General features: G+C 39.3%; 1 pseudogene across 1 annotated transcript; it reads right to left on the bottom strand.

Moving 5' to 3' along the window:
* Positions 1-42,266: 42,266 nt before the first annotated feature.
* LOC149180870 (putative 12-oxophytodienoate reductase 11) lies at positions 42,267-48,359 on the bottom strand (annotated as a pseudogene). Its single transcript, XR_016257494.1, has 6 exons — positions 48,124-48,359; positions 47,882-48,022; positions 47,496-47,626; positions 47,046-47,225; positions 46,305-46,770; positions 42,267-42,355 (listed from the first exon to the last, which is right to left on the bottom strand). The product of XR_016257494.1 is annotated as a putative 12-oxophytodienoate reductase 11 (transcript).
* Positions 48,360-72,089: the final 23,730 nt, after the last annotated feature.

Below are 72,089 nucleotides of genomic sequence, written 5' to 3'. Positions count from 1 at the left end.
TTTTCCTCTACTTTGACAAAGCTCACCCTCTCCCAAGAAGAATCAAGTGAAGACAATCTCTCCTCACAAAGGCTCTAATGGAAGACCTAAATCCTGCAGCATTTACCCAAAGAAAATGTATAGCTCCAACCTCTTCTCCTTCTGGCTCAATGCCTTTATTTATAGTGCTGTAAAGAGGTTATTCAGGTCCACTATCAATGGGATCATCCCCCTCTTTGGGTGGGATAGCTCCCTTATTGATGGGATAAGTTCCCCCTTAATAGAGATACATGAACCAACTGGAGGCGCATCCATTTCATCAAACCGACCTCTAGAATGTTCTAGAAGTAACCACAAGTAACTTTTTCAAGATAAAACTCGCGCATTTTGCCTTTTACAGAGGGACGCACCTGTCCCTTAACATACAGAGCGTCCATGGACGCATATTTTGTGAACAAGGTCAGCGTCCCCGCAGGTAAGGCTAGAGAGAACCTGCGACCCCAGAGATAAACATAGTTTTTACAAGACTTTCTCTCTTCTTTGAGTTTGAGATGGATAACAGAGGCATGAGACTTGCCTAAGAGGGTAGCATGACTGTTGATTTGAGCCATACTAACTGTAAGTAGTCAAGGTGACATTTTTTAGTGTAACAGATTGCCCCCTAAAGTGCGAAGCCTGGAATAGAATAGGGTTTTGTAATTCTAGGAAGGGTGAAGCGCTTTATCATTTCAAGGATTGCCTTGTGGATGGCCTGGTTGGAACCTGCAATTTTCAACACAAAATACATGGATAAGATTATATCATCACTGAGGTAGGCATTCCCATACTCAGATTCAAAACTTTAACTAATGGACTAACTATTCTGATACAGGAATGATCTTGCAGTACATCATTTTTATAGACTTTTGTAGACACAGTATGGACGCAGCCATCTGTTTATGATTAGTCTACATAGATAATGAATACAAAACTCCTCGCAGCCTGGATGGTAGAAACTAGATCCAGGGTCTTCACTTCTACTTCCCGAATTGGTACGATTCTAGCCATGTGATTAAATGATTCGATGTCGAACATGTTAGAAACCACTTGATTACCAGTCAATGATGTAAACTGTTAACAAGCGTGAGAGAAACCACCAGTAATGTCAATGGTTCTCAAAGTACCAAGCACAACCCGTGAAATGTGAATAGATGTTTTGATGTCGAACACTTCACGGAATCCTCTGATCGAAAGTCAATGATGTAAACTGACGTCAAAGGCGAGAAACCTGCCATTGATGCATGCAGACTTCAAGGTACTGTCGATTCCTAAGTCATCTTTCTAGATAATGTGTCGATGTCGATAGAAAGCGACCCGTTGCAGGCAAGCCTGCAACACGAAATCATTGTTCAAGTTGAAGAAATGTTGCTGTAAGGACTGACTCAGGGATGGTCAAATGGATGACAAGTATTTTGCAGATGAAAGTTTTTGCTTGCAGACCTCTTGAACACATAACGACACAACAGATGGCTTGGTGACGAATAACTCAAAGTTAATCCCCGAAACCCGGTTAAAGACTTTCAAAGTGATTTGGTCAACTGTGAGGTAAAAGATTTCCCAACCCAGGTGAATGAAAAGTGTCGTGTTCAAGAGTGGTAATAAAGTTTCTTCTGAGACAAAAGGTGACAAACAGGTTCATTCTTCTCTCTTTTCCCCCACCATTTCTGGCAAGTACCTCTTTATTTTTAACAAGCTTGAGGAGGATAACATATGCTTGATTATAAGCTCATCCTTCGGACGAGTCCAACCTAGTTTAAATTCGAACCCTAGGAAGGAGTGGTTCGTTCCTGTTTGTAATTGAACAGGTCCTCTACTGTAAAAGTTTAACGAGCCCAGTATAGGAGAAACTCGGCGTTTTTCAATTTTAGAGAGTCTGAAAAAACTAAAGGAGACTCCACGTTGAACTTTTTCGTATATTTGTGTCCCTCAAGCCCGAAAAAGTATAAAATAATACCTGGGGGAACCGCTTGATCTTGCGACCAAGGAGTACTTTCATAATAGTGTCGTTAACCTGAAAAGTAAAAAGCGATCAAGGACACGTCGTTTTATTTCCTTATCGAGTTCGAAACGACAAAAACCCGGCAATCTTTTCCTGATTTTGCGGTCAGAAAAGAGCTAAAAGGGGACCGTCTTTTAATTCCGTTTTAACGAGTGAAAAAGAAACACTCGGCGATCTTTTCATGTTTTAGGAGTCAGAAAAGGGCTTAAAAGATGACTCTGATATTTTTGTTTGTGAAAAATTACAATTTCCCTCGAAATCCCTTTGTCCTGCACAAAAGCAACACATTACTCATACCTGTTTAAAATAGGCAAAAATACATTCAAAAACATCTTTTCATGGTAAAAAATGAACTAATTCATCCAAAAAACCTATAAAAAGACCTTTTACCATGTCATTTTTACCGTTTCACTGTTGAGGTTGAAAAAGGAGCTTTTGACAAGAAACTTCCCGTGGTCGCTGCGGAAAATCTGACCGTCGGAATCGAACGCCGTCTCATCCAGGTATTTTACACATCCTACTCTGCATTTCTATCCGTTTAGAATCAATTTTTAGGTTTTAGTTTCATTTTTTGGGGGGGTTTTGGTTTTGGAATGCGCCTCTCGGCGGACGCAGGTGCCCTTCGGGTGACCTGCGTCCCCCGACTTTTTCTCATACGGGAAAACGGTCGGAAGACGCAGCCCGCCTTCAGGCCAGCTGCGTCCGGGCGCCCTGTGCTACAAAGCCGGGGTGCGTCCTCCGAGAAACGCGCATTTCAAAACCCCAACTCTCTCAAAAAACCACCAAAAATTCCCAAATTAATTTCTAATTGCTATTTTTGATATGCAGGGCATTAATCATGTTAGACTGGAGAGAAAGAGAGCATGTAGAGGAAGATGAAGCTGCAATAAATCATCAACCTTCCCTGGATGCCCTAAGAGCATGCGGATTATACAAATATTGGACCATACCGGGCATGAGGGGCCAGGTAAGATTCTTGGAATGGCTGGTTGAGCGATGGAACGTACAAGAACAATGCTTTTACATAGGAGGGCACCAGCTCGAGATAGAGCCCTCGGATGTATACTTTCTCACTGGCTTGCCAAACAGAGGTGAGCAACTCAGTCTTGCGGGGACTAGGCCGGGTGGCCAATCCCTTGATAGTCTCCGCGAGAATTGGTGCACACCTGGGGCTCACCATTCAAAAGGCATAGAGATAAAACACATCACTCTACCGGAACTCAAAGTCATAGCGTTCACGGTTACCAGAATTTGCGGCGCGGCCGCTTTACACATTGCTTCCGGATCCCAAATGCGGATGGCAATTGACTGTTACCAAGGCACCATTTTCAACTGGTGTGAAGCTGTGTCGGCTCATATGAAGAGCCAACTGACCAAGGCAAAGAACGGACGACTAAAGACTTTTGGATATGGGCCTATAGTCGTGAGCTTTGCCTTGGAGAGAATTCCAATGCTGATCCCTCAGCAACTCACTGTTGATATCTTGGGTCCCCAGCAGCCAAAGCTGATACGATGGGTTGCGGTGATGGCCCGGCATCCTGACGAGGGCGCGACAGTAGTTCGATTCTCAGATAGTTATTTTGACTGGTTAGAGGGCCAGCTTTTTGTGATACAGGACTTTCCGTATGCCGGAATGGATTTCAGAGGTGATCCGGACATGGTTCTTCCACAGGGAGAACAATGGGACGACAGAGGTACTTTTTATTTTCACAAGTTTTCTAGTTATGTATTTTTTGTATTTTTTATATATATCGTCTCAAAACTAATAGTAAACTTTTTCAAAATGCAGATGTTGGTCCACAGCGTCCAGCCAACCTCCGGCCTTATGATAGACTACATCCAGCTGCACCGGTACCGGCCCCACAGGACGCGACAGCAGAAGTACTAGCTGAGTTGGAGCATGATCTAGAGCGTCTCACGGCAGATATACCTGAGACTACTATGGACGACATTCCTATCAGGCTTCAGCGCTTCGTAGTCGCGGTCCCTGGACCGTTTAGGAGATTTTTGCGTAAGGTAGCCCGCGCAGTGGTGTCGTACAGAGAGCACCACCAGTGATTGACTAGTCACTTTTGTAGTCACATGTGACATTTTTGACTTTTTGTACTATCATTTTGCCGATCATAAGGTGTTTTAAACCTATGATCGAAGACGATGTATATATTTTTTGACACACTTCTATCTATATATATCACTATTACCGGCTTATCTTGTTTAACATATGTGATGAAATGTTTTTAAATTTACTTGCATGATTATCGTAAATGTCTGTCCAACATTCGAGAAGCAATTGCATCTGCTAATGTATTCAAAGACCTTGGAATATGTTGATATTCAATGTAATCAAATTCACGTTCCAAGAGACGCACTCTCAAAAACAACCTTAATAACACAGGATTTCTAATGGCATAAACTCTATTAAGCTGTAATACAACAAGTTCAGAATCTAACCTCACTATCAAACGTCGAATTCCAAATGAAATAGATTCGGATAATAATTCAACCACTGCACTGTATTCTGCAATGTTATTCGTTGTTTGACCGAGGCTTACCCCATGCATAGAAACTAACTCGTCAGAGGGCGAATAGATAACCCAAGCTGCGGAAGAGATATTCCGTGTATTACGACAAGCACCATCAGCAAATCCAATGTATGTTTGGAGAGGCGTCGACATCTACAATATCAAGAGTAAAACCAAGATAAGCCAGAATAATGAAAAACCACACTCGCTAAGCTAAGCACACTGACTAAACTAACACACTTGCTAGCTAGAAAGAAAATCTAACCTATCTAAAAATTTCTCCATACCCATCATTTTAAGCATAATACCTCTTTAGGTAAAGTCCATTTCTGGGTTTACCCAAAGAGTCCCCATCAAAATCAACTAACTCATAAGCCCCTTTTGCTAGCTTTCGCTTTACAATGTAGGGCCCATGCCACATGGGAACGAATTTTCCGGCACCTAGCTTATCGTTAGCTTGATCATATAATAGTACTAGGTCTCCTTCCGAAAAACTTCGAGGGGTTACATTTTTATCGTACTGAGCTTTCATTCGTTTCGCGTGAGTCTCGATAGCTAAAGTAGCGTCACGTCGAGTCTCATCTAATTTAGCCAAGTATAATAACCGTTTCTCCTCTTCGGAAGTAGCTGGAAGTAATTCGACAGCCATTTGAAGTGATGGGATTTCGCATTCAATAGGTAACACAGCTTCTAAGCCATAAACTAGCTGGAAAGGGGTGAAACCTGTTGAATTTTTCACTGAAGTTCGATATGCCCATAGCGCCGAAAATAACATGTTATGCCAATTCGTTCGATGGATACCAATGATCCGTCGAATCATGATGACTAGAACTTTGTTGATTGACTCAACCAAACCGTTGGCTTGCGGATAATAAGGAGTAGAGCTATCGTGGCGCAAACCAAGCTGGCTTGTAAGCTCAGTCATCATGACGTTTCGAAAATGGCTCCCATGGTCAGTAATGATTGCTTGTGGGACACCAAACCTAGTTATGATATGATTGAATACGAAAACTGCAGCTGTCTTGCCGCTTGCGTCGAATGTAGGCATCGCCTCGGCCCATTTTGTAAAATAATCAACCGCGAGGATGATATACGCATGCCCCCCGGCCGAGTGAGGGTTACAAGTAATAAAGTCAATGCCCCATTTGGCGAATGGACCAGCGGCAATTATAGGGTGGAGAGGAGCAGGTGGAGCGCGCATCTTTCGATCAAACACTTGACAGTTGTGGCATGTTCTGACAGCAAGGATACAATCTTTAAACATAGACGGCCAGAAATAGCCAGCGCGCAACACCTTCTGAGCTGTGGCATACCCAGACATATGACCGCCACATGCTCCAGAGTGACAATCATTCAAAACTCTCTCAGCCTCTTCGTGAGTTAAACAACGTCGAAAAACTAAGTCTGCCCCCCGGCGATAAAGTGTATCTCCAATAATTCTGTATTGCTGGGATCGAAACCGAATTTTTCGACGGTCTTCCTTGGAAGCTTCAGGCCGAAAGGTTTGGGTTTGGAGATAGATGATTATATCCCCATACCACGGATCTAAAGTGCTAATAAGAAACAAAGATTCGTCCACAATGGACTCCTCTGCCACAGTCTCTGTGTCAGCACTCGGGAAATCACACATCAATTCCGCAAAAACTAAAGATTTCTTAGACTTGGACTTCTCGAACTCCAAGTCGAACTCTTGCAGGATAACAATCCATTTAGAGTACTTGCCCCCTAGCAGTTGTTTTGTCAAAATATAAATCATAGGGTTGCAATCCGAAATAACTGTAGTCTTGCGGAGAAGAATGTAGTGACGAAAACGCTGGACAGCTTGAACGGCTGCCAGGGCCAATTTCTCCACATGCGAATATTTTAACTCAGTGGGATTTAAGGTTCTACTAAGATAATATATCACATGCTCTGCTTTGAATTCATCTTCTTGAACTAACACCATTCCAATGGTGGAATGCGAAGCTGCGAGGTATAAGAAGTAGTCCTGGTTGTAGTTGGGAGGATGCAATAACGGTGCATGGGTCAACGCGTGTTTCAGTGCATCAAAAGATTGTTGGGCAATCTCGTCCCAAAAGAATTGTGCGTTCTGTTTCAACAACCGTGTAAAACCTTTAGTGACCTCGGCGTAGTTTGGGATGAATCGGCGTAAAAAGTTCGCTTTCCCTTGCAAACTTTGGAGTTGGCGCAAACTCGAAGGAGGAGGCAATTTGATGATAGCCTCGACTTTCGAGGGATCGACGCGAATGCCGGTTTTGAAACAACAAATCCCAGCAATCGACCTGTTTCTATACAGAAAACACACTTGTGGGGATTCAACCGAATTCGATAATGCCTACACCTCATAAAGATTGCTCGTAGGTGGACAAGGTGATCAGCTCGTTGTAAAGAATGAGCAGGCAAATCATCGAGATAGGGTTGCACAATGTGCTTGATGTCATGAAATGCATAAGACATTGCCCGTTGAAAAGTAGCGCCGGCATTCTTAAGCCCAAAAGGTAATTTGCAATAAGCAAATGTCCCCCATGGACAAATGAATGCCGTTTTTGGTTGATCGGCAGGTAGAATATTGATTTGATTATAGCCTGAGAAACCATCCATGAAGGAAAACATCTCACTTCCGGCACAATCATCAATAATTTGATCGATATAAGGCGTAGGATAGTTGTCTTTTGGACAAGCTCGATTGATATCCCTATAGTCGATACAGATTCTTATTGTTCCTTGTTTTTTATTGACGGGAACAATATTCGATACCCAATCCGTTAACGGGATCGGATAAATGAAACCTGCTTTCAACAGCTTTTCGACTTCTGCTTTAATCGCAGCCGCTTTTCGAGGGTGAATCTGACGCAACCGTTGCCGAATGGGTTTAGCATCCGGGTAGGTTTTGATTTCATGAACAACAATGGCAGGATCAATTCCCGGCATTTCCTCGTAAGACCAGGCAAACACGTCGCGGAATTCTTGGAATAGGGCCTTGTAAGTTTGGATTTCTTCTTCAGTACATGCGGCACCTATATGAATGTTCTCCTCGATTCCGGGCTTCACTGAAATATCAATGGGAATAGTACGAGAAATATTCCCTAAATTCAGCTCTGAATCAGAATGTTTCGTTGGATCCTGAGCGTCTTTGACATATTCAGCGGTAAAGATAGATGAAAAATCATTTTCAAATGCATCATCCTTAGGTAAAAACGAAGATCTGTGATGGAGATCTTCCCATGGTAGATCATCTACACTTAGGATTTCGCGAAGTTGTTCGTCAGATGACACTTCTTCGGGAAACGTTATCCGTTCTAAGGGTGAGGTGAAAAGTGACTCTTCACTGACCACATTCATTTGGTCGATTTCGGTTGAATGAAAGTCGGTAAAAGACATAAGAGCTTCATAAGCAATCTCATACGGACTCAACGGCATAACATCACCGAGTGAGTCTAGCTCAGAGTCAGAGGGAACATACCAAGGATCATCATAAATAATGTTTTCTGACGTGATCATATGAATTGTTGCGAACGAAGGGTCTGCATTGAGTGGAGGGAGAGGAAAAGTTCCCAGTAAACCGGAATCCTTAACTAAACCTACACCAATGTCCCTATAAGGGATTGTCGTTTTACCAACATGCTGGATAGTTTCTAAAGAGGTTGGGTCGGATGAAAAGTATGTCAGCTGATCAATAGTCACGATCTTACCGTTATGTGGAAACTTAATGACTCTGAAGACCGATGAAACGACCGCTGTCATAGCATATGACCAACTTCGACCCAAAAGAAGGTTGTAGTCTAGAGGGGCATCAACCACTTCCACATCCAGACTAACGGTTTTACCTTCGACCCCTATAGGCAATTCTTGTAGAATACCAAACGGACGGAACCCACGGCCATCAAAGGCCTTAAGGATGGTGGGGGATTGGTTCAACGAAGGAGAACCAAGCGATCTCCAACATTGAATCGACATAATACACGTAGAAGCTCCCTCATCAATCACAGTCCGATGAATAGGCCTGTTTTTGACTATCACTGGAATTTGGAAAGCCATTTGATGGGGGAGACGCGGTGTACTACTTTCTAGATCAAAGATCATTAGGTTCGGGTCCTGAACATCGACAGCTCCAATAGCCGACAAAAGCAATTTTCGTTGCGCTGGACATGATTGCAGCACTTCGAGTGCCGACATTGCTGAAGGTGAAACAGCTAAGTCTTCAACAATGTTGTAATTCTGGGCTGCTCTCGCATGTGGATTGAAAGCAGACCTTCGAAGTACACCCTTGGCGGGCGGCTTAATCACTAAGTCTGGGTTAGGTTTTTCGATCTGTAGTGGATCGGAACCAGGAGCTGAGGTTGATGGGTTAGAGTGAGAAGATTCTGCTTCCTTACCATCAACAGGAGCCTTACTACCATAATCTTGCGATCGAGTCGCAATCCTGACATGAGACATCATCAAAATGGGTTCTTCACTGGCATTCGAAGAAGAACCTATCATCTTATTCTCCTGCTCTGGAAATGGATTTTTTAACACAGCAGGAGTGGGAGAACCTTTGACTATTTTCACTACCTCGGCCCGATGAGGGCAGTCTCTCGTAAAATGATCTTCTTCACAAATAAGACAAGGATATCGAGGTTTGCGTTTTTCGTCATTGGTTTCCGACTTTTCCGTTTTCTCCTTTGGAGCCTTGTCTGCTTTAGCCTTCTTCTTTCCTTTCTTCTTTCCACCGTTTTTTGATTTGGCCGTAGATGACTCTACAGCGTGAATGTCGGCGGTAAGTTCAGGAGGAGAAGACTCTCCTGTCGGAGAATCAGGCAAAGTGATAATTGGAGTATTGGAGGCCTTGGAAGACTTCTTCTTACTCTTCGTAGTCACGATACCAATCATACCATCAGCGGCATGAGATCCCGAAGGAGCAGCAGCGATTTGGTTTGACTTTGGAAGATCCGGAATTTTCTCGTGTAACGTACCCGACTGAGTGTAAACTAAGTCAAGGTATTGTGCCTGAGCAATGACTTGCTCCTCAGTAACTACTCCGGCCTTAGCTACATCTTCAGTAATTCTTGGTAATAATGATTTGACAAACCATTCAGCTAAGATTTGGTCCGGGATAAAAACTTTCACTAATCTTCTTCGACGTCTCCACTCATGGATGTGATCAGAAATGTACGTGGATGTCGATTGTTTTAGCGAAGTTAATAATTCTGTACCATTATCGTATCTGACTGGTAACTGAAAATGAGTTAAGAACGAGGTAGCTAACTGGCTAAAGTTGTAAAAAGAGGCCCGTGGTAACTCAATGTACCACTTGGCTGCGAGACCAATGAGTGTACGCTGGAAAAGACGTAAGCGGATGGAATCATCTGAGATGGAATTTGATGCACACCAGAGGTGGTAAGTCATCACGTGATTAGACGGATCCTCTCCAGACTTACCTTCGAACTTGGGTATATCGCTGGGCAACTTATTTGGCATTGGCGGCCAGAACTGAAGATATTGAATTGGATCGTTCGTTAGGCGCGTCAAGTCGGGTAAATCTAAAGTCGCAATAAACGGTAACTGCCGGTTAGGATCTCTAAAACTCTGAGTCACAATACCAGCCCCAGGAGGAGGATATCCAGGATAACTAGGAACAGGAGTCGCATTTGGGATATTATATCCTCCTGGAAAACCAGGATTAACCGGACCGTACTGGGGTTGCTGAGGTGGTTGATAAGTGTACCCAGGATACGGTTGATACTGGTAAACCGGTTGTTGGGCAGCTTGCCCAGGTTGATACTGTCCCTGGTACGGAGGTTGAACAAATTGAGGTTGAGTAGTAACAACCGTACTTGTACCAGGTTGGCCTGCAGGCATCTGGACTGTGGTTTGAACCGTGGGTCCAGACAACGGTACAGATGTCTGAGGAGTGGTTACAGGGACAGTAGAAACCGGAGCTGCCGATACTCCAGAAGTAAGCATGGTAGATGAAGCGGTAGTTGCTGCAGCCGTGTGAGGTGGAGTACCAGGTGCAATTGGCGGCTGAGTAACTACGGAAGTTACAGGGGTCTGAACACTTGACTGGACAGGTTGCGGTTGCTGGGGTGGACCAGGAACTGCAGGTTGTCCTGCTTGAGGTACCGACTGTATACTTGGTTGCGACATCTGTTGACCCTGTGACGGATCCCATGTTAACATTCCAGGGTATTGACTCGTAACAGGTTGAGGATACTGAGATCCATAGCCGTATTGAGGATAGGGTTGATAACTGTAAGGTGCAGTCCCATATGATTGCCCTTGAGGTGGTTGATAACCTTGACCAGGGTATTGACCCGTAGGTTGATAACCTTGAGGTAAATACGAATACTGGGGTTGACCTTGACCTTGAGGTTGGTATCCTTGAGGTTGATACCCTTGGGGTTGATACCCTTGGGGTTGCCATCCTTGAGGTTGCCATCCTTGAGGTTGATATTGATACTGAGGTTGACTTTGGGGTACATATTGAGGCTGGGGTTGATACCCTTGAGGTTGCCCCCCAGTCACGAATGAAGTACCTTGAGGTTGCCCCCCAGGCATTAACGAAGGTTGCCCCCCAGGCGGTAATTGGCCACCTTGAGGTTGGTTAATGGGAGTTGAACCTGACATCATATAAACGTCACCTATACTCAATGGTACATTACCACTGTTTCCAACTAATAACCCATGATCAACAGGTTGAGGAGATGCTCCCGCAAAGGTACCAGAAAGTGATTGATACCCAGTAGGAACAGAAGGACCGCCATGTAAAAATGATTCAGGACTTTGTGAAAACACAGATGACTGACCAGACATATTTACAGGAGAATGAATTCCTCTAGGTGGAACCGGAGTACGAGGTGTAGAAAAACCTACTGAGTTGTCTAAAAAATTGGTTAATGCAAGGTACCAAGATTCACTTCTAGGAGGACTGTAAAAGATGGATTCACGCTCCCTTAGATCAAGGGTAATTAGATCTTCAGAATCAGAAACGCCTATTTCTTCCTCTGGAACAAGTTCTTCTATAGCAATTAATCCAACAGGAAGATTTTCGGTGATAATTCTTTCTATTCTTGGTGAATCAGGAACACTAGGAGTTGGAGTAACAGGTTCTGAAATTTCAGGTTCTTCGCCTGTTTCACTGGCAGATGAAAAACTACCAGCAAGCTCGGAAACTGTAACAGCTTCGGGATTGTAACCTGTTTCTAAACTTTGGTAATCTGGATGGACTACCAAGGAAAATTCTCCTTCTTCAGGTGATCCTACTCTACTGCCACTAGGAGGAGTTACAAGGACCTTTAACCCTTCTAAATGACCCGGAATGTCTTCAGGAGATTCACCCCGCGATTTACGGAGTTTTCTTAACAAATCTATTCCGGTAACAATCTCAGGAGACTTGCCCCGAAGTCTACGGGACTGTCTCGGTAATTCCGCCACAATTAAAGATTTTAACTACAACACACGAAAACAAAGTAAAAAATTTCAAATCAAACCACCTAAAGTCTTCTAAAGAAGCAAACAAATTTGAAGCACACGCCTAAATAATCTAGAGCGTCAAACCACACACAAACAGTAGTCTTCCGGACCAAAAGCGCTAGTTGGTGATTAGGCCCAACCTCGCAGGATTCAGTACAGAAATGGTGGGTGGAACAGTTACCCCGGCAACCTGCTTAATGAATAGACTGGACCAAGTTCCTCCACTTTAACCGTCTCGAAGTGAAGCGAACCCCCCAGAAAATCCAAGTGAGTATAACCGACGTCTGCTCCAGGTACAGTGGGACCTTCCCTCCACCGTCACCTTGGGTAGAATCCTAGATATTATGGCCACTAAGGTTACCAATCACAACAATTACACCTGGGGGAACAGTCTAAACTCCGACAGCACGCAAGGGCAGAGTAGCAAGCTCCAATCCCCTTACCGGCTCCTTGACAACAATCCAAGGTTTACCGATAAGTGACCCCTGGCTCCTCGACAATGGTTAATCCGAGGTTTACCGTTTGTAATACGTACTGCCTGGCGTCGTTCCCAACGAGGGAGGAATGATCCCCTCACTGGTTCGGACACGAGCTCGTGCTTCTCCTTTAAGAGGAGCTTTCCCAGAATGTAACTGAAACAATTGGATTTGTTCTACTCAAGATAGACTATCTGTTTGGTTTTGTAGTCTTGGAGAGTTAAGTACTCACCTACTCCAAGACCCTAGCCTAAGCTATGTTGGTGCTTCAGAGCCCTAGAAAAATAAAGATTACTAGATTGATTTTAATTTAAGCGTTACTTTTAAGGTTGTTTCTTAAGTCAAAAGGTGATGGAAGTGAAACTAGTGGTGTGTTGACTCGACTCGAAACCACTACAAAATGCACCTAGAATGATTTATCCACTACTTTACTTTTTCGATGAATTGCTTAACTAAAAAGTTGAGAGAATGCAATCTTTATAAAAGCAACTTCTTAATTGAAGACAATCAAAGAAACAATTCGTTTGTCTTTTCCAAGCATAAAAACATAACCTCTCTTTACATGCACGAAAAAACTCTTTTCTTCTTTCGAAAACAAAAAGCTACTTGAAACAAGACTTTTTAAGAAGATGTTTTTGTATTTTTCTTTTAATAAAGCAAATAAATCTAATATAACCAAAAATCAATCTTAACAACTCTTAAAATCTATGAAAATGCACTCATAAGCAAACTAAAGGCAAATTTACTCTAAGCAATCTTAACGAGGCCAAAACTAACAATGATTATTTCTAAGGTGTTTTACTTGATCACAATCAAATCAAGGACTAGCTTATTGCAGAATCAAAAACTAGCCAAAACAAAACTCTAATCTTTTTGTTCTTTTTGTAAAATGGAAATCAATACTTTATAAACAAGTAATTCGAAATTTGACCCAAAACAACTCAAATGGCAAGTTGCTCACAAAAGGAGACTTTACGACAGGCCCGACTTCTAAGAAGGTTGACTAACCAGAGAGATCTAAGGCTGGACAACTTTCTACTATCAAAGTCACTACAAAGCCTTTCCAAAAATCAAACCCTAGGTCTAAACTTCGTTGAAAACCACTAAAACACTCAAAGCTCACAAAACTAGTTCAGGTGAAAATTCTTGACAGGGTACTAAAGGATCTGGGCAGAAAACACTAAGGAAAAACAAAATCTAAAAGCAATTTAAAGCAAAAATGGAATTTTCTTAAGTTTTACAGGAAGACGCAGGCAACCCGTTGTCACAGGTGCGGCCCCGCTCTGTGCAGACGGCAACAGCGCGTCCAAAGACGCACTGTGCAGTACTCAGTGGGTGCGTCCTTCTGGAAAAATGAAGAAAAACCAAATCTAACTAAATCTAAAGCTAAGCCACCCAAATACTAATTCTCACAGTCAAAAACCAGAAAATAAAAATGATTTTCTCAAAGCAAAGTTCATATAAAGGAAAAGACTCTCTCATTAATGGATTCCCCAGTGGAGTCGCCAATTTGTCACACGGAATCTGTCAAGGGTGCGGACACGACTGACCTTCCTAGAAGTCTAAGACATTCTAATGACAAACAAGACAAAATGGAGTGATCTTTCTCTAAATACACCTTTTACAACATGAAAACTACAAGTGTTTAGGCTTACCTTATTCCAAAACGCTGTTGTTGAAGTCCGTTCTTGACGATCCGGATGAGCTCCTCCTTCAAGTCAATTCCTGCAACCACAAACAATCAAACAATTACCAAGCACTTGCATTTCATATAATAAAACATATATCCAACATGCAGACCAAGGAACACATGAAATAACTCATTAACACAAGCTATTGAGAAAAATAAACCAGTTTGTATTAATAACGAAACAAAGAAACTCTTACAACCTGGCCTTGGTGTTGTGCAAGTTCCTCCCAGGGTCCATCAAGGGTTTTCCTCTACTTTGACAAAGCTCACCCTCTCCCAAGAAGAATCAAGTGAAGACAATCTCTCCTCACAAAGGCTCTAATGGAAGACCTAAATCCTGCAGCATTTACCCAAAGAAAATGTATAGCTCCAACCTCTTCTCCTTCTGGCTCAATGCCTTTATTTATAGTGCTGTAAAGAGGTTATTCAGGTCCACTATCAATGGGATCATCCCCCTCTTTGGGTGGGATAGCTCCCTTATTGATGGGATAAGTTCCCCCTTAATAGAGATACATGAACCAACTGGAGGCGCATCCATTTCATCAAACCGACCTCTAGAATGTTCTAGAAGTAACCACAAGTAACTTTTTCAAGATAAAACTCGCGCATTTTGCCTTTTACAGAGGGACGCATCTGTCCCTTAACATACAGAGTGTCCATGGACGCATATTTTGTGAACAAGGTCAGCGTCCCCGCAGGTAAGGCTAGAGAGAACCTGCGACCCCAGAGATAAACATAGTTTTTACAAGGCTTTCTCTCTTCTTTGAGTTTGAGATGGATAACAGAGGCATGAGACTTGCCTAAGAGGGTAGCATGACTGTTGATTTGAGCCATACTAACTGTAAGTAGTCAAGGTGACATTTTTTAGTGTAACAGGTCTACAAGAGAAAAGTAGAGATAGTGAGGAATCTTAATTAGTTCAGAGAATCAGAGTAATATTGGTTGTTGTAGAGCATGGGCAATAGATATGAGAATTAAGTAAATTGTTTCAACAATATATTTAGTTAAAATTTATCATATCTAAGTGTGAAAATTGATGAAAGATGGATTTGAAATGTTGGGAGAGTATGTGCTTATAGATCTCGGTAACACTGCTCGTGATAAGTTTGAATTCCCCCAGCATAATAACGCAAATCGAGGTGCATGCCCCCCAAGCTTCATTGCATTCAACTTGGTGGTTGGAATGAAGGTTTACCTTTGAGATTTGGAAAGGGGATTGTTTCATTTTTTAATGAGGTTGACACAGTAAAAGAACTATCCTCATGACTCCTTGTTTCATTTTTTAACGAGGTTGACACGAGATAAGAACCGTCCTCGGAGTCCAAATCCATTAGATATAGAAGGTTTCATATTCCACTGTGGCCACTTCCGCCAGATTACTTGGAGGCGGTAGGGCAAAAGTACCCATTAAGGCAGGGTCTTTTAGGAGACCTACTCTGATATTTTGGAGCGAATGATTGCTTCCATAGATCATTGGAATGATTCCCGTAACTTGTGAACTGTTGGGGAGAAATGTTTGTTGGTCGACGATTGTAATTCCTCCTTGGAAGGGAAATGCAATCTTCCTGAAGTAGGTCGACACAACTGCGGCCATGGCATATATCCATGGTCTTCCTAGTAGGATGTTGTAATCAAGATTCCCATCTATGACTTCAACATCTATTTCTACTGTTTTCTCTCCTAGTTCAACTTTCAAGTTATTTAGGATACCATATGGGGTATATGTCCTTCCGTCGAATGCTTTTAACGTCATCGCAAACTACGACAAGGTTGGAGATCCTAAATTTTTCCAGCAACTCATCGACATAATACATGTAGATGCCCCCTCATCAATAATTGTTCGATGAACAGTTTTGTTGAGGGCTTTCACTTGAATAAGGAAAGCTAGTTGAGCTGGTAACTGAGGGTCATATCCTTTATGATTAAAGGCCACAAGATTGGAATCCATTGGTTCAATCCCACCTATTGCTGATAATAAAGCTTGCTCTTGGGAGAGGCAATTTTGCGGTACCTCAAGTGTCGACATAGCGGATGGCGATTGGGCCAGGTCCTCTATTATATTATAATTTTGTGCTATTTTTGCACGAGGATTAAATGTCGATTTGTGCACTACTCCCTTTGGTGACTTTATCATTTGTTCAGGAATGATGGGTGGCACAACTTTGGTCAAAGTTGTTGTCGAACTACTAGGTTGTTCATTAGCCTTGTTATTCGACACTTGTGGATTCCCGTAATTTTATTCCTTGCCAAAGCATCATTTTTCTGCTTTGAGATAGACAACATAAGCACTTGGGATCGGGAAGCATTTTGATTAACAACCAGTTTGGTTTCCGGGCTTGGAAATGGATCAATCAATACTGCTGAGGTTTTTGAACTCTTAAAGAGTTTCTTAACTTCAGCTTTATGTGGACAATCTCTCGTCCGATGATCCTCATCACATATATGACACCCCGCAGGGGGTTTCCTTTGCCCAGAAGGGTTTGTAGAAGGCTTTTCAGGAGATGACTCATCCTGCTTCCTTTTTCTCCCTTTCTTTTTCTTCTTGCCCCCTGGTTGCTTCAATTGTTTGCCCTTGTCAGTCGACACGACATTTACTTCCGAGGCAAGAAGTTCCTTATTTGCATTTTGACTAGAAATCTTACAGGCCTTTTTAGATGTAGCCTTTGTCGATTTCGTTTCTGTCGCGCCAATCACGCCATCGATGGCATGAGAGTCATTGTTTGATTTAGGAGGAGGAGGAACTGAGAATTCCGGTCTAGGGGCGTCAGGTATTTTATCGTAGAGCGTGCCGGACTGAGTGTAAATCAAGTCCAAATATTGCGCACGAGCGATAACTTGCTCTTCTATGATGACCCCCCCTTTTGCCACATCTTCCGTGATGGAAGGCAGTAATGACTTAATAAACCATTCAGCTAAAAGCTGATCGGGAACATACGTTTTCACCATTCTAAGATGACGTCGCCATTCATGTATATGATCAGATATGTGAGTGGCCGTCGTTTGTTTGAAGTTGGTAAGAAGTTCGGTTCCCATTTCGTACCTTATCGGTAACTGAAAATGGGTTAAAAAGGTTGTGGCTAGGGTACTGAAGTTGTCGAATGAAGCTCTAGGCAATTCGATATACCATTTTGCTGCCAGACCAGTTAACGTCCTCTGAAAAAGGCGAAGCCTAATCGAATCATCGTTTAGGGTGTTTGATGAACACCACAGATGAAATGTCATCACATGATTCGACGGATCTTCACCCGGATTTCCATTAAATTTAGGAATATCTGACGGAAGTTTATGCGGAATCGCTGGCCACCAAGGGGCATAAGCAATTGGATCATTCGTCAGCCGGTTTAGATCTGGTAATTCTAGAGTTGCTACAAAGGGCAACTGTTGATTCAGGTTAGGCAAAGCATACCCAGGATAAGATGGAATCGCCTGAGCAGTGGGTCTTTGCATACCAGCATAATGTATTTGATGCTGGCAACTTTGACAAGGTTGATGGGCATAACCATTATAATATGGCTGTTGATAACCGCTTTGGAAATGCGATTGCCCATTACTTACAAAGACTTGTTGCTCAGGTCCTTGATATGATTGCTGGAATGGGGGTTGTTGAGTTTGAACCAGCTCTGGTTGTTGGACCATTTATTGTTGACCAATACTGGATGATTGACCAAGATGAGGAGTCACAGTACTTGTTTGAGCCTGAGTCGCTCCAGATAAGGAGGCAATAACTGAGGTTGTGATTGAGTCGTTGAGACAAGAGGCTGTTGTATTGCAACCTGAGAAACTTGGGGTTGACATACAACAGGTAACGCTTGTACTTGCGATGCAGTCACCATAGCAGGTATAGTGGGAGTATTCGACACAGGGTGGACTGGTTGCATTGAATATACAACCCTTGGTTGCTGAGGCAGTATTGGTACCCAACCGCTGGATGTAATTCCAGTTTGACCTGAACTTTGTTGTAAACTCTCATATGGTTGTTCTCTGGGAGGGAACAATGAAAAGGCATACTGCCCTCCATATGGTGGCAATCCAGTACTTAAAGGGTAGATTGGCCTTTGAAGACACATTGGATCAATTTGTTGAGTTTCAACATAAGAAATACCAGATGATAATCCGGATGAAGAAATAGGAACTAACCATGTCGTCGAAGCAGTCCCTGCTGGGACTCCGGCTTGTTGTTGATAACTTGCCAGGACAGATGGTATGCCATTGAACATCGTTGGAGTAGCAGTAGGCGGCTGTGCCACTGCTGCATCGGATGACACAGTCCTTGATGTCGACGGTTTTTCAGACATATCTAGTCTATCCAAAATATTTTCTAGCGATTCTGCAAGAACTTGCGATGAAAAGAGACTAACTTCAAAGACCAACAAGGGAATGGTGATGATTATTCCATTTAAAATAAATTTTAGACGCTTTGACACAACTTTTTTTTTCAGTTTTTAGGAGTCGAGAAAAAACAAAAGATGACTCTAGTCTCCTTCGATTTTTAATGAGCCTGAAGTGACAAGTGCTCAGATGGACCTTTTCTGTTAAGGAGTCTGAAAAGGAACGAAAGGGACTGCTCTGGAGATCTAGGTAGAGGGTGTGCCAAACCAATCACAAAACTACAAAATACGTTTACGGTACGACAGTCAATCTTCCCGAATGCTGTGTTCGGTGCATTGCGATCAGTAGGGCGGCCGACACGGCTTCCCATGGATAAAAGGTTTTAAGCCTATAGGGGTCTCCCAATATATACTCAACGGTACGTGGGAGCACAATCCGTACTGGCACTTATCGTCTCACAGCAGAGGAATCACCCAACCATCAGTGAGGACAACAGTTACCAGGCTTTACGACGCCGGAACACATCTCTAGCCTAGACCTCTATGTTGTGCGTTAAGTTCCAATGCGTTGTTAAGTTCATTCAATTTATTTTAGGTTGATATTTCTTAGAAGTTTTCCTTTTTGGATCACCACGAGATGTAGATATAATTCCTAAATGCAGTCTAAAGATGATAAGCAAGCTTTTATCTCTTTTCAACAATGAAAAACCTAGCTACAAGGGGAAAAGAAAGACACAATCTTTTCTCAAAGAGCAAAGAGCACACTGTAAATGCACTTTTCCTAAATCAAAACATACAAACTGTCAAAATTCAAATGCACTTGTGCATGTATTTGTTTTCACTTTCTTAATATTGATGCCTAAAAAGAAAGTTGTTGTACAAATTTGAATTCGATTTCAAGTGAAAACACAAACAAGTTTCTTTTTGAAATCAAAAAGACGATTACGACACTTTATGATTTTGAAGTAAACACTTGTTTCGACACTAGAAATTCACAAATTCAAACCAAAAGACAAAAGTAAAAGCGCAATCAACTGTCAACAGCAAACAAATTTACTCCTAAGATCAAAACGACACTTACGACAGGTCTAGATCTAAGGGCGACAGTATGACTAGTTTACTTTTGTAATGGGAAACTGCAAATGATGTAACAAATACACAAAAACAAATACAGTTTATTTTATACAACTGAGGCGGAATTAAGGCAAAGAAAAGGGGTTTTCAGATAGGTACACACACTGATAACAGGATGCAAAAATCAGAGATAAAACTGAACAAAATGAAGCAAAGAACCACAGCTGCACAGGGCAAAGGCTGATCAGCGCACCTGTTGCACAGAGAAACTGAATTACAGCGCAAGTAGCCCTCTCGGGACCTGCGTTGAAATGCAGAACCTCTTCACAAAGCCTGCGCTGAAGCAGAAATGAGAATTTTCTCTGGGTTCTGGGTCACGGTTTGCAGTTTAATCTATGGTTTTTGGCCGGATAAAAGCTACCAGTAAGGTACAATTAGAGGGATGATTTAAAGGAGGAATAAGAGCTATCACAAAGGGCAATTAGAGCATTTGTGGATCAGCTGTTCAGATCATAAACAGGCCCAGTGAATGGACTAGAGTAGCAGATGTCTACTTTGCATTTGTAAATGGCAAATGCAGTTCGATTCGCCACTCCTAAGTTTATGAGAAGAACAACAATAGAAACACAAATAAACTAACTAGATACGATCCCCAGCGGAGTCGCCATTTTGTTGTTGGGAAAAGTATCCATTCAGAATGCCCCTATCCCACTCTAAGGTGTGACAGTGCCTTAGCAACAAACAAGGAAAACTACTTGAGTATTCTTCTTTATGAAATGTAAACGACGAGGAAGGATAAACTAACCTGTGTCTTGCACTAGTTTGTTTATCCAATCACTCCTCTCTTCAATAGCTTCCATCTCCCTGCTCCCTTACCGGCCCAGCTTCACCAAATTCCTGCAAGATCACAGAAGAGAGAAACTACACGAAGATATAGATTTACATTCATAAAAAGCTTAGGATCAGATTAAGCTAAACATGCAAATATAACAAAACATCATTGATACACAGCATGTAGGAGAAACTCAAATAGTTTTATTGATATGATAAGAAAGTCCAAGAGGAGATACAACCAAGTGAGTCCCGATCCAGCATCTACCTCCCAGCAAAGGAATCCCTTCCTCACCTCCAACAAAGCATAAATCACCCAATGTACTAATCTCAATCTCAAACCAACAGCAATTCTCTGCAAAGTACAAAATTCCAGCCTCTGGATCTCTGGGATGAGGGATCCATATATAGATGTAAGCAGAGAGGATGAGTTAGCTTATGTTTTGACTTGTGGCTTCTCTCTGTCAGTTCTTGCTTCCACTTGGAGACTGAGAGCCTCGTACTCATCACTGGTCGAATTCAGTGAGGCAAGTGTCATTGGAGAAGATTCTGGAAGCTTCCATTGTCTCTCCACCTCGCTGAATGACTCTGCCACTTGTCATTTCCCGCTCAACGCACCTGGGTAGTGCATTCAAGTGCGTTACAATGCACCTAGCCAGTGCATTTGGGTGCTTTGCAATGCAGGCAGCTAGTGGAGCTTCTGAATTGATCCTGATTTGACTAGTTTTGAGCAGTTTCTGGTGGAGAACTTCTGGGAGAAGTTGTCATTGGTTGACCTTGTTCCTTTAGGGGCAGGAAAAACACTTTTAGGGACTTTGGATTCCTTGGATTATGGACATTTCATGCTTATAGCTGTAAGGCACAAAAATGTCTATAACAGAGTTGGTTTTGCCAACAAGTTGTTGATTACAAAGAAAAAGGGGTTGGATCCTCCTGTAGCTTGGTTCTTACATAATTTGATGTAATAAACTCGATTCTTTCATTTACATCATAATAAAAAAGAATTTGTGGTTTTCTCACATATGTGTTTCCACATAAACTTCTTGTTTTCAAAATCTATGTGATTGGTGTTTTTCTATATTGTTGCATGTGGTTAATGAATAAATAATTGTTAAAAATTATAAGATATTGATTCACCCCCATCTCAATATCTTCTTTGTTTCAAACTTATAGCCTCTCCTTGTCCATTTGTAAACAAACTCTATCACCCACTTTGAATGACCTCTCTATCCTATTTTGAACATGTTTGGCCTTTTATTCTTGTTATGACTTCTTTAGTGCCCCTTGTACCTCTAAATCAATATACTTGATCTTATCAATAAAATTTTCTACTCTTAAAGCATCCTTTGTGGGATCCTCCCTCACTTCTCCTTAATATCCTTATAGTACATCCAAAGGTGAAGGTGGAAAATATCTCAAACAAGTCTCAAAGGGCAACTTACTATTTGAAGTGTGGACTATTGTTTTGGAGGAGTGTTATATATAAACTAGATTCTTCAGTTTCTTCTAATTATAACCCCTCATAAGTTGTACCAAAGTCTTGTTGACTACCTTTATTTTTCCATCTATCTATGGATGGAATGTTGTATACCTTTTCAATTTTGTGTCCATATTCTTCCACAATGTAGTCTAAAATGCACTAATAAATATGATTTCCCTATTTGAAATGATGGCCCTTGGAAGCTCAAAGTACACCCACACTTATTCAAAGAACAAGTTTGTTACTTGTTTTCCCCTAATTTTCTTTTTATATAGCATTATAATTCACATCTTGCTAAACTTGTAAGCTAATGTAAATAGGTAATCATGTCTCTTCCTAGTTGTTGGTAAACCTTTTGCATCCCCGGAAATGCTTTCCCAAGGACAAGTGGGTACATGTAAGGGATGGTATAGACCATATTTCTTATTATTGGGATTGCTAGTACAACAAATTATACATCCTCTAATGAACCTAGCTAATCTTGTTGTATCCATGTCTAGTACATATATCTTTGCAAGTTGAAAACTATCTTCCCAACACCAAAATTCTCTACAACCTTGGAGGTGTGAACCTCTCTAATCAACACTAGTTTTTCACCTTTAGGAACACATAGCTCGTCCAACCTATATAGTAACATGTTTCGGAGATGATACTCAATTGTGATCACCATCACCCACATGATTCTATCCCTATAGATATTGATAAACCTTTTTGAAGTCCTCATCCTTTGTATATGCCTCTCTACATAAATCATGGGTGAAAGGATCCATATGTATAAGAGTTTCCAAAGTCTTGATTTTTGATGTGGGTGGCCTCAAAAGCATGGTGTTTAAATTATTTATGCTACCCTTCTTATACTTGATCACTAAATGGAACTACTGTAAAAACCACATCCACTTATAATTCTTAGTTTGTTGCAACTTACTTTTGGCTTGCAAGTATTGTAATGGTTAGTGATTTATGTGAATGACTGTCCCCTTTCTTGTTAAATAGTATTTCCACTTTTTGACAACTTGCACCAGGGAAATAGCTCCTTATTGTAGGTAGGGTAACTCAGAACCACCCCATGAAACACTTTGGAATGGTAGTATATATGACTTCCTCCTTGCATCAAGACTACTCCCATAACATATCCACTTGCTTCTATCTCTAGTTCAAAGTTGGGATTCTTCGAGTTTGGTAATGTAGGAATTATTGTTTGACTAGTTTTCTTCTTTAACTCTTTAAAGGATCAAAGGCCTTTTGTTGACTCTTATTCTTTTGAAAACCCTTTCCTCTCCCTCTTGTGGATTGGAGTGGTGTGACTAATACTGAAAATGAATCTAGGAATTTTATCGGGTATATTATCACAAAAAAAACTACTAACTCATATTGATCTTCGTGTGTTGTAATAGTTGTTTTGGGAATGTCTTCTTTCCTCATTTTGATTTTGATGATATCTCAAACAAGGATCCAACTTAGTAAATAAAATCACTCCATGTAAATCATCTAATAATTCATTAATCATAGGAACTGGAAACTTATCTTTGATGATCATTTTGTTGAGTTGTCTATCATCTGGACATGTATGCCCTAAACCGTCACTTTTTGCAACCATCACCATTGGTAAGAAGAAAGAAATTTGGCTAGGTTGAATGATGTTGGTCTCTAATATTTCTTGAATCATGCACTCAATCTAAATCTTCTATGTTTATGGATACATGTAATGCCTAATGTTAGGTGGTACACTTCATAGTTGAAAATGAATAACATGGTCATAATCTTGAGCAGATGAAAGATGCCTTTTGCATCTCTCCAAATACTTTGGAACGATTATTGATTATAGATCCACTAGAGTAGAGGATATATATGTTAATCTAGTAAGCATAATTGTGCAATTACACCATGGAGTCCCTTTTTTAGTAATTATTCATGTTGTTAAAGCTTATCATATCAGAGTGTTTCCTTTGGATACCTCTATTGTCAATTTCCTTTCCTTTTAAGGAGAATCTCATGAAAAAACCTTGAAATCTAAGGGCCACTATTCCCAATGATTGTAAGCATTGGACCCCTAATTGTTTCTAGGTGTCTTATCGATCGACTAGCCCTCTAGGATTGGCAGCTACCCTAGAAACAAACAATTTAAAGAAATTTGTGATTTCCTCTATGTATAATAGATAAGAGAGATGCAAAGGAACCAACCTGGATCTTCCGCTCAACTCCTTGCTTGATCTCTCTCCCCCTTGACAGAGCTTGTACCTTCTCTCCTACTTATTCCGCTTAGAGAATACCTGTAGAAACAAAGTAACAAAACACCATCAAAGCATCTTGATCTATTATATCATAAGCATTGCAGAATCAGAAATACAATGAACATACAATGGCATTCATAAATAACAGCATTCACAAATACATAATTGTATGGAGGAAAACTCAAAGAACTTTATTAAAATAGAAGGGAGAATTACAACCCAACTGTCTGATCCAGCATCATCCTCCCAACATCAAAGCCCTCTTCACCTCATGAAAAGAAAGATCACCTAACAATACAATGCTCTTTCTCAAACACAAACTATCAGCACTTCCTTACAAATTACAAAATTCTAGCCTCCAGATATCTCAAATGAGGGATCCATTTATAGATGTATGCAAGGGTGTGAGTCATCTCTGGGTTTTTTATTAGTGTCATTCCACTTGTTTTTTTAGGTTCCACTTGGAGATTTCTTGGATCTCTTACTCATCCCTGGGCGAATTCAGAGAGGCATGTGTCATAGGAGAAGTTTCTAGAAGATTCCATGAGCATCAACTTAGCAAACTGTCTCGGATATTTGTCCATTCTCACTCATTGCACCCCACAGAAGGCCTCTTCAGTATGCATCACACCTGGCTAGTGTAGAAGTCAGTATGCACCACACCCTGACAGTGGAGATTTCAATATGGTCCAGTTTAGGCCAGTTCTGGATTGTTTTTCAAGTGGAACTTTTGGGGAATGATGTAATCAGTTGACCATGATCTTTTAGGGTATGAAACAACACTTTTAGGTGTTAAAGAGCCCTAGTTTATTGACATATAATATTGGGGTTGAAGTGCCCAAATATGTCTATAGCAGTTGCCCCCTAAAGCATGAAGTCATAAATCTTTGATGTCGGGTGAAATGCTTTAACATGAGGATCTGAGGTTTCAACACTGGAAGGTGACCTGTATAAGATACAATACAATACATCATCATCATATAATTTTCATGATCTAGCTGAGGTGGGCATTCCCATGCTTAGATTTATAAATTCATTTCATGTACATAGAACGGATAATCGTCTACAGTTGTAGACTGGTGATTCTTCATATGTAGAGTCATCCTCCCTAGCTTAGATGACTATATGTGCAGCTTTTGTGTACATTTAATGTCTTTATATCCCTAAATATATCGCAACCCGGATGGATGAAACTAGATTCGGGGTCTTCAAACTCATTCAATCTTCGCCCAATGTAAAAGTCGATCCATGTGAAAATATGTTTAGAAGTCGAACATGGAAAGACATCACCTAATTACCAGCCAATAATGTGAGTTGTTAACAGACTCGAGAGGAATCATCAATAATGATAATGACCCTCAAGGTACTACACTATAATTCACGTGGTGTGAATATATGATCCAATGTCGAACACCACATAAAATCTTTCGGTCGAAGGCCATTGATGTCAACCTATCGCCGGAAGTGAGAAACTTGCCATTAAGGCATGTAAGCTTCAAAGTACTAAAAGGGTTGTTTCTAAGTCAACTTCTTGGATAATGAGCTGATGTCGACAAGAAGTGACCCATCGTAGGAGGGCCTTAATGTATCCCACATCTACGACATGAAATGAAGCAAATGATTTTCTGGAGGTGAAAATGATCTACGACACAAGGTTCAGTAATGGTGGTCATGAAAAATGGAGGTTGAAGGTATTGCAGTGGATGAGGCATTAACTAGATGGTGAATTCTCAACTGAATGACTTCTCTTGAACATATTGGTGACACTGAGATGGATTGGTAGCATTAACCCCAAAATGGATGGTGTGAAAGACCAATGGTGAAATGACTGGTGAACAGAATAACCCAACCCGACTCAATCATGGTGATGGAGTGAAAGTGCCATGTTCAAGAGCAACTTGCTACCATAAAATTCTTCAAGTTTTCTTCCCTTTTTCCCTAGTCATTGCTGACAAGTACCTCTTTAATTTTGTCAGGCTTGAGGAGGATAACATATGCTTGTTCTATAATTTTCCCTTCGGGTAAACCTGTCGCTATGTTTTAGCAAGCCTAGTGACAATGAAACTCGTTCTTGTCCGGGTGGACAAGTTTGTCGCTATTGTTTTAATGAGTTTAATGACAAGGATAAATTAGTCATTTCATGTTTAGAGAGCTTGAAAAGGGACGAAAAGAAAACTCCAATAGTTATTTTTCGTAGCATAATCCCTTAAGTCCGAAAAAGATTAAAATAATACAAAAGGGATGACTTTTCGATCACTTTAGCGAGCCGAAAAAGACAAGCACTCGAACTTTTTCATAAGATAATCCCTCAGGTCCGAAAAATATTAAAATATACAGGAGGGATGGCATTTCCCATCACTTTAATGAGCTGGAAAGGCCAATTGCTCGACAATATTTTCATATTTAACGAGTCTGAAAAGGGTTTAAAGAGGACTCATTTTTTAGGAACGAGTGGTGTCTAGGGTAGCAACTGGTTCTGGGTAAGTTTGGAACTTCTCAAAACATGGTGATGTGAAGAGGGTGGCTAATAGGACCACTCGTCACAGCTGTTCCTCAAAAAGGGTAAATAATCAAGTGGAAGTGTATGATCGGCCAAGAGAATGGAGGTGATGGCAAGAACACAACCAAGGCTCAAAAGGCTGATAACATGGCAATCACAAAGGTTATTTACTAAAGGTAGGTTCATTTTTTAATGAGCTTGAACCTTGTGGAAACTATGCTCAGGGGTAGGTTTATTTTTTAATTAGCTTGAACCATGCGACAACATATGCTCAGGCAAGTGGTCAAAGATGTTCAATTCACTGTCTAGCACATGAGATTCTTTCAATGGTCATTTAACCTGCTCAATTACTCCATCAAATTGATTAGAAATACATGTATATGTATGAAAAATGAATTAAAACTAACATTTTACTTGAAGTAAGTGAATAGTAAACATAAAAAGTAGTTTTACCTTTCATTTTCATCATTTAATTTCAAATTTTGGATTTTGGAGCTCTGGAGTGGTTTTCCCCCTCAAATTTCATTAGTTGATTTCGAGAGATCTGGTGGACTATTCTCTGCGCCGTCAGGACCAAATAGGAGCTAACCCTAAGCTCTTCATTTTCGTTCCATCTTTTCTTGATTTTGAGCTAGTTTTTTCACTTTCTGGGCCTCTGGGGTTTGAAGATCTCATTCCCCAATCATCACACCTAGCTAGTATTGAAAGGTGTGATTCAAACTGAGCTACCAACAAGCTAGTCAGTATGCATCCCACCTTGCTCAAAGTCAAGGTGCGATGGGCGCAAAAGGGCATCTTTACACAATGATTTTTCATCAAATTTTTGCTTGTTTTTGCTCAAATTTGGATCCTAACTCATATTTTGTTTGCATTTCAGATTTTTGTTGGATCAAGATGGTTGTCACATGGCGTGAACGCGAACATGAAGAAGAGGACATGATTGCCTTACATGACCAGGGTACAGTTGTTGCATTACGAAACTATGGCTTGCTAAAGTTCTTCTGCATATCCAGCATGAGGCAACAAATCAATTTGTTGCAGTATTTTCTCGATGCTTGGGATCCGATCAACCAGGTATTCCAGATCATAGGCAAATCTATTCCATTGACAGTCGAGGATATTTACTTTCTGATGGGGTTATCGAGGCATGGTGCCCCTCTTTCACTATCAGGATCCGCCCATGGAGGTGAATCTGTGAAAGATTACATTCGTCAGTTCTGTAGAGATGGATCTCAGCCCAGCAGAGATGGCAAGATCAATATCCAGGATGTCACTGATCGGCCCTTGAGGACCATTTTATTTACTTTTGCTAGATTGGCTGGTAGCACAGCTTTACACTTGGCAAACAGATCTTACATGCAGTACACCCTAGAATGCCTAGAACCAAAGGTGTTCAACTGGTGCAAGGCAGTACTTCCTGTCATAAAAGAACAGCTCTCCAAAGTAAAGAATGGAAGATCCAAGAATTTTGGCTACGGTTCCATATTGACTTTTTTCACTTTGGAGAGGATTCCACTAATGCAGCCTTAGGACATTTCACTGGGATTGCCAGCACCGAGGGAACCATGGATGTAGAGATGGGTTGATCTTATGGCCAGACATGCCGGCGAGTCACGGATTTCCTTCTCTGATGCCTTTTTTGATTGGTTCGACCATCAGGAGATGATCTTTGCGGAGTATCCATACGTTGGGATGGATTTCCGAGGCAACCCGGATTTGGCATTACCAGCTGGCGAGCAGTGGAGTGCTATAGGTAAAATGATTCTACCACATATTTGTTTATCAGTTTTATAATTTTTTTGTGTTTTTTAATGTTATCAAGACTAATCAAACTCATATGTGTGTGCAGATATTGTACCAGTTCCACCAGTGGCACGCCCACAGGCAACAGATGACGCTCCAGCAGGAGAGACTATAGCGAGGGTTGTCCTTCAGGATCTAGACATATCGGAGACCCTGGTAGTGTTGCAGGATCAGATCGAGGACCTCACTCTCGGTATTCAGGATGTTATGATTCATAAGTTACCTTTGAGGTTACAGCGCCACACTACTGGCGTGTCGAGTCGATGGACCAGGCTCTTGCGCATGATCTCACAGGTGGTGACATGTTATCACCAGCATCATTAGTCTAGGATGCTTTTCTACATTCATTTTGAGTTTCTTGGTCAAATGACTGATTTTGTCTTGGACACAAAACATTTTGTAAAAACTATAAACAACTATATATTTTTTATTTTTGGAGTTTTATTTTGGTTAAGTTATTGATATAAAATGTTTTCTTTACAAACGCTGCAAATTCCTATCTAACGCATAATTTTCTAATGAATTTGTCAATGTGTTTAAGTTTCTGGAAATGTGTTGATATTGAATGGAATCAAACTGTCTTTCGAGAATATTTACTCTTAGGAACATGCGATAAATAGTTGGGTTCCGAACATAATAAATGTTAGTAAGTTGTAGAATGATGAGTTGTGAATCTAGCTTGACAACGAGTCAGCGTATGCCATGTGAAATGGCATCAGAGAGAAGTTCAATCAATGCCCTATACTTAACGATGTTGTTCTTCGATCGGCCAATACATATCCCCCTGAACTCACTAACTCACTGCTTGGAGCAAAAAAGGCCCAGGCTGCAAAAGATAGGTTCTACGTACTATGACTAGCGCTGTCGGCGTAACCAACAAATGTTTCCAAAAATTTCTACATCTGCAACAAAATGCGAAGTGGATTACCTAACCAAAATGACAACTCTAAAAGAAAACACAAAAAATGCGATAAAAGCATATGTACAATGAGTTTACTACACTTAATTAAGCATAGTAACGTTTAAGATACAACCCGTTTCAGGGTTGTGACAGTAGAATCCCATCATAATCGACTAGCTCGTAGGCTCCTTTTGTCAATAACCGTTTAACAATGTAGGGGCCCATCCATAATGGTTCGAATTTACCCGCTCCTAATTTGTCAGAGTCCTAATTGTAAAGCAAGACCAAGTCACCTTCTGACAAGACACGAGGCTTGACATTTTTGACAAATTGCGCCTTGACATGTTTCTTATGTGCTTCGTTAGCCAATGCGGCATTGCGATGGGTTTCATCCAAGTGGATTAGTTCCAAGAAACGAGCCTCTTCTTCAGAAGTTTCGAGAAGCAGATCAATTGCCAGCTTGAGGGATGAGATTTCGTACTGAATTGGTAAGATGGCTTCCAGAACATACACCAACTGAAAGGGTGTAAATCCAGTCGCATTTCTCACCGAAGTCCTATATGCCCACAGAGTTGAGTATAGGATTAAATGCCAATTCCATTTGTGGACTCCAATCATTCTCTGCAACATGCGCTTAAGGACCTTGTTGATTGCCTCAACCTATCCGTTAGCCTGCAAATAATATGGAGTAGAACTATCGTGGGATAGTCCTAATTTGGCAGTCAATTCAATCATCATGTGATTGCGAAAATGCAACCCATGATCTGTGACTATAGCCTGTGGAACACCAAATCTAGAAACTACATGATTGAAAAAGAAAAGAGCAGTTGTTTCACCTCTGTTGTTTAATGTAGGCATCACCTTGGCCCATTTTGTAAAATAGTCAACAACGACTATAATATACCGATGCCCCCCCCCCCAGGCCGAGGTGGGGTTACATGTTATGAAATGAATGCCCCATTTAGTGAATGGGCCAACAACATCTACTGGATGCAGTGGTGCAGGTGGTAATCTGGTTTTGTAATAAAAAATCTGACAAGCATGGCAACTTCTGACTACAGTGATGTAATCTTTGAATATGGTGGGCCAGAAGTAACCTGCTTATAAGATCTTTTGTGTAGTAGCGTAACCAAATAGATGCCCCCCACAAGCACCTGAATGACAATCATTCAAAACTTGTTTGGCCTCCCCATGCATGAGGCACCTTCGTAGAACTGTATCGACACTAGAGGGTAAAGCGTATCGCCAATGATCAGGTAATCTTTGGCTTGGTATTGAGTACGTCATTGTTCAGAGCGAGAGGTGTTAGGTCTAAAATTTTGGGTTTGGAGATAGACCAATATATCCCCATACCAAGGATTGCTTGACGATATCAGAAACAGAGTCTCATCCACGATTGTTGCTTTGGATGTTAAATCGTTGGATGACAAGGGAAGGTCACAAAGTAACTCTGCAAAGACGAGAGATTTCTTTGATTTGGATTTGGTGAATTCCATATCAAACTCTTGCAAAATGGCTATCCATTTGGAATATTTCCCCCCCAACAATTGACGCGACAGAATGTAGGTCATAGGGTTGCAATCTGACACAATGGTAGTTTTGCGAAAGAGAACGTAGTGTCGAAACCTCTGTACTGCTTGAACGGCTGCTAAAGCCAATTTTTCAACATAAGAGTGCTTTCTTTCTGTATCATTAAGGTTGTGACTTAAATAATATATTGGATTTTCAATTCCACTATCTTCTTGCACTAAAACCATGGAGATGGTCGTATCCGTAGTGGTGAGATACAGGTTAAAGTCTTTTTGATAGTCAGGAGCATACATTAATGATGCTTTTATCAGGGAATCTTTTAAAGCATCAAAAGAAGCTTGCGCAACCTGATCCCAGTGGAAGGGTACTCCTTTTTTCAAAAGACATGTATAACCTTTAGCGAGTTCAGCATAATGTGGAGTGAACCTCCTCAGAAAGTTAGCTTTGCCTTGGATTCTCTGTATCTGAAGTAAATTTGAAGGTAGAGGCATGTCAAGGATTGCCTGAACCTTAAATGGGTCGAGTCAAATTCTGTCCTTAGAAACTATGAAACCAAGTAGCTGACCAAAACCAACACAAAACACACACTTGTGCGGATTGAGTCGTATCTTGTAGTGTTGGCAACGTAGGAATATGGCTCTCAAATGCTGCGGATGATCAGTTCGCTTTCATGAATGAGCTAGTAGATCATCGAGATATGGTTGAACGATGTGTTTGATGTCATGGAAGGCATAATTCATTGCCCTTTGAAAAGTTGGCACTGCGTTCTTCAAACCGAAAGGTAATTTACAATATGCGAATGTGCCCCACAGACATATAAATGCAGTCTTTGACTGGTCCTGTGGGTGGATATTGATTTGATTGTATCCGAAAAATCCATCCATGAATGAAAAGATTTCACATCTGGCACATTCATCAATTATCTGGTCGTTGAAGGGTGTAGGATAGTTTTCTTTAAAACATGCTTGATTCACATCCCTATAATCGATGCACACTCTAATTGTTCCTTTTTTTTTCATTACAAGAACAATATTCGATACCCAATCAGTGAGAGGAACAGGGTAAATGAAACTAGCATGCAAAAGTTTTTCAACTTCTGCTTTAATGGCATCAGCGTTCTTCGGATGGACAGGTCGAAGTCGTTGTCATACTGGTTTGACATCTGGATACATCTTAATTTCATGTTCAACAATTCTTGAGTCAATGCCTAGCATTTCTTCATATGACCATGCAAAGACATCTCCGAATTCACGAAAGAGAGCACAGTAAATTTCTAGTTCTTATGGAGAACAAGATTTGCCAACGTGAATATTCTCCACAAATTAGGTTTGGTCGAGATATTAATGGCAATAGTTTCTTCAATATTGGAAAAATTTAGCTCTGAATCTACTGTATTTACAGTATTTGATAAAAAATGAAAAACTGAAGGATGATTAAGATCACTCGAATAATCTTCATTGTTATCTTGAAGGTGGGAACGATGGTGGTAATCTTCCCACGGCGTCTCTCCTATCATCATTGAATGGATGATTCCTTCGTCTGTAGAATGTATCGAGACCAAGGATCAGAAGAGCTACCATACTCTGAAGACCTATCAATCCAAACACTCTTTGAGCGCTAATTCGGGTTCGCCACCCAGGCCCAAAAAATTGATTGCTACAAAGATTCTATGGGGCTTGGAGGCAACACCTCGTTGTGATCTGCACTATCAAAATTGTCAAATTTCTTCTTAATCTTAGGTGAAGTAGAAGAGATCATATGATAGGTTTCCACTGTGGCCACTTCTGCAAGTCCAGTTGGAGGTGGGAGGGCAAAAGTACCCATTAAGGAAGGGTCTTTTAGGAGACCTACTCCGACATTTTGAAGCGATTGATGACTTCCATGGATCAATGGAATGCTTCCAGTAGCTTGTGAACTGTTAGGAAAAAAGGCTAGTTGGTCAACGATTGTAATTCCACCTTGGAAGGGAAATGCAATCTTTCTAAAGTATGTAGACACAACAGCAACCATAGCATAAATCCAGGGCCTTCCCAGTAAGATATTGTAATCAAGGTTTCCATCAATGACCTCGACTTCAATTTCTACTATCTTGCCCCAGTTCAACTTGCAGGTTACTTAAAATCCCATGCGGTGTGTATGTTCTTCCATCGAAGGCCTTTAATGTCGTTGATGATTGTGACAAGGGTGGTGAACCTAAAGTTTTCCAACAACTCATTGACATAATACAGGTAGATGCCCCCTCATCAATGATTGTTCAATGAGCATTTTTATTGACGGCTTTTACCTGTATAAGGAAAGTGAGTTGGGCTGGTAACTGAGGTGTATATCCTTTATGGTTAAAGGCCACAAGATTGGAATCCACTGGGTCAATCCCACCTATTGCTGATAACAAAGCCTACTTTTGGGAGGGGCAATTTTGCAGTACTTCAAGTGTCGACATAGCGGATGGAGATTGAGCCAGATCCTCCACTATATTATAATTCTGTGCAGCTCGTGCACGAGGATTAAATGTCGATTTATGAACAACTCCCTTTGGTGGCTTTATTGTTAATTCAGGAATGATGGGCGGAACAACTTTAGGCGAAGTTGTTGTCAAACTACTGGGTTGATCTGTAGCCTTGTTGTTCGACGACGGTGGATTCCCATAATCTTTATTCCTTGTCGATATCAAAGCATCATTTTGTTGTTTTGAGATGGATAGCATAAGTACTTGGGATGGGGAAGCTTGATCGATAGCAACCAGATTGGTTTTTGGGTTCGGAAATGGATCAATCAACACCGCTGAGGTATTTGAAGTCTTTAAAAATTTCACAACCTCAGCTCGATGTGGACAATCTTTCATCCAATGCTCATTGTTGCATATGAAACATGGATAACGAGGTTTCTTTTGCCCAGTAGGGTTTTCAGAAGATTTTTCAGGAGTTGAATCTTCCTGTTTCTTCTTACTATTTTTCCCTTTCTTCTTGCCCCCTGGTTGCTTTGGATTCTTGCCCTTGTTAGATGACACAACATTAATCTCTGAGGCAAGAGGTTTGTCATTTTCTTTTTGACTAGAAACTGCAAGGGCTTTTTTAGATGGAGCCTTTGCGGTTTGCGTGCTTGTGGCACCGATCACACCATCACCGGTGTGAGAGTCCTTACTTGATTTAGGAGGGGGGGGGAATGGAAAATTCTGGTCTAGGAGTGTCAGGAATTTTGTCGTAGAGTGTGCCAGACTGAGTATAGATCAAGTCTAAATATTGGGCACGAGCAATGACTTGCTCTTCAGTGACAACTCCTCCTTTTGCCACGTCCTCAGTTATAGATGGCAATAAGGACTTAATAAACCACTCAGCTAAAAGCTGATCAAGAACATACATCTTTACCATTTGACAATGACGTCGCCACTCATGAATATGATCGGATATGTGAGTAGCTGTGGTCTGTTTAAGGTTGGTAAGAAGTTCTATTCATGTTTCGTACCTTATGGGTAACTGAAAATGGGTTATAAAAGTAGTGGCAAGGGTGTTGAAGTTATCGAACGAAGCTCTAGTCAATTCAATATACCATTTCATTGTTGGACCAGTGAGCGTTCTCTGAAAAAGGCGAAGCCTAATTGAATAATCATTCAGGGTGTTAGATGAGCACCACAAATGAAAAGTCATTATGTGATTCGATGGATCTTCACCTGAATTTCCATTGAATTTGGGAATATCGAAGGGAAGTTTATGAGGAATCGCTGGCCACCAAGGGGCGTATGCAATTGGATCATTAGTCAGCCGGTTCAAATCTGGTAATTCTAGAGTTGCTACAAAAGGCAACTGTTGATTCATGTTAGGCGAAGCATACCCAGGATAAGATGGAATCGCCTAAGCAGTAGGTCTTTGTATACTAGCATAATGTATATGATGTTGGTAACTTTGATAAGGTTGTTGGACATAACCATTATAGTATGGTTGTTGATAACCGTTTTGAAAATGCAGTTGTCCAATACCTAAAAAGCCTTGTAGCTCAGGTCCTCGGTAGGTTTTCTAGAATTGCAGTTGTTGGTATTGTACTAGCCATGGTTGTTGGACCATTTGCTATTGCCCAATATTGAAAGATTGACCAAGATGCAGAGTGATTATACCCGTTTGAGCCTGAGTTGTTCTAGGTAAGGAAGCACTAACTTGAGGTTGTGATTGAGTTGTAGAGACAAGAGGCTATTGTATTGCAACCTGAGAGACTTGAGGTTGACACACAATAGGCAGTGCTTGTACTTATGAAACAGTCACAATAGCAGGTGTAGTGGGAATATTCGACATAGGTTGGGTTGGTTGCATTGAATATACAACCCTTAGTTGTTGAGGCAGTATTGGTACCCAATCGCTGGATGTAATTCTAGTTTGACCCGAATTTTGTTGTAAACTCTCATATGGTTGTTCTCCAGGAGGGAACAATGAAAAAGCATACTGCCCTCCATATGGTGGCAGTCCAGTGTTCAAAGGATATATCGGTCTTTGAAGACTGGTCTGCCCAAATCGATATTGGCATGTAGGATCAACTTGCTGAGTTTCAACATAAGAAATACCAGATGGGATTCCGATGAATAAATAGGAACAGACCATGTCGTCAAAACAGCCTCTGAGTGGACTCTAGCTAGTGATTGATAACTATACGGGACAGACGGTATACCAGCAAACATTGTAGGAATGGCAGCAGGGTGTTCTGCCGTAGCTGTATCAGATGATACAGTCCTAGATGTTGATGGTTGCTCAGACATATCTACTCTATCCAAAATATTTTCTAGTGATTCGACAGGAACTTGCGATGAAGGATTATTAAAAGAACCAAAATCAGGTGTAGAAGGATACAAATGTATCTTAGTTCCAAAATGTAATGGGTTACTGGTTGGAAGATCCTCTACTATCTCCTCTATAGCAATCAAATCCGGTGGAAGAGGTAGACCATCAAGTCCGTAGAATATTTCTGGAGCCGAAGAAGGTATAGCTTCTGCAGTGACAGATACTGGAGGGGTGACACCTTCTGAATTCTGAAACTCAACTTCCAAATGTTCAGGTAAGTGAACTTCAGTTTCTAGATCAACTCTAGATGGAGCTGTTTCAGGTATAGAAGTGTCTACCATTACACTAGGATCAGTTCTAATGTCCTCTTGTAGCTGCAGAACTTCTTCTCTAAAGGCAGATATACCAGAAATTATCAGAGTAATTATAGTCTCTAACGATGTTGAAACACAAGTTTCAAATAAACCAAGTGAATTGGACTCAGTTAAACAAGACCGTTTTGCCCGGAATGGCTTCGTTTCCAGAGTCAAAGACAGTTGACTCACTAGTCTCTGCGAATGACGGGGTTTTGATTGACTTTCTTCCACGATTGCGGATTACTTGATCAACTCAAAATTAAGGGGAAAAAGGTGTTATTCTGAATTAAATAAATTTTAATGATGCTTTGAAACAACTTCGCTTTTTCAATTTTTAAGAGTCGATAAAAAGCTAAAGATGACTCTAGTCCCCTTTGATTTTTAATGAGTCTGAAGTGACAAGTGCTCAAATGGACCTTTTCTTTTAAAGAGTTGAAAAGGAACGAAAGTGACTACTCTGGAGATCTAGACAAAGGGATTACCAAACCAATCGCAAAACTACAAAATACACCTTGGTGATAAATTAAAGAGAAATTACCAAGGACTTATGTACGGCAGTCAATCTTTCTGAATTTTGTGTTCAGTGCATTGCAATTGATAGGGCGGCAGACACGGCTTCCTATTGATAAAGGATATAAGCCTATTATGGTCTCCCAATATATACTCAATAGTACAGGGATCACAAGTCCGTGCTAGCACTTGTCTTATCAAAGAGGAGGAATCACCCAACCTTCGATGAAAACAATAGTTACTAGTTTTTACGATGCCGGAACATGCCTCTAGCCTAGACCTCTAGATGTTTTGCGTTAGGTTCCAAAGCGTTGTTAAGTTCATTGAAATTTATTTTAGAGTTGATCTTGTTTAAAAGTTTTCCTTTCAATGGTTCACCGCATGATGTAGATTTAAAATTCCTAAATATGCAGTCTACAATGATAAACAATCGTTGTTTATTTTGAGCAATGAAAATCCTAGCTACTAAGGAAAGAAAATTACGATTCTTTCAAACAAAGAGCAAAGAGCACACACTAAATGCACTTTTCCTAAATCATTTTTCACACACAGTCTAAATGCAAATGCAAATGCATGTATTTGTTTTTCGTTCCCCTTAATGTGAAAAATGTCAAAAAATGAAAACTAAGTAGAGCAAAGATTTGAAATATTTTACTCAAAGCGACATTTCGACAATTTCTTTTTCAAAATAGAAAGGAAGACTAAATGACACTTTTCGATTTCGAATAGAAAATGCTTTCGACACTTCAAATATCAATAAATCAAATCAAGTACATGACAAAAGTTCAATCGACTATCCAGGCAAGGAAGACTCAACGACACTTCTCTTTTTGACACAAAACGACAGTTACGACACTTTTGTACCAAAACGATAAATCGATTTAAGCAACTTTTCGACAAAGGATCGTAAATGATGGACAAATACATAAAAACATTTACTAATCCTAATCAATGGAGGTTGATCTATCTGATGCAAGGAGGCTTCAGTAATGAGGTACTGTTCATAAGCAGCAAAACAACTAAACAGAGTTGAAAACAAGGACAAAAACCCCAAATTTCAAGAAGGGAAATAGGCTCAGTCAGTCATCGCACCTGGGATTCACAGAAACATGGATGCATCACATTTTTCAGGCTCAGGAGGTGCAATGCATACTAGTTGACAGTGACAGACAGTGCGATGGGCTAATGAGAGCAACTAAGATGGGTTTTGGCTCAAATTTGCAGCTGATTTCAGTGAGTTAATCTGAGCTATGATAGACAGTAAAAAGCAAAGTACAGAGTTATGATCTTGAGAGGTTACTAAGCTACCAAAAGGGCATCTAGAATTTTTGTAAGTAAAATGTTCAATTCATAAACTAAACAGGAGATTTACTGAAGTAGCATTCATCTACTATGCAATTGCAAAGCAAGAGCAATTCAAAGGCTATCTGGCTAACTTCAAGCTCCATCTATAGTTTATAAAACAAACAAAAATAACAACCAAACATCTATTTGTTCCCCAGCGGAGTCGTCATTTTGTTTCTGGGAAAACTATTGTCTTTTCGATCGACTAGCCCTCTAGGATTGGCAGCTACCCTAGAAACAAACAGTTTAAAGCAATTTGTGATTTCCTCTATGTATAATAGATAAGAGAGAGGCAAAGGAACCAACCTGGATCTTCTACTTAACTCCTTGCTTGATCTCTTTCCCCCTTGACATAGTTTGTACCTCCTCTCCTACTTATCCCGCTTAGAGAATACTTGTAGAAACAAAGTAACAAAACACCATCAAAGAATCTTGATCTATTATATCATAAGCATTGCAGAATCAGAAATACAATGAACATACAATGGCATTCATAAATAACAACATTCACAAATACACAATTGTATGGAGGAAAACTCAAAGAACTTTATTAAAATAGAAGGGAGAATTACAACCCAACTGTCTGATCCAGCATCATCCTCCCAACATCAAAGCCCTCTTCACCTCATGAAAAGCAAGATCACCCAACAATACAATGCTCTTTCTCAAACACAAACTATCAACACTTCCTTACAAATTACAAAATTCCAGCCTCCAGATCTCTCAGATGAGGGATCCATTTATAGATGTATGCAAGGGTGTGAGTCATCTCTAGGTTTTTTATTAGTGTCATTCCACTTGTTGTTTTAGGTTCCACTTGGAGATTTATTGGATCTCATACTCATCCCTGGGCAAATTCAAAGAGGCAAGTGTCATAGGAGAAGTTTCTAGAAGATTCCATGAGCATCCACTTAGCAAACTGTCTCAGACATTTGTCCATTCTCGCTCATCGCACTCCACATAAGGCCTCTTCGGTATGCATCGCACCTGGCTAGTGTACAAGTCAGTATGCATCACACCCTGACAGTGGAGCTTTCAGTATGGTCCAGTTTAGGCCAATTCTGGATGGTTTTTCAGGTGGAACTTTTGGGGAATGATGTAATCAATTGATCATGATCTTTTAGGGTATGAAACAACACTTTTAGGGGTTAAAGATCCCTAGTTTATCGACATAAAAGATTGGGGTTGAAGTGCCCAAATATGTCTATAATACTAATACAACATCAACACCACCCATTTGGATTTCAATCATGAGACTATCCAAGTACTCCCCCACATTGAGCTTAATATTATGGCACTTCCCTAAAAAATCATGACACCTCCATCTACAATCATTACTTAAAACTCTAGTGTTGAAAATACAATGCAATTGAGAAGTTTTGATAATTTGTAATTGATGAAGTTATAGGTAGCATATGAATCAATCAACATTGTTACCTTTTTGTTTTGATATATCCTTCTATCTTGAGGGCTTATGGAGTACTTATTCTAATCAATGTATAACAAGAAATCATTCGATTAGATTAGTCTCTTCTAGCTCTAGACCTTGTGATGGTTCAAGTTCTCAATCTTCTTCCCCTTCATAATGTATGTAGAATATTTCTTCTTACCACATCTATTTCACATACTGTACTTGTTGTCACACTCATCATATAATCACTTTACTCTTCTCTCATCCATTTGTTCAGGTGCCAACCTTGTCGGTTGAGTGAAGTTAGTAAAGGGAACATGGTGCTATCTATAGTTGTTAGTGACCACTCTTCTGGTAACCATAGTTTTACGTTCAACTTTCCTTGCCAAACTATAGGAATGCTCTAGAGATTTAGGTTCCAAGAGATGCACCTCATGTTTGATGCTTTCCTTTAAAGTGCCTATAAGAAGATCCAACAAATTTTCCTCTCAAATGTTCTTTACCTTGAGACTTAATTTTTGGAATTGTTGAATGTGTGATGTAAATATGGATTTCTTTTTCAAAGAGTTTTCAATTAGATAAATAATATATTGCTCTTAATATAATGTGATATCAATTCTTCTGTAAAAATGGACCAAGAGATAGTAAAATCCCTTTTTGTTTTAGTAAAATCTCTTTTTGACCATTTCTAAATGCAAGAATGCAATTTTTATCTTTAGTGAGTTTGATACTTTATGCATATCAAAGATTTATTCCATATTGGAATTTACTATGTTATAGGTTCTTTCCCCTCAAACTTCCTCGTATCAATCTTGAGAATTAAGTAGTTCTTTGGTGCCACATTGGACCATCAATTATGTGGATTTGGAAGTGATGAATAGTCGTAATTTTGGGACTAAATCTTTATTTCTTCTACATTTTCATGATTTCCTCAATATTTCCTTTAAGGAGTCTTTCATCTCGGGTTTGCTACATGGGCTTTCACAATTCTTCCATCTTCTTTTCCATCTATGTCTTATATTCATCCATCTCTTTTTCCATCTATTCTTTATTTTCACCTGTCTTCTTTTTCATATGTTTACCCATCTTTTTTGTTTCTTCAATTTGGTGATTTTCTTTTTATCTTTTTGCCTAAGTCATGAGTAGGATTTTTGGACATTCAGTTGGTGAAGTAAAGTTTGAAGCGCACTTTGGAGCCATGTGAAAAGACAATTATACTCCTCTTTTTCCTCTTTATCAAAAATTTTGAATCACTAAAAATAGATCTTCCAATCAAAAGTTATGCCACTTACTTTGGACATTATATGGATGGTTGACCTTTGTGCATGAGCTCATTGGAAAAAGTTACATAGTACTGATGACAAGGGAGTGTCAGATGCTATAGCTCTCTAATATATGTGTGGGATACCATAGTAGTACTTGGCCCAATATCTCAGGGTATTGACAAAGGAGGTTTAGTTGTACTACTCGACTACCCAAGTACTAGAAAGTGGTATCCCTCAATGTTATTCTCAATGTACTGTAACAATAAGATAGTCGATTAACTTATCTAAAGTTAGTTTCAAGTATACTTAGGAGACATCCTATATATCCAATGGTACATGGAAGTGAAATTCCATATGCAAGTACTATCTAATGTGGTACCACTCAAATAGGTAACAAGGGTTACAAGGGTTTCCAACTAAGTGAAACCATGTGAAGTTCCTGCTGTATTCTTCCACAATCATAGTTTTAGCCATTAAATGATAGATCATTGTGATATTTAAAAACACTAAAATACATCTCTAAAAAAAATAAAACTGATCTTTGCTAACCCTAGAAAAAACTCTTAAAACCAGTAAAACATAACTAGAAGAAAACCCCAACTTAAAGCATAATGAGTCAAAGTTTCAAAATTCTTGCACATGTAACTCACTATGACATCTCAAGGTTATGAAAAAATTTTAGTCTAAAACTTCACTTACAAAGGTTATAGTGAAATTTTCAGTATGACTATTGTAAAATTGATTTTATAATTAGTTAGAAATTCTATCTTCCATACATTATATATCTAAAAATATAGTGAACCAAAACATGAAATTTTGATTACCTATCCTATGATATTTTTCCTTGGCTTGTGAACGATTTTCTTGTCTGGAAATTCCCAAAAAAGGGGTTATATCAAAAATTTTAAGATGACTCATTTATAACTGATTTTAGCATTAGTCACAAACCTTATCTTCCATAGGCTATATTTTTTAAAATATAATAAACCAGAACTTGAAATTTTGACCACCTATAACTTGATATTTAGCCACTATCTCCTCAAAATTTGTTATCTAAATCCGCCCCGAACCTGCAAAAATAAAATTATAGCAAAAATGTCAAGGTGTTGATTGAAGAATTAAAACCCTAAGATCATAGCTCTCATACCAAAGGTTATGATCCAAACACTTTGAAATTAATAGAAATTTAATGAATACAATCTACTCTAAGCTGAAACCTCCTTATACAATTAATCCAATGTATAAGACAAAATATGATGATCTTAAAACTACATCTTCTTAGTGTATATGTAGAAGATGAAGGAGACAAGTAAAATTAAAAGATCTAACCAACCACACTAATATAACAATATAAATATAATTCACTATTTAAAGCTTTACACGAGGCTTTATGCTTAAAATGCATGTGAGGCTTTATGCTTAAAATACATCTTTGTCTAGTGATTAACATTCTTTTTTAGTAAAATAAAATACACATAACCTAAATAATAATATCAACATCTAACTCAATTTATGGTAAAAATAATAAATTACAACAGCAATAAATAATTAAAAAATTAGAATATCACAAAATGTTATACATTTATTGATGACTTGCTCTTTAACGATGCAATTTCCAAATTACTGGAAACCACAATTACATTACATTATACTTCCTTCTCACGTTAACCTGAGACTTATTTAAAGATGGCTTCCGCGCACAACAACCTTTCTATTTGGGAACCTAGGATAAAAGCCTAACATAATAGCAACAAAGAGTTCTGGAGAAAATGTGTGAAGCTATAGAAATGGATAGTCTGTGTAACCAACCACAGGATCAGAAATGTAGAAAGTGTCTCTGTTGTATTTGTTGAGAGGTGCATTTAATTTAGAGAAAGATTTCGGCGAAAATCACATGGAATGACATTTGTCGACGCGTTTCGAACCAACCAGTGTGGTTCATCGTCAGGACAAGTTGAAGAACAGATCTAGCGTAGCATGTTATATAGACCGAGTAGAGCCTCCAACGGCTAGTTTGACCAGCCGCTAATAATGACCAATAGTCAAAACAAATAAATTAATTAATTAATTAATAAAAATTAAAGTTTAGTAATTAAAAATAATAATAAACCCTAAAAATAATAAAAGAGAATAAAATAAAATAATCAAATAAAACCCAACTGAATGACCAAAGGTAAAGAATAAATACCTAAATGAAAAATAAATAATAAGAATAGAAATAGAAATAAAATAATTAATAAAAAGTAATAGTAATAATAGTAATAATAATAATAAATTAATTAATTAAAACTAAAAATTAATAATAAAATACTAAGTGACTTAAAATAATAACCAAAATAGTACGAAAAATAATAAAAATAAAAAGAAAAAAATGAGGATAAACAAAACTGAAAGAAAAATATAAAAATAATAGTATAAATAGATAAATAAATAAAAATAAAATAACAATAAAAATAAATTAAAGTAACTAAATTAAAAAAAAAATTACTAATAATAATAAAAATAATAATAAAATAAAGTAATCAAGTAATAACTAAAGGAATAAAACCCAACTGAATGACCAAAGGTAAAGGATAAATACCTAAATGAAAATAAAAAATATATAAGAATAGAAATACAAATAAATTAATTAGTAATAATAATATTAAAATAATAATAAATTAATTAAAACTACAAATTAGTAATAATAGGAGAATTAAAATAATAATACGAGAAATAATAAAATAAAAAGAATAAAATTAAATTGAATAACCAAATAAGGATAAAACAGAAAGAAAAATAAAAATAATAGTATAAATAAATACATAAATAAAATAAAAATAATAATAAATTAAAATAACTAAAAAAAAAAAAAAATTACTATTAATAATAATAATAATAATAATAATAAAAACAAATAAAGTAAGAAAATAAAAGGGAAAAAAAGTGTATAGAGTTGTATACAGTTAAATACAATCAAAATAGCGAGTTAAATAGTAAAATAGAAAAGCAATATAAGAAGAAAAGCTACACCGAGGCCTATAAAAATAATGAGGGGCGAAATAATGACGATAACATAAAAAGAGAACAATATAAAAACCAACGAGGACGGAAAACACTAGGAGGAGAGGGCAGGGACCCAACACCTACTGACTTTCCAACCATCATCCCTATTGAGATTACTAGGTCTCTTTTCAATCTCTAGCGCTTCCCTGAATTTACAATGATGGAAATCCGGAATCCTAGCAATAACACTCGCTTCTTCGATACAAACATGATGATTGGTTTTCTCCGCATGTTCAGCCAAAGCGGAAGACTTAAATCTCCTATGCCTCAGATCCGCTGCGTGCTCACTAATCCTCTGATTAATGGAACGACCAGTCTCCCCAATATAGGGGGTCCCGCACGAACAAGGGATCAAATAAACACCTTTCATATCCTTAGGGTCGATGGGATCCTTCACCGATCTGAGAGACGAACGGATGGTGTTCAGGGGCCTGAAGGATACCGGGATACTATGTCTCCTGAGGAAGGGGAGTTCTTTGAGCAAACTTGTGGGGTTGCTATGGGATCCCCCCTTTCCCCTGTTGTGGCTAATCTGTTTATGGAAGATTTTGAGTCCAAGGCTTTGAACTCTTCCCGGCTCCTTCCTAAGCTTTGGAAGAGGTTTGTGGATGACACCAATGTCATTTGGTCTCATGGCCAGGATGAGCTTGATCTCTTCTTTGATCATCTTAACAAGCAGTCCTCAGCCATTAAGTTCACTAAGGAACAGGAGGTTGATGGATGCCTTCCTTTCCTTGATATTCTTATTTCTAGGAATGAGGATGGCTCCCTGGCCCATCAAGTTTTTCGGAAGAAAACTCATACGGAGCAGTATCTTCATGCCAGTTCCCACCATTTCCCAGCTCAGAAGATGGGGGTTCTCAGTACCCTTGCTACTCGGGCCCTGAGGATCTCGGACAAGAAGAGCTTTGAGAAAGAAAAATCCCATCTGCTGGATGTCTTTGTGGAGAATGGTTACAGTAGATACCTGGGTCATAGGGCTTTCCTTAAAGCTTCCAAGAATTCTCTGGTGAAAAGAGAGCCAAGAGATCGTGTTCCTGGTGTCCTTCTTCCTTATGTTCAAGGGACCACGGATAGAATTGGTAGGATTCTCAGGAGACATAGTATCCCGGTATCCTTCAGGCCCCTGAACACCATCCGTTCGTCTCTCAGATCGGTGAAGGATCCCATCGACCCTAAGGATATGAAAGGTGTTTATTTGATCCCTTGTTCGTGCGGGACCCCCTATATTGGGGAGACTGGTCGTTCCATTAATCAGAGGATTAGTGAGCACGCAGCGGATCTGAGGCATAGGAGATTTAAGTCTTCCGCTTTGGCTGAACATGCGGAGAAAACCAATCATCATGTTTGTATCGAAGAAGCGAGTGTTATTGCTAGGATTCCGCATTTCCATCATCGTAAATTCAGGGAAGCGCTAGAGATTGAAAAGAGACCTAGTAATCTCAATAGGGATGATGGTTGGAAAGTCAGTAGGTGTTGGGTCCCTGCCCTCTCCTCCTAGTGTTTTCCGTCCTCGTTGGTTTTTATATTGTTCTCTTTTTTATGTTATCGTCATTATTTCGCCCCTCATTATTTTTATAGGCCTCGGTGTAGCTTTTCTTCTTATATTGCTTTTCTATTTTACTATTTAACTCGCTATTTTGATTGTATTTAACTGTATACAACTCTATACACTTTTTTTCCCTTTTATTTTCTTACTTTATTTGTTTTTATTATTATTATTAGTAAATTTTTTTTTTTTTTTAGTTATTTTAATTTATTATTATTTTTATTTTATTTATGTATTTATTTATTTATTTATACTATTATTTTTATTTTTCTTTCTGTTTTATCCTTATTTGGTTATTCAATTTAATTTTATTCTTTTTATTTTATTATTTCTCGTATTATTATTTTAATTCTCCTATTATTACTAATTTGTAGTTTTAATTAATTTATTATTATTTTAATATTATTATTACTAATTAATTTATTTGTATTTCTATTCTTATATATTTTTTATTTTCATTTAGGTATTTATCCTTTACCTTTGGTCATTCAGTTGGGTTTTATTCCTTTAGTTATTACTTGATTACTTTATTTTATTATTATTTTTATTATTATTAGTAAAAAAAAAATTAATTTAGTTACTTTAATTTATTTTTATTATTATTTTATTTTTATTTATTTATACTATTATTTTTATATTTTTCTTTCAGTTTTGTTTATCCTCATTTTTTTCTTTTTATTTTTATTATTTTTCGTACTATTTTGGTTATTATTTTAAGTCACTTAGTATTTTATTATTAATTTTTAGTTTTAATTAATTAATTTTTTATTATTATTACTATTACTTTTTATTAATTATTTTATTTCTATTTCTATTCTTATTATTTATTTTTCATTTAGGTATTTATTCTTTACCTTTGGTCATTCAGTTGGGTTTTATTTGATTATTTTATTTTATTCTCTTTTATTATTTTTAGGGTTTATTATTATTTTTAATTACTAAACTTTAATTTTTATTAATTAATTAATTTATTTATTTGTTTTGACTATTGGTCATTATTAGCGGCTGGTCAAACTAGCCGTTGGAGGCTCTACTCGGTCTATATAACATGCTACGCTAGATCTGTTCTTCAACTTGTCCTGACGATGAACCACACTGGTTGGTTCGAAACCCGTCGACAAATGTCATTCCATGTGATTTTCGCCGAAATCTTTCTCTAAATTAATATGGATCACAGAAGCCTAAACTCTATCATTGAATCCTTGCACGAGGTGCATTTAACTCAAATCTTCTAGGCAAATCCGGGTTGGCCAGGAAAAGTCGACCATAAACTACAAGATCAGCCTTGCCATTTGCAATTGCTGCATTTCCATCTTCTCTGTCATAACCCCCTGCAACCAAGAAGTTTCCCTTGAATGCCTTCTTCATTGGAAGTAGACTCTTGTTAGTTGCAATTGCTTCTCTTGAAGTTACAATTCTGGGCTCCACATAGTGGGCATACAGGATGTTGTATTTACTTAAAGCCTCAGCCATGTAGAGCCCCAGTGCCTCAGGATCTGAGTCACTAGAATCTCCATGTTTTCCAAATGGAGAGAGAAGTATTCCCAGTCTCTCTGGGCCAATTTCATCTGCCACTGCTTCAACAACTTCCAGAGGAAACCTGCACCGGTTCTCAAGTGACCCACCATATTGATCGGTCCTGTTATTTACCCCATCCATGAGCACCATGAATTTCAACACCATCAAAACCTGTCACAAAGCCACCAAAACTATGAAGGGAAGAAGGTAGGAATTCCCTATTTAGTTGAGGAGATAACCATCATGATGTAATGTGAATTGAAATAATTCACATTACCAGAGTCATTCAATGTCATGGCTGAGGTTAAATTCAATGTCATTTATATAGAAAACAGACGAAAACCAGAGTTCATTTTTTTGGCTAAGAAAAGCCATATGATCTGTTAAAGAAAAAAATCTTGAGATCTTCCTGTGGCTTATGTATTATTTGTGCAAAGAACAATCACCTGCTTTGATAGCATTTCTTGCAGCAAGACGAAAATCATTAACAATATGTGGAATCTCCTCAGTTTTTAGAGTTCGAGGAGTGGAAAAATCTGCATAATCTTTGCCGTTGGGTAGGAGAATCCGTCCTGATATTTTTTTATCCGATGACGAAAAGGGAGCCTGGCCATTGGGTTGATAATCTGCATTTCATAAATTTGTCATTAAACTGTAAATTATACTTTGGAAGCTAAATTAATAAAAACCTAATACATACAAATCTACATTCATTTATTTAAAAGCTTGGCAATTCAAAATCTAGAAAATATATCTCAAATTAACTCTACTCACGAAAGCTTACATTCAGAAAACATACAGATCTGTCCAGTCATTCCATGGATAGCAATGCAATGCAAAGCATAGTGTCCAGTCATTCCATGGATAGCAATGCAATGCAAAGCATAGATACTTACCCACATGGGAAGCCCTTCCAGTGTGCCAAATCTGACAGAAGAAAATGCCTCCTTTCTCATGGACAGCACTGACAATGGATTTCCATGCTTCTACCTGCTCCTCTGTCCAAATTCCAGGAGTATCTGGATACCTGTTATTTGCACATTTTATTATAATCTTTATATAATAATTTAATTTTAAAGTAATGTTTAATAAACATCAAATTGGTGTATGAAATTTTTTGTTTATGAAAAGAAATTTATCTAATTTTTTGTTCCTAGAAAGTTAAAAAATACATACTCTTAACCATTAAACAACATGTTCTGAATCATAAAAAGCTGGAAACAAGCACTTGGGTTACTATAACTACTGATGTGGGTATCTCAGAGAGAAAATGTTAGCCTACCCTTGGGCAGAGTCGGAGACGCCAGTAGCTTCTGTAATGAGAAGACCTCCAGGGCTGCTTCTCTGGGAATAGTATAGGATTGCATGTGTTTGGGGTATGTTGTTGTAGGATCTCTGTCTGGTCAACGGTGCCAAAACCACCCTGCCACACCCCTTCCAGCATCAACAAACTGAAACTTACATAAAATTGAAAAATCTAAGAGGAAATAAGAAAAGGGTCAGCAGAAGATTGATGGTTGATACCTGTGAGACAAGCTGAAGGAGCCCAACTGGTACGGTGTCATCAATGGGATTTTCTGCTCCTGCAGGGTTGATTGATTTTCTTCTGCGTTATGCTGTCCACCTCCCATGTTGATTCCTGTCCTTCCTCCAACTGCTGTTCTTTTTCTGCAATGAAAGCGGCTGAGCTCCACCGATTTGGCAAAGCAGGTTGGAGCTGGATAGATTTATTGTGTTCTGATTTGGGGGATTATAAAGAATTCCAATGTAAGTTCTATTTGATAGTCAGTCATGGCGGCTGAATGTTTGACAGCTTTGTGGTCCACTCATGGCTGCTGAATGCTCGACAGACTTCTGATGCACTCACTTATTGGGTTATAAAGAATTCCAATTGCAACTTTAATCATATATCACTAACGTCATGGCTGATCAAACATCCAACCAGAGGCGCCATATGGGATAAGCGTGGTTTCCTATTTGAGGTTCGTTGACCTTTCCTTGTTTCGGTAAGTTTGAATGGTGTAGTTTTCACGTTTTCAAATTTTCCAGTTTTCCAGTTATTAGGGCCCATTTTTGTTTTTTAAACCCTATGACTGGCTGGCTGGTTATCTATCATTATTGACGCTCTCATCTTTGGAAAGTGCGAAAACTTTCCTTTAATGAAATGGAAAATGGGAGGGAGAGGTAGTTAAGTGTTTAGGTAAAAAAAAAGCCTTAGTAAGTGGTAGGTTATCTATCCCTATTATTAGTGATAATTTTATATTAAATTTTTTTATTTAATTATTATTATTATTTAATTGTAAAGATATGATTTTTTAGGAGGAAACACATGCTTTTAATTATTAGGCTCACTCAAACTATATCTATTACTATTGATGATCTCATCTTTTGAAAACTTTCCATTGATGAAATGGGAATAAAAAGCTAGTTAAATATTCAAGGTAGAAAAGAGCAATAGTATCCCTAACTTTTAAGTGGCTAAAATGGTGCAATGATGACAAAAAAAAGTTTTTCCATATTCATACTTTCCATCAATGAAAAGAGCTTTTCCATATTCATACTTTCCATTACTGGAAAGGACATGGAGAGTAGTTAAGTATTTAAAGTAAAAAGTAGCAGTGGCATCTATAAGCCGCTAAAGTGGTGTGGTGGCACAAAAAAAATGTTTCCATATTTTCTAGACTTTTATATGTAATAACCTCTCTTACATAAATTTACTAAATTCCACATAAATGGGATGGATTGTCTTTTATGACGAGGATGATTATTTTATGGTATATAGGATGGAGAGATGCTTTCTGAAAAAAATTATGATATTTTTAAAGTTTTAATTATTATATCATAATTTGTAAATTTATTGATAATATATTAAGATGGATAGTTGTTTTTTTTAAGATTATTTGGATGATATATGATTTGAAGATTTAATTTTTGTGCATCTTACAAAGATGTTATTTTATTTTGGTAGATCCACGACAATTTCTTAGATGTGATGGTGGTAGTGTTTTTCATAGGCTTTAAGCAAAGGGTTTGATCTTGGCTTCCTTCAAGATAAGAATGGTACTTTGCATATGGTGGAGGGGCACTCAGTTCCCAATGACATCAATGGGAGGATTGGTGGTACTAGTCCTCCAACCTCATTGATTTTAGTTTGCATTGGTTTTGAAAACACTTCAAAAAGAATGGAAACCCTTATGAAGTTTTTGAAATGGTGACTCTAGTGTGGTTCATGGTAGGGAAGGTTTCATCAATGGTTTGCTTGATTTAGCGCTACAATAAGGAGGGTACTCTAGTACCCAAAAGGGTGGTTTGGCTAGATGAAAGAAAAAGGTGGTGAAAAGTTGAGGCGGGGGGTTGTTGTAGTTGTAAGTGAGGGGATTGGTGTTGATCATATTCTTGATCTTTCTAGCAAAACCCCTGTTATAAAATTCTTGGGACAATGTATTAAGATGGATAAGCTTTGGAGTTAGGTGTTAGAGGTATGTGTATTGCACCCAACTACGCTAATGCCTTATTATGGCTATGGGTATCCAGAATTGACCTCCAAGATTAAATTATGGAGAAGTGGTTAGCATAATTTCCTCTTTCTATAACCACCTCAAAACCTAATATTGATATTGCCATCATCTTTTGTTAGTATAGGGATTTCAAACATGTAAATTTCATTTTGAACCGGGCTCCAAGCACAAACTTATGTCAAATTAAAGATCTATCCACTCCATGTGCCACATCAACATCTGTATGGCACCACATGGTTGACATAACATGTCCACATGTCAACATTGCACTAGATCATGTCCTCTAAGGGACCATGTTAATCTGCCACATCGACATCAGTTGTCATATCGAGCCCGGTATGTATCGGGAGGAAATCTCGATAGATATTGCCCAACCTCTCGATACTCGACCATTGATCTCCCAATCATTTAGTCCTGATCACTCAATACTTAACAGTAATTGACAAATTCCCGTTTCCAGCAACTTACATGGTTTGGAGTTTAGTCAATACTGAGAGAAAAACTCGACACATCATCCCAATTATCCTAAAATCTTGTTGTCCAACTATTGACCTCTTGAAACACTGAGACTAAACTTTGTTTCTTAACATTCCCAAACTATGGCAACATATAGTCTCTCAATTTTATTAATATCATGGCTTCATGCTAGTAGTAACTCCATAGATCTCCCAATACCCAATATACAATAGCTTGACATCTGTGCCACTACCACCTTGGTTACCACCTATTGCACACTCTAATCCACACCATGTTGTGAAACCTTACCACATGAACTGCTATGCCATTTCCACATCAACATGTCACATCATCCAGGACTATGCCTCATGCCACGTCACGATGACATGCCATTTACCACATAGATGTGTCATGTCATTTTACATCAAAACCACATCAACAATATCATCATGCCATGTGTACCCTGCTAGCCCTGTATCATGTCCAACAATATTGGGGAGTCAACGCAAAAGATACCATGGAATATTATGATAGTTGAATCTCAATAACCGAATTCACGTTAAGCACTTGACAAAGAAATTTCCTAGCCATTGGTGTGGGTTGGCTTCCATCAATACTAGGGGAGGAAATACAACCACCAAACCTGCATTTCCAAACCCATGTCTCATATTTTTTTAACACTTCGACTTTGATGGCTTGAACTGTATGGTAATTGACGATAAGATAGCACATCAATTGATGGACGGTACTTGGGTCGATCAGTATCATTATATTTCAAGGTTCATATCAATATAAACTCCCAATACTTAGCTCTGGCTAGACCAACACTTTGGTATCATGATGCCAACAACTCGACATACCAACAAATGATGAGATGATACATATCTATCAACTGACTAGACAAGAACATCCATATCAAGGTTTTTGCATGTGTATTTCAATGAAGTGTCAAATACTCAGGACTTGATAACCCAATAGCCACTTTTTCTTAGGGACCATGTGACCAAAGGTGGGATCTAAGGACCTCCATCCCCAAATTTCTACTCTTTTCATGCGATCTCAAAATCCATAGAGAAATCAATCCCAAAAATTCCAAGAGTCCATCTCTAAATTTCGAAAATTTTGATAGAGATTTCAAACTTGTTCTAAAAGTATGAGATTGAATCTAATAAAATGAAGATATATCCATAAAACCTTTAATAATACATAAATATTTGCTCACCTACAGAATTAATTCCAATATCTTTCACTCAGCCATTTACCCCATTGTATCATAAAATAAATAAATATATATTATTAAAAAAATTATGTTATAATAATGTAATGCATTTGAATAGATTGATTGAAGTAAGTTTGGTTAATGAATAAAATTCAAATATAAATTGAATATACATCCTATAGATCTATATTCTAGGGGGTCCATATAAGTTTGACACTGGCAACTAGAGGGCCATTTTAATATTACTAACTTTTTATGGCCACCGACAAAAGTGGTTTGCTTTTTTGTTTTTTCTTTTATTAGTGACAATATCATTTCTAGAAAGTGTGAAAAAATTCCATTAAATAATTGGTGATGAAGAGGCAGTTAACTATTTAAGGGAAAAAGGAGCAATGTTATTCATCCATGGTAGCTCACAAAAGAAGGATTTTCATATTATTCAAATTTTCATATGAATTAATTTTTATTATATAATATTAATAAATCTGATAGAAATTGAATTGATTATTTTTTAATAAATATTTTTAGATAAATTGATGGATTGTTTTATAACAAATTTGTTTAGAATAAAATTATGATTGATTTTTAATTTTAATTATTATTATAAGTTATAATTATTTATCGATAGTATATTAAGATGGATGACTTTAGGGTATGGAGTATGCCCTAAAATTATTTCTGCTTGGCTAATAACTCATCTTCTTCGAACGTAAGGAAACAGGTTAACAACACAAGACCCAGAGGCATCTGGCAAGAGTGTAAGTGTTCCCCCTTATGGACCACTAGTGGGTTATTCCAGGTGGTGTGGTTTTCCTTGAATAATGGTGATGAGTCAGCCTGCATTCACGGTTAGCAGCCAGAGATGGTTTTCCTCACTTATGGTTTGACAATTAAGTTATGATAGGTTTTCCAACCGTGTAAAAAAAAAATATGGATGACTTTATTTTTTGGTAGATTATTTGGATGATGTTCATTTTTAAGATTCATTTTGTGTGCATCCTATAGAGGTGTCATCTTATTTTGATACACCCCAGGATAATATCTTAAAGGTAGATCAACCATGTGGTGGTGAAAGTATTTTTTCATAGGTGTTAAACAAAAGGTTGCACCTCGGCTTCCTTCAAGATCTGAATGGTACTATACATGTGATGGAGGGTAACTTAATTACCATTGACATCAATGAGAGGATTAGTGGTACTAGTCCCCCAACCTCATTGACCTCAATATGTATTGTTTTTTACAACACTTCAAAAGAGAGTGGAAACCCCTATGAAGCTTTCTCAAATGGTGACTCTAGTGTGGGTCATGATAAGAAAGTATTTATCAAGGGTTTCCTCAATTTAGGGATAAAATAATGAGGTACTCTAGTGCCCAAAAGGGAGGTTTGATTGGGTGAAAGAAGAAGGTGGTGAAAAATCAAGGCAGGGGTTGGTATGGTTGTAGATGAGGGGATTGCTATTGATCAAATTCTTGATCTTTCTAGTAACCCTTATTACAAAAATTTTGGGATCATAATGTGTTTGGATGGATAATCTTTAGAATTGGTTGTACCCAATATACAATAGCTTGACATTTGTGCCACTACCACCTTGGTTACCACCTATTGCACACTCTAATCCACACCATGTTGTGAAACCTTACCACATGAACTGCTATGCCATTTCACATCAACATGTCACATCATCCAGGACTATGCCTCATGCCACATCACGATGACATGCCATTTACCACATAGATGTGTCATGTCATTTTACATCAAAACCACATCAACAATGTCATTATGCCATGTGTACCCTGCTAGCCCTGTATCATGTCCAACAATATTGGGGAGGTAACACAAAAGGTACCATAGAATCTTATGATAGTTGAATCCCAATAACCCAATTCACGTCAAGCACTTGACAAAGAAATTTCCTAGCCATTGGTGTGGGTTGGCTTCCATCAATACCAAGGGAGGAAATACAACCACCAACCCTGCATCTCCAAACCCATGTCTCATATTGTTCTAACACTTCGACTTTGATGGCTTGAACTATATGGTAATTGACGATAAAATAGCACATCAATTGATGGACGGTACTTGGGTCTATCGGTATCATTATATTTCAAGGTTCATATCAATATAAACTCCCAATACTTAGCTCTGGCTAGACCAACACTTTGGTATCATGATGCCAACAGCTCGACATACCAACAAATGATGTGTTATCGGGAAAACTAGTGTCCATTCAGAGTTGCTAGTCCCCCTAAGACGGGTAGCTATATTAGAAACAAATAGATTAAAGTTACTTGTATTTTCCTTTATGAGAGATAGACGAGAGAGAAGGAGAGAGCACCAACCTCAATCTTTCGCTAATCTCCTTGCTTGTTTCCTCTCTCCTTTGATGAAGCTTTCACCACTCCTTTCTCACTTGTCTCGCTTCAAAGAACACCTGTAGAGTCAAGGTAGCAAAATACCATCAAAGCATAGAGATCTATAACCATAAATAATGTAGGATCAGATGTACATTAACCATATAAATGCATACATAAACAAGATTCAAATATATACAAGCATATGGAGGAAAACTCAAATAGCTTTATTGATAGAAGTAGTAGAACAGAGGATTACAACAAGGCTATCTGATCCAGCATCATCCTCCCAACATGAAAGCCCTCTTCACCTCATACAAAGCAAGATCACCCAACAACGTCTTCAAAGAGAAACCAACAACACTTCCTTGCAAATTACAAAATTCCAGCCTCTGGATCTCTTGGATGGGGGATCCATATATAGATGTTTACAGGAGGGTGAGTTAGCTTATGGGATTTTGATTAGTGTCATTTCACTGATAGCTCTTGGTTCCACTTGGATATTTTAGATCTCTTACTCATCCCTGTGTGAATTTAGAGAGGCAAGTGTCATATGAGCAGTTTCTAGAAGATTCTCTGGGTTTCCACCTAGCAAACTGCCTCTGCCATTTGTCTACTCTCGCTCATCACACCCTACATAAGGGCTTTCCAGTATGCATCGCACCCCCCATGTGTAATAGGTGAGATGCATCACACCCTATGCATGGAGCAGTCTGTATGGTCCTGTTTTGACCAGTTCTGAGTAGTTTTTCATGGAGAACTTCTAGGAGATGATGTAATTAGTTGACCTTGTTCCTTTAGGGTATGAAACAACAATTTTAGGGGTTTAGGAGCCCTTGGTTTATGGACATATGTGATTGGGGTTTTAGTGCCCAAATATGTTTATAACAGTTGCCCCCTAAAGCATGAGGTCATAAATCCTTTTGATGTCGGGTGAAATGCTTTATAATGAGGATCTAAAGTTTCTCGAACTGGAAGGTGACCTGTAATAAGATACAATACAATACATTATCTTCATAATATTTTCATGATCTAGCTAAGGCGGGCATTCCCATGCTCAGATTTATAAATTCATACTCATGTACATAAGATAGACAATCGTTTGTGTGGCAGACTGATGATTCTGGTAGAGCCATCATCCTTTAGTTTGGATGATTATCCGTGCAGCTGTGATGTACATTTGATGTCTTTATTTTTCCTGAATATATCACAGCTTGGATGGATGAAACTAGTTCCGGGGTCTTCAAACTCATTCAATCTTCGTTCGAAGTACAAGTCGATCCATGTGAAAAGATGTTCTGACGTCGAACATGGAAAGACATCGCCTGATTACCATCCAATGATGTAAGCTGTTAATAGGCGCGAGAGGAATCACTAATAATGATGATGACCCTCAAGGTACTGCAGTACAATTCACGTGGTGTGAATACATGAGTTGATGTTGAACACCATGTAAAATCTTTCGGTCGAAGGCCATTGATGTAAACCTGTCGCCGGAAGTGAGAAACTTGCCATTGAGGCATGCAAGCGTCAAAGTACTGAAAGGGTTGTTCCTAAGTCAAATTCTTGGATAATGAGCTGATGTCGACAAGAAGTGACTTTTCGTAGGAGGGCCTTAATGAATCCCACATCTACGACACGGAATGGAGCAAATGATTTTGTGGAGGTGAAACGATCTGATGATATAAGGTTCAAGGTGGCGTTCATGAAAAATGGAGAGTGAAGGTATTGCAATGGATGAGACGTTGGCTAGGTTGGTGAATTCTCTGAGTGACTTCTCTTGAACATACCGGCGACACTGAAATGGGTTGTTAGCACTAACCCCAAGGTGGATGGTACAGTGGACCAATGGTGATATGGCCGGCAAATGGAATAACCCAACCCAACTCAATCATGGTGATGGAGTGAAAGTGTCATGTTCAAGAGTGACCTGCTACCAATGAAGCTATTCAAGTTTTCTTCCCTTTTTCCCCAGTCACTGCTGACCAGTACCTCTTTATTTTTGTCAATCTTGAGGAGGATAACATATGCTTGTTCTATAATTTTCCCTTCGGGAAAACCCGTCGCTATGTTTGAACGAGCCTAGCGACAGTGAAACTCGCTCTTGTCTGCATGGACAAGTTTGTCGCTATTATTTTAATGAGTTTAACGACAAAGATAACTCGGTCCTTTTCAATTTTAGAGAGTCTAAAAAGGGACGTAAAGGAAACTCCGGTGGTCCTTTTTCATAATGTAATCCCTTAAGTTCGAAAAAGTGTAAAATAATACGAAAGGGATGACTTTTCAATAGTTTTAACAAGCCGAACAAGACAAGCGCTTGATCTTTTTGTGTAATAATCCGTCGTTCCAAAAATATTAAAATCTAGAGGAGGGATGGCACTTCTGATCGCTTTAACGAGCTGGAGAGGCCAATTGCTCGACACTCTTTTCAGATTTTACGAGTCAGATGAAAGAGCTTAAAGGAGACTTGTTTTTTGATGAACGAGTGATGTTTTTGGATAGCAACTGGTTCCAGGTAAGGTTTGGAACTTTTCAATCACGAGAGTGTAAAGAAGGTGGCTAATAGATTCAACTATTCCTCAAAAGGGTAAACAATCAAATGGAGACGTATGATCAGCTAAAAAAGAGTGGGGGTGATGGTAAGAACATGACCAAGGTTCAAAAGCTGATAGTCATGTGATCAAAATGGTTATTTACCGGAGGTGGGGTTCATTTTTTAATGAGCTTGAACTCTATGGAAACACTTTCTCATTGCTAGGTTTATTTTCTGACGAGCTTGAACTTTGCGTAAAACTGCTCATGGCGAGGTTTATTTTTTAACGAGCTTGAACTTTGCGTAAAACTGCTCGTGCCAGTTGTATAATAAAGATGCCTCATCGATAGGTTCATTTTTTAGGGAGCTTGCACCATTCGAAACTTTTCTCTGGAGCCTTTTGTTATGCAAGCTAGGAACGACCAACCTACAAGTTTAAAGGATTAAGATCCTACAAACTAAGAAAATAAATGGTCGCTTTTTACTTGCATGCAAAAAGGTTTGCATGCCCCCAGGTATAAAGTAGAGTTTCCAGGTCACCATATGGAAGTTCTTGCATTAGTAAGATTGTTTAATCCACTTTTGCAGAAAAAACACTTCCTCGGCTCTGTACATCGAAATGGACGAAGGTGATTCAAGTTCCAGTCACCTAACCTTTGACGGGGGAATCCTTTTCCGGTCTGATCCATTTTCCTAAATGGACAGGATAGTCAGACTAGTCATATTCCTACTCGAAAACCTACCTTATATCTGGGGTTTTCTTGTCGAAATAGACCAGGGTGCATGTTTCAGTCACAATCACTGAATTAGTCGCGATCATCAGGTGGATGGACTAGAGATTAATGAGACTTTCCTTGTGTAGAAAGACCATTTAGGGATGGCATTTGACTAATAGCTGTGTTTGAACCAGGGAATGAAAGCTGGTCAACTAGGTGGACCATTCTGCCTTCATGTGGAAAACACATCACTTGGAAGAGTGAGGAGACAATGGCTCCCATGCTATAAATGTAGTCACGTCCAAGGAGTAGATTGTAATCTACAGGTCCTTGGACTACCTTCACATTTAGATGAATGGCTTTCCTTCTCAAAGTTATAGGCAAATTTGGAAGGATCCCTAACGGTTGATTGGTTCCTTTGTTGAAGCCTGTCATATTTCGAATCTCAGGCAGAAGCAATGGTGAACCAAGTGCTTTCCAAGCAGTTGAGGAAAGGATTCTCACAGAAGCCCCTTCATCTATAATAGTACCAACCATAATCATTCTGTAAGCCTGTACTATGATTTAGAGCGGTACATTAGATGGTAGGCAGGGTCTACCTAGTAGATTCCAATTGAAGGAAATGACTAGTTTGCTTGGAGGTGGGACTGAATAAACGGCCGGATAAATCTCCGACGAGCTTCCTTCTTGTGGTAAGGGAATAGGTAGATTTCCCCCATGCTCATCGGAGTCTGTGTTTACGAAGAGAATCTGAACGGTGTCGTTCTCATTCTCTTTGGTGACAGTATCATTTGAAGGTGGGCCCTCTGAAGACAAGATCGGGTCGATTGTCGTCTCAACCTGTTGACTTTGGTCTGGTGTGGGTTCAGAGGGTTTATCTTCAATGATAGGTGCTTCGACTGACAACAACGGTGTGTCAGTCGGGTTTTCAACTAGTGATGGACTCGGCAAGAGTTTCTTGTATCCAGGAGGAAGTCGCTGCAGTGACGCATGACGGTTATCCAAGACTCTTTTAGCTTCATCTAGGAAGGGACAATGGTGGAGGGCACAATCTCCTTAACACTGTATACAAGGAAATTTGGATCTTCCTTTTTGTCCATTGACTTCGTTTTCACTAGTTGAAGGCATGCTCTCAACATGATCGTCAGCGGTTGAAGACACCGGATTGTGCAATCGGAGAGACTAGTCCCTCAAGATCCGTGGGATGCAGGTACAATCTCGATGATAGTGGTCTCCTTTGCAAATGACACATGGAGATTTAGGTTTGGAAGGTGCAGTGTGTGGATTTTTTCCAAATGACGTATGGTTGCCCCTTTCGCCGTTGGCTGCTTCTTCTTCTTCTCCTTCCCTTTATTCTTCTTCTCAGTTACTTGGTTTTTAGCATTGCTAGTTTCACCAAGCGAAGAGGAAGAAGGAGAGGGAGAAACAAACAAAGTAGAAGGTTGGGGAGCAACTTCATCTGATTTCTGATTTGATTGCTGAGGAATTGTGGTGTTTTGAATGACAGAGGTTAGGAAAAGCCATACTGGAAGGCCAATTGTGAGTCCTGGAAGGGACAATGTGGCCATGTGTGGAGCACCAACATCTCCCCAAGAGGAGAATGGACTAGGATTTCCCCCAAGGGGAAATCCTTGATTGGTAGACTCCATTTCTCAACCTAAATACCAACGAGGGAACAGTGAAGTTATTCTGATTAAAATAAATTTTATGACGCTTTGACACAACTTGCTTTTTCAATTTTTAAGAGTCGAGAAAAATCTAAAGATGAATCTAGTCGCCTTTGATTTTTAATGAGCTTGAAGTGACAAGTGCTCAGATGGACCTTTTCTTTTAAGGAGTCTGAAAATGAACATAAGTGAATACTCCTGAAATCTAGACAGAGGGATTACCAAACCAATCACAAAACTGTAGAATACTTTTTACGGTACAGCAGTCAATCTTCTCGAATGCTGTGTTCAGTGCATTGCGATCGATAAGGTGGCAAACACAGCTTCCTAAGGATAAAGGATGTAGCCTATTGTGGTCTCCCAATATATACTCGACGGTATGTGGGAGCACAAGTCCGTACTGGAACTTGTCATCTCAAAGAGGAGAAATCACCCAACCTGCGATGAAAGCGATAGTTACCAGGCTCTATGACGCTAGAATATGTCTCTAGCCTAGACTTCTAAATGTTGTGCGTTAGGTTCCAAAGTGTTTTTATGTTCATTGAAGTTTATTTTACAATTGATCTTTCTTAAGAATTTTTCCTTTAAGGTTCACCGCGTGATGTAGATATACAATTCCTAAATATGCAATCTAAGATGGTAAACAATCGTTTACTTTCTTTTTGCAATGAAAACCCTAGCTACTAAGGAAAGAGAAATGAAATTCTTTCAACATAGAGTAGAGAGCACACACTAGATGCACCTTTCCTAAACCAACTTCAGCATGCAGTCTTAATGCAAATGCACATGCATGTATTGTTTCTTAGTTTCCTTAATGTGAGAATGACAAAAAGAAAACAAAGTATAGATCTGAAAAATCTTCTTTCAAAGCGATAGTACTAACAATTTTCTTTTCAAAAAACGAAAGTAAAGCCAAGACGACACTTTGCGATTTCAAATTTAAAATTTCTTTCGACACTTGAAATACTAATGATCCAAACAAATATAATGGAAAAAGTGTAATCGACTATCTAAAAGAGGAATTCTTTGTGACACTCTTTTTCTTGACTGAAAATGACACTTGCAACACTTTCAAATCAAAAGACGACAATTCGATTAAACTAATATTTGCAAAGGAGAACTGTAAATGATGAAAAATACATAAAAAACATTCAAAATTCCTTCTAATGGAGGCTGAATAATGCAAAGGAAGATGGTTTCAACAGAGATATACTGATCACAGACAGCAAAAGTACTGAATAAAGCTGAAGACAATGAAGAAAAAACCAAAATCTGGAGGCAGAAAAAGTCTCATTCAATCATCACACCTGTAACACAGGGAAATAGGGATGTATCTCACTTGCAACACATGGGAGGTGCAATGCATCTAGGTTGCCAAGAAGAGATAGTGCAATGGTCCAGGGATGAGAATGTGCTTGGTTTTCACTCACAGTTTGCAGCTAAGTTCAGGGGTTTAAGCTTAGCTAATGATAGTCAGTAAACACAAAGTATAGGGGCTGATCTAATGAGGTTATTTGAGCTACCACCAGGGCACTTAGGATGTTTGCAAGCTAGATGTTTAGTTCATAAAACAACCTGGAGATTGACTGAAGCAGCATTGATCTACTTTGCAGTTACATAACAAAAGCAGTTCGAAGGCTAGATGGCTTAACTTCAGGGTCCGTTTGTGGTTTATAAAGCAAACAATAGTAACAAAACAAACAAACTATTCATTCCCTAGTGGAGTCGCCATTTTGTTATCGGGAAAACTAGTGTCCATTCAGAGCTACTAGTCCCACTAAGATGGGTAGCTATCTTAGAAACAAATAGATTAAAGTTGCTTGTATTTTCCTTTATGAGAGATAGACGAGAGAGAAGCAAAGAGCACCAACCTCAGTCTTTCGCTAGTCTCCTTGCTTGTTTCCTCTCTCCTTTGATGAAGCTTTTGCCACTCCTTTCTCGCTTGTCTTGCTTCAAAAAATACCTGTAGAGTCAAGGCAGCAAAATACCATCAAAGCATAGAGATCTATAACCATAAATAATGTAGGATCAGATGTACATTAACCATATAAATGCATACATAAACAAGATTCAGAGATATACAAGCATATGGAGGAAAACTCAAATATCTTTATTGTTAGAAGTAGTAGAAGAGAGGATTACAACCAGGCTGTCTGATCCAGCATCATCCTCCTAGCATGAAAGCCCTCTTCACCTCATACAAAGCAAGATCACCCAACAATGTCTTCAAAACCAATAGCACTTCCTTGCAAATTACAAAATTTCAGCCTCTAGATCTCTTGGATGAGGGATCCATATATAGACGTTTACAGGAGGGCGAGTTAGCTTTTGGGATTTTGATTAGTGTCATTTCACTGATAGTTCTTGGTTCCACTTGGAGATTTCAGATCTCTTACTCATGCCTGGGTGAATTCAGAGAGGCAAGTGTCATATGAGCAATCTCTAGAAGATTCTCTGGGTTTCCACCTAGCAAACTGCCTCTGCCATTTTTCTGCTCTCGCTCATCACACCCTACAGAAGGGATTTCCAGTATGCATCGCACCCCCCGTGTGTAATAGGTGAGATGCATCACACCCTATGGATGGAGCAGTCTGTATGGTCTTGTTTTGACCAGTTCTGAGTAGTTTTTCATGGAGAACTTCTGGGAGATGATGTAATTAGCTGACCTTGTTCCTTTAGGGTATGAAACGACACTTTTAGGGGTTTAGGAGCCCTTGGTTTATGGACATATGTGATTGGGATTGCAGTGCCCAAATATGTCTATAACATGATGAGAAGATACCTATCTATCAACTGACTGGACAAGAACATCCCTATCAAGGTTTTTGCATGTGTATTTCAATGAAGTTTCAAATACTCAGGACTTGATAACCCAATAGCCACTTTTTCTTAGGGACCATGTGACCAAGGGTGGGATCTAAGGACTTCCATCCCAAAATTTCTACTCTTTTCATAGGATTTCAAAATCCATAGAGAAGTCAATCCCAAAAATTACAAGAGTCCATCTCTAAATCTCAAAAATTTTGATAGAGCTTTCAAACTTGTTCTAAAAATATGAGATTGAATCTAATAAAATGAAGATATGTCCATAAAACTTTTAATGATACATAAATATTTACTCACCTACAAAATTAATTCCAATGCCTTTCACTCAGCCACTTACCCCATCGTATCATAGAATAAATAAATATCATCAACTAAATATATATTATTAAAAAAATTATATTATAATAATGTAATGCATTTAAATAGATTGATTGAAGTAAGTTCGGTTAATGAATAAAATTCAAATATAAATTGAATATACATCCTATAGATCTATGTTCTAGAGGGACAATATAAGTTTGACCCTCACAACTAGAGGGCCATTTTAATATTACTAACTTTTTATGGCCACCGACAAAATTGGTTTGCTTTTTTGTTTTTTCTTTTATTAGTGATGATATCATTTCTGGAAAGTGTGAAAAAAATCCGTTAAATATTTGGTGATGAAGAGGTAGTTAACTATTTAAGGGAAAAAGGAGCAATGTTATTCATCCATGGTGGCTAAAATGGTGTCACAAAAGAAGTTTTTTCATATTCTTCAAATTTTTATATGAATTAATTTTTATTATATAATATTAATAAATTTTATAGAAATTAAATTGATTATTTTATAATAAATATTTTCAGATAAATTGATGGATTGTTTTTTTTTTTTTTTCCGTGGAAAAAGTCGTAATTTCCATTAATAAAGATGAAAATTACATTCTGTATATGCATAAGCATTACTTTGATCTGGCACTGCCTATCCAACCAAAAATGTAAGAAAATTGTGCATTCCTCCTCGCAGGGAGTACATATAGTTCAAAAACACTTATAACTTATAAGTTTCTGTCCTCTTCTCAGAGGATAAAGAGTAACCAACTATTTACATAAATATAAAAAAGATAAACAAAAATATATGTTTTTCATCAAAAAACTGAGTTAAAAATTTTCATTCCAGTGTCGCTCTTATAGTGCTTCAGGGTCTACGAATGGCCTGTGATAATGCTGATACACGATCCCATCCAAATCTTCGCAGATCATCCAAGAGTTGTCATCCTTGATCACTGCTTCTTTGGATAGGTACTCAATAGAGGTGTTCCGCTCCCTGCAAATATGATGACAAGTGAATGAGTCAAAAAGCAAGACAAGTATGTGAATCTCATCCAGTATATGCCTCAAAGTGAAAGAAAAACATGTATATTTTTTGTTGATCCAGTTTATAACCAATTTTGAGTCACTAGAAAGCTGCAGGTTGGAGAAATGTTTTTGTAAGGCGAAAAGGATAATTTTTTTTTCGGTAATCAACTCGGCATAGTTGTTGGTTCCCCGGCCTAGTCCCATTTGAATTTTGAAAAAATGGGTTTTGGATAAGTATAGGATCACTTCCCCACCATAGCCTGTCTCCTGAGTTGAACCATCGAAATAAGCCCAAGGGATTGATTTGTTGATGACCTCTATCTCAACATTCCTTGTCTGGTTTTTTTGGGACTCTTCAGGGATCATATGATAATCTGCTACGATTCTGTTATGTATGGAGGGCTAGTGAGGGACCTTCTGCATGAAAATTATCTCATTCCTGGCTATCCAAATCGCCCAGCAGATTAGCAGAGGCAGGTTCCTTTCCTTTCCAGATGTATCCCTCCACCAAGAGGTCCACGCCTCCTTTACTGCTATCCCATGCCAGCTGGGCCTGATGGAAAGAGCTGTCCGGATGCCATTCCAAAGATCCTATGCCAAGGGACAATCTAGGAAGAGGTGTTCTGTGTCCTCATTGCTACATCTACAGAGGTGGCACTAGAACGGTCCAGCAAAAGATCGCTTCATCAGATTTTCCCTCGTAGGGACCTTGTTATTTAAGATGGACCATATGAGTAGCTTTGTTCTGGGGGTAGCTTTGAGTTTCCAGAGGAGGTTCCATCTTATCTTGGAGTCTGGTGGCTTAAAAGGTTCCATGAGCACCAGGTATCCGGTCTTAGGTGCGTAGTAAACATGTTTTACAAAAGCCCAAATAAGCTCATCTTCCCCTTCCATGATCCTGATGTGAGCCTCCGTTAACGCTGTAATGTAGAGGCTCCAAATTTGCTGCCACTGTATGGGAATATTTAGGGCTGCTCCCAATTTCCAGGCCTGTTGTGCTAAGGAGGATCGCTCACTATTTGCAATTTGACTGAGATGAGAAATCCCCTGTTCATCTAGATGGAGTCTCAGTTCTTTGGGGAGTTTGTGAGCATTGCCACACCCCACCCATGGGTCCACTCCCAGACGCACATTTGAGCCCGAGTGAACTCGCCAAGTCAATCCGTTCCTTATCAGGTCCTTTGCTTTGTTTACTACTTTCCAAATGTTGGATATGTTCCAGTATGTTCTTTGATCATGTCGAATCCAATCCAGTGAGTTAACGAGGCTTATATATTTCGAAGTTACTACCTTCGTCCAAAGGCTATCTTTGTTGAGTAGCTGCCGACCCAGCTTTGCCACTAGCGCTTTTAAGAAAAAATCCTGCCTCTTAATCCCCCCCCCCCCCCAATGTTTAGGCAATGCCAGAGTCTCCCATCTTGTCAAATCAAAAATTCTACCTGTCTAGTTCCCCTTCCATAAAAATCTGCAACATATTTTCTGAAGCCTATACAGGATGCCTCTAGGGATCCATGCTAGGGACATCCAGTAGACTGGGGTTGCTTCCAGGACCGCTTTAATCAGGATTAGTCTACTGGCCCTGGATAAGTATTTATGGTACCATATATTCAGGCGCTTTTCCACCTTTGTGATCAGCCAGATCCAGTCTGCAATTTTGTAGCCAAATGGCTTCAAACGGTATCCCAAGTATCTCAGGCCTTCTTCAAACGGATAAGTGAAAAAGGGGAATCTCTTGAGTGCAAATAACAGCTCATTTTGAGCACAACCGAGCACAGAAAAGGTAGATTTGGATTCATTTACAACCATTCCTGTGGCCTTTTGAAAGACCCCCTTGACCTGGTGGAGAGCCGTGAGGTCACTCAGGCTACCATCAAGAAGGATGAGGATGTCGTCCACAAAAAATAGATGAGTCAAGGAAAGGGAATCAATAACTTTTATACCTTTTAAGCGCCTATTCCTATGCTCCTCATGAATAAATCTGTTGAGGCCCTCCATGACCAGGAGGAACAAAAGTGGGGATAGGGGACATCCTTGTCTGAGTCCCCTTTCTACATGAAAAAGAGGGGAAGCCAAGCCATTTATTAACACACAGAAGGGAATATCAATTATGCAGCTCATGATCCATTTGATAAAAGGATAGTGGAAGCCAATATGGGTAAGGAGCATGCGAAGGTATAGCCAGTTGATTTTATCAAAAGCCTTTGAGAGGTCAATCTTCAGGATCATGCCTTTTGTTTTCTGGTACTGGACTTAATGGAGGAGTTCCTAAGCCGTCCTAATGGCCTCATGGATTTGTCCATTATGCAAGAAGGCAAATTTCTCTTGGGAAATGTGGAGCGATAGGTCAGGTTTCAAGCGGTTAGTAATGATTTTGGTTATAATTTTGTATATGCAGTTGCAAAGGGATATGGGTCTGAAACCAGCAAAAGAGGAGGGTTTGTCAGATTTTAGAATGAGGGTGATGAATGTCGCCTTCAAGCTGCTTGGGATCCTTCCTCTCTTTCTGCTCTCCTCAATAATTTGCAGGAGGTCTGCCCCCAGCACCTCAAAGAAAGTCACATAGAATTCTACGGTCTAGCTGTCCAGTCCTGGGCTCTTTTCTTTCTTCAACATTTTTAAAGTATCTTATAGCTCTCTCACAGATACTTCTCCCACTAGCTCCTGTTCCATCTCCTGCTCAACAAATCATGGGAAAAGTTGTACGGTTTTCATCACTTCAGCCAGGGAGGCATAAGGAGGAGCTTTATAAATATTGTGAAAATGTGAGCAAGCTAAAGTAGCCAACTCTCTAAAGGATTGAACCGATCTACCCTCTGAATCCTTTAGTTCCCAGATAGTATTGATAGCCTTTCTACCATTTGCATGTTTATGGAAGAATTTAGTATTATCATCCCCCTCCTTCAGCTAGATAGCCCTACTCCGGAGCCTCCAATTCGCTTCTCTATTTGATAGAACTTGGGTTCTCTTTTGAAGCGCAACACTGTAGGCCTCTTTCTGTTCTTGGGTCCTCAAGACACCTCCTGTGTCCTCCTCAAATGAAAGTATAGCCCTCTCCGCCTCCTGGAGGGATAAATCGTCCACCTCCTTTTTCTTCTGAGCCCAAGACTTAGATAGGCTCTTCAGTTCCTTCATATTGAGGAGGAAGTTCTGAGTTATGTCCCCCGATGCACCAGGAGGGTGTGCCTTCCAGAAGTCTGTCACAAGCTTGATATATTCCATATCTTGTAGCCAGGTAGAATTGAACTTATAAGGGGCCTTTGGCTTACTAATGACATCCTGTATCTCTAAGTATATAGGGCGGTGGTTTGACAGCCCACCCGAGCTTACCCATTGTCTAATACAGTGTCCTCCATTGATCAGGCCTTCTTTAGTAAGAAAGCGATCAAGTCTTCTAGCCAAACTGGCTTCTCCCACTCTGTTATTCCTCCAAGTAGGCTACTTTTTTGTTGAAGGGACATTGACGAGACTGTGGGACTCCAAGAGGTTCTCAAAAATACCCATCAAAGCATCCACTTGGGCATGATTGCCCTAGGATTATGAGTATCCCAGAGAGAAATTGAGATTGCCCCCTATAATAACATTATCTTGGGGAAGAAGAGACGAGTTGAGGAGAGGTCTCCAAAAAGCCATCCTGTCCTGACAGAGTCCATACACATTGAGGATCCGGAATTATGATTCTAGGGATGGGGAGTATATTTCTGCACCCAGAAAGCCTCGGCCTCCCCATACTCTCAAAGTTTTAATAGATCTATTACAAATGCCCAGGGATAAACCCCCTGATCTACCTGAGGCATCGAGAGAGTGAAAAGACCATCTTGGGAGCCAAGAAGCAAGAAGGGAGGATACAACAGAAGCAGAGCCAAGGGTTTCTTGAAGGAAAATGATGTCGACCTGCTCAGAGACAAATAAATTCTTGAGGGCTAGTTTCTTGTCCGGGCTAGCCATCCTACGACAATTAAAAGAGAGGAGCTTCATGGAGGGGGGGGAGAGGGGCTTGCTCCACTCTAAGAGCCCAATTTAAATTTTTCTGCTTGCCAGAGGCAACCTCCTCTCCAGCCTAATGCTTGGATTTAGAGAGGTGGTAGGGTCACCCTCTAGACTTGGGAGAGGGTGGGGGGGAGGCAATGGCCTCAAAGGCAATAGAATCAAACCCTTGAGGGTGCATCCGAGAGCAGAGGGGGTAACGGGGTTCGAGATACTCAGGGTTTAGGAGAGGGGAAAGGGAAGCCTCTGAGAGAGAAGGCTGAGGGAAGGAGAAAATGGGGGGGGGGGGGGGGGGGGGCAATAGTGCACTGCTGGACCATGGGGGATAGAAGGGAAGGTCCAGAGGGGGGGAGAGAGGGTGCGCATAATGGGAGATCTGGGGGAACATTTGAATAGACATGATTGGAAAGAGAAGGCATAACAGAAGTAACATTGGTAGAAATAACAGAGGAGAGGGAGAGAGAAGACATACTCGTGGTGTGAGCATCCCCTATGGCCACTCGTGCTCTGGTTAGAGGCAGAGAGGGAGGCCGAAGAGGAGCCTTCCCATGCTTCTTCCTGTAGTCTTTCTCGTGGTCCTTATCTGCATTGGTCAGTTTTGGAGGGCCCTAAACTTCCTTGATAGCAGATGGAGGTTCCTCCCATGGGGGACGGTCTTCTAGCACGTTCTCCACTGGCGGTTGCACTCGCTTGTTAACCAGAGGAAAATATTTGTACACGTGCCCCACTTTATGGCAGCATCAACATCTGTATGGTATTCCCTCATAATCCAGGGGCTGCTTCCGTGTGAAAGACCTCCATTGTATCGTTAAATATTCTTGCAGACCCCCTCGAGTGTCCATATGAACCAGTATCCTCGCAAATTCCATCTTTCCCGTGGATAGATATGACTTGTTTGATTCCATATAAGTGCCGATTGAATTCCCAATATGTCTGAAAATGTCATCTGACCAAAAATGCAAGGGGAGGCTGAGAAACCTTACCCAAATCGGCCGACTCCGAGTTGCTCCGTGTCCGGATCGAAAAGGGGGAACCATCTCTTCAGTAGGACTGAGGCATGTTCAAAATGCCAATACGATGAGAGTACCCAGTTCGTGAGGTTAGGCCTAGAGAATATGAGAGCAAACCAGCCCTTAACGAACATTTGCACAGTAGGCAGCTCCACCAAGTGGTTCCCCCAGACCATCGAAACCCAAGATTTCAGTTGGGCTGTGGTGTAGTTGCGTCCCCGTATTCTTCCAACCAGTACCCTATCGGCAAAATCCATGGTCTCTCCCAGCCGAATGTCTTCCTCCAAGCTGAGGAATGAGTCCAGCTCCTTTGTTCTGAAGCACCATGTCTTCTATGCTGTCCTATCCTCTGTTGTAGGGTTCCCACGACCTTTTGAGGAGCGCTCCTAGGAGGGGGGAATCACCGGGGGAGGGGTAGAAGCAGAGGGGAGACTTTCTGCAAGGGGGGAATATCAGTGAAACTGCTAGAGGGGGGAGGGGAAGTGCATGGCGGGGTTAGAGGAGTCAAGGAAACTGGAGGGGCACGGGGGGAGGGACAGTTTACAGAAAAACTGGGGAGATAAAACTGTCCAGGGCCCGGGAAGGAAGGGTTAGGGTTAAGGCAACCTGTAGCAAACCCTAAGGTCGTCGGGGACAACAGGGGAGTTGAGACCGACGACCAGGTAGTAGGGTCATCCGGTAGGATGAGCTGGTGGTCTGGTGGTCTAGATAACGCAGGGAATCTAGAAATTGTCTCATGAAAATCCTCGCCAAATGAAATGGTCCCCAACGTAGTAGGTTGCAAAGTCCAGATGGAGTCCTCCACCATTTCCTCTTCTGAATAATCCACTATATCTAGGTCCATTGTTGTTCGGGTAAAAACCAACACTAGCTGCCTTGGTAACCACCAAAGGGAGGAGCAGCAAAGCGATAGAAACCGACAAGGGAGGCCAGAGGTCAAACAGTGAAGCTGTAAAGTGGGAACGAGCGATTAGGTAAAAGAAAATAGAGTAAAAACCCCAAAACCACCCATGGTAAAACGTAGGAGGCCTGCACGTGTGATGATGGGGACGTGTGCAGTACTGGTACAAAAAGCTGCACCCTTCTGCAGTGTCCACGAAGCAGCTAGCCATTATCGCCTGCTACCCTAGCTTGGACCTCCACTTCCTACTCTCTCCTCATCTTTTCAATTACTTGTGATACATCGAAACTTCTCGTTATGGATTGTTTTATAAAAAATTTGTTTATAATAAAATTATGATTGATTTTTAATTTTAATTATTATTATAAGTTATAATTTATTATTGATAGTATATTAAGATGGATGACTTTAGGGTCTGGAGTATGTCTTAAAACTACTTTTTCTTGGCTAAGAGCTCATCTTCCTCAGACGTAAGGAAACAGGTTAATGACCCAAGACCCAAAGGTATCTGGAAAGAGTGCAAGTGTTCCCCCTTACGAACCACTAGCAGGTTATTCCAAGTGGCATGGTTTTCCTTAAATAATGGTGATGATTCAGCTTGCATTTGCGGTTAGTAGCTAAAGATGGTTATCCTCACTTATGATTTGACAACTAAGTTATGATAGGTTTTCCCACTATGTAAAAAAAAAATATGGATGACTTTATTTTTTGGTAGATTATTTGGATGATGTTTATTTTTAAGATTCATTTTGTGTGCATCCTATAGAGGTGTCATCTTATTTTGATACACCCCAGGATAATATCTTAAAGGTAGATTGGCCATGTGGTGGTGAAAGTGTTTTTTCATAGGTGTTAAACAAAAGGTTGGACCTCGACTTCCTTTTAGATCTGAATGGTACTATACATGTGATGGAGGGTAACTTAATTACCATTAACATCAATGAGAGGATTGGTGGTACTAGTCCCCAACCTCATTGACTTCAATATGCATTGGTTTTTAAAACACTTCAAAAGAGAGTGGAAACCCTTATGAAGATTTTTCAAATGGCGACTCTAGTGTGGCTCATGATAAGAAAGTATTTATCAATGCCTTCCTCAATTTAGGCATACAATAATGAGGGTACTCTAGTGTCCAAAAGTAAGGGTTGATTGGGTGAAAGAAGAAGGTGGTGAAAAATCAAGGCAGGGGTTGCTATGGTTGTAGGTGAGGGGATTGGTATTGATCAAATTCTTGATCTTTCTAGTAACCCTTATTACAAAAATTTTGGGATCATAATGTGTTGGGATGGATAATTTTTAGAATTGGTTGTACCCAACCTCCCTAATTCATAATTAAGGCAATGGGGTTTCTAGACCATACCTCCAATGTTAAATTATGGAGATGGGGTTAGTAGAATTCCTCTATCTAGAACCACCTCAAAACCTGATATTGATATTTTTGTCATCCTCTGTTAGTTAAGGGCAAGTCACAATGATATAAATTTGATCTTGAACCGAGCTCCAGGTATAAAGTTATGCTCAATTAAAGACCTATCCAGCCCATGTGCCACATCTCCTAATATTTAGCTCTAACTAGTCTGACACTCTAGTATCATGATGCCAACATCCTTCATATCAACAAATGATAGGATGATTCTTGTCTGTCAACAGATAGAAAAGAACATTTGTATTGGGGGTTTTGCATTTGTATTTTAGTGAGTGCCAAATACCCAAGGCTTGATATCCCAATAGGCCCTTTTCTTGGTGGCCATGTGACCAAGGGTAAGGGTTAAGGATTCCCATCCCCAAGTTTCCAAAGTTTTTCCATATGATCTCAAAACCCATAGAGGAGCCAATCCAAAATTTCAAGAGTTCATCCCTGAACTTTGAGAATTTCTAATAGAGCTTTAAAACTTGTTCTAAAAGTATTAAATCTAATAAGATAGGGATATGCCCATAATTTTTTTGATGATACACAAGTCTTTACTAACCTGTGAAGGAAATTTGAATCTCCTTAACTCTTTAGCTACTTACCAAACATTTCTGCAAGCCACTATTTCATAAGATAAATACACACACACACATATATATATATATATCTTATTTTATTTTTTTGTAAGCTTTAGAGATTCAATTGATCAATCATAATTGAAATACATCATATACAATCATGACTCTTTTTGTAGCACAATGTGCCATATACTTATAGGAACATAGCTAAGGTGTATAGGAGTGAGAATAGGAAAGAAGACATAGAGGAACATAAGAAACAATTACAAAAGAGAATCAACCAAATTGGGGCATGTCCTCTGAGCGGGCTTTCTTTCCTTTCTTTTTTGAAACCTTGACACAACCTTCTAAAGGCGAGTTTACCAAAGCGGTCTAAAGATTATCATTACATATTGAAAGAGAATCCTTATCAAATTCCAAATAATCTGACTCATGAGCTCTCTTCAATGCATCCAAAGAAGCATTATTATTCACTATCTATGTGCTTGCTGAATGAGCGTGGTTCACAATAGGACCCGCGTGAGACTTTTGAGGAGTTGAAGTCTAAACCTTATCCATTGAATGCATTTCATCATTAGATCCTTCCTCAACCTTGTCTAAAATGGAGGAAACCCCACCCTCCATAGGATGTGGATCGCAGGGCTTCCAATTTTTGGCTCTAGAATTTCGAATGTTCCGTTTTTGGTGAGATTTGAACATAAAGCAAGAATTATGTAAATGGCCTATTTGATGATAGAAGTGGTACAAAAAAGAAATTTTCTCATAGTCCAGATCCTGAATCAAATGAAAATCACCCATGTTGAAAATGATTTGGTCTAGAAGCCCTTTATTGATATTGATTTCAAGACAGATTATGCCATAGGTGTAAACACGTAGCAACCTACAAGAAGGGCCAGTTGTAAGGAAACGACCTAGGGAGTTTCCAATGCCTTGAAAGAATAAGTAGTGCCACAAGTGAGCAGGCATATTAGGAAGTTGGAA

This window comes from Pinus tabuliformis, chromosome 3_2 (genome assembly GCF_031772625.1).
Source record: "Pinus tabuliformis cultivar Carrire ecotype Pingquan chromosome 3_2, CPIR1, whole genome shotgun sequence".
NCBI lineage: Eukaryota > Viridiplantae > Streptophyta > Pinopsida > Pinales > Pinaceae > Pinus > Pinus tabuliformis.
This window is presented reverse-complemented; position numbering and strand designations above follow the sequence as displayed.